Raw genomic sequence first — 69,848 nt, forward strand, 5'->3', positions numbered from 1 at the left:
GGAGGTACCATTTTGCCTTATGACGCATGACCATGCATTGCTGCTGCCAGGATGTAGCAATCCCCCTTCCTCCCTTTCACCCTGCTGTGCCCAGCAGCTGTTCTTTACCCCAACCCAACACTTTTGTTACAACAGAAATAGAGGGAAAGGGAGAACAGCAAATAACATGGGGGAACAGGAATCTCTCCTTGCCCCTCACAAACAAACAAAACAAACAAACAAACCTGATTTGCAGCTTTAGGATTACTGACCACACAGTGCAGAGGGAACAGCTCAATGCCCTGAACCAGCCAGCTGCCCAACGCTTTTGTAAATATTGCAAAATAGAGCTTCCTTAGGGCTCAGTTTCACTACTCCAAAGTAACAGAAGTCAGGAGCAAGATGTAAAGTCCTGACAAGTCACAATATAAACCTGAGATTTATTTATTTGGCAGTTTTACCTCAACATCCTTAACTCATAAGCTTCTGTACGACTCCCATTTTAAATCACGCCATATGTCACTGTTAAGTGTCAGACAATGAAAATAATTTAAAGAAAGTGGCATCCATTGCCCAACAATACATTGAAAAAATGATTAAGTATCAAATTAAATACGATAAATAAAAGCATATTTACATTTTTTTCTTTAGAAAACCAAACCTAATAAATTCAAACTGTGCAAACTGAAGAACATCTAACACTCAGATGTTAGTCCTTTAAACTTTACGTTACCAATCTTACAAAAACCTAATATTAAAAAATACACATTGCATCTATTGAGACACAAAGAAATTGAAAAAAAAAGTTTAAGACTAGTAAAAGAGTTATCACAGGCACTTCACATGTAAACAATCTACAGTACAACTGGAAAAAAAAATTTTGGCACCAACCTAGAATACTGAAAAACCCACATAAAACTTGTCCTTTATACTGTATCTTATTCTGCCACCACCATCATCAATATCATCAATATCAACATCATCATCATCATCCACCCAACTAAAATACGGGAGATGGTACAACAGTAAGAAGTGCAAGAAATTAGGAACACAATCTTCTGGAAACTGAAAAAAGGCATTACATGATTTATCATCCAGATTTCTCACACCATGCTGCAGTGATTCTTTTGTTGTTGTTGAAAAAAATGTACATAAAATAATTTTAGACCTCTTTTAATGGAAATGTGATTAAATGCTGCTATGCATATTATATTTTTAGTGAGGCCCATAATGCACACACTAAAACCATAATATATGCAAGACAGCATTGCACATTTTTCAAAATGCATACATGACAAAGAACCAGCAACGGGTTGGGACTCTTTGCCATGTAAAAATTTCCACATCTCTGTTCCTTGCTCATTATAAAATGTGTGCAGCAAACTTAGGAGACAGCCTAACACAGTGTAGCATAAAATAGGAAAAAGAAATAATGAAATATTAATGAGAGAACTCAGAAAGTGTACTACCTTGAAAAAGAGAATTTGATAATCTTAAAATCCCTTATGGCTCTGGATTAAGCAAGCAAGCAGTACAATTCTTTACCATACTGGAAAACTGTCAGTTTAACATAACACATATGCTTAAAGTATGGCTCTGTCTACAATATCTGGCCTGCAATCACTTCTGATGGCTTAGGGTGTTCCTCTGAAGGAAACTGAACTGGAATCAATCCACATCAACACACATCATGGCAATAAGTTGGTTCTCTGAGTGTCCTGTTACAGGCAGGAAAGCTGTGATGCTTTAGATGAAGGTATTTCAAGAAGAGCCTGAACAGTAACTCCAACTTTCACAAGGCCCCTTTCTTCCAAAATGTGATGGGGCAGGCAAAGTCTTTCCTGGGAAAGAAAATGACTTTTCAGTATGGTTTGTTGCTGTTAATGCCCACACAGACACCCTAATTTTCCAGAGTAACAATTTACTCAAATGTCCTACTTCCTCAGGGATTGGGAACCTCTGGTCCACACCCAGATACAGCCCATGGAGGCTTCACTTCCAGCCCTTCCTCCTACTGGAACAAGTTAAAGACATTCCTCCTCTCCCTCCCACAATTGTTCATACTTTGAAGAAAGGCCTGTCCCCAGCCTTTTGAAGAAAGGCTGGGTCCCCAGCCGTTGTTGAGCTACAACTCCCATCATCCCTAGCTTGCAGGACCAGTGGTCAGGGATGATGGGAGTTGTAGTCCAACAACAGCCGAGACCCACATTTGAGGAACATTGGACTAATGTATCTTGCATGTGCCTGTGTTATTAGTAAGTTTTTCCAGCTTATACTAATCAACAGCAAATTCTTCATCATTTGAACAGGTCCCCACCCCCCACCCCAAACCTATAAAACCACACTATTGTTGAGGTCTGCACAAGTGAGATGGGGAAACCTGTGGCCCTCCGAATGATATTGGACTCCCAATTCCCATCAGCCCCAGGCAAAATGACCAATGGCCCGGGTTGACTCCCTGGCATTTTTAGGTAGGGTTGGAAGACTTTAGTGTGAAATCATGGAGAGCCATTGCCAATCAGTAAAGTAAGTACTGAGCTATATGGACCACTAGTCAGAGTCCTGGAAAGGCAGATTTTGGAAAAGGGATGACAATGTATCTTTTCCAAAAGATCTAGCAAAAGCTAAGCTGATCTGGTTGGTCAATCAGAAAATCATTTCAGCATTTTTACCTGTGGGACACCTAGTTTTTTGCAAGCATCAAGGAAGTTTTCAACATTTCTTCGGCACTTTGCCATACTGAGTTTAGGCTGTTAAGAGAGAGATACAGTTGTCATTATTCATATTTTCGCAAAGAACTTGAAGCTTTACATTACAAATATAAAATAGCAGAAGCTTTGATCACTTAAAACCATAGCTGCTAACCCTCCCTTTTTTTGCGGGAAACCCTTAATCTAAGCCACAGCTGTCAACTTTCCCTTTTTTTGCTGGAAATTCCCTTATTCCAGCGCCATTTTCCGCTGCTATCCTGGATTGTTAGATATACCGTAGACTGTCCCCAGGACAGGTGAGGCTGCTGATCCCTTATTTTCAAACCCGGAAGTTGACAGCTATGCTTAAAACAGTGGTCTTCAACCAGTGTGCCATGGCCCCCTGGGGTGCCTTGAATGGGGGCCAGGGGTGCCGCAGATAACACTGGTCTTTGTCCCTCTTTCCTTCCCTCCCTTCTCTGATGCCCTCTCATGTCTCTGCCTCCCAAAGGCTTGCACAACTTTTTTTTTACAGCAGCAGCCCTGGCTATAAGCTCTGCAGGCGAATGGTGCCACTGGGAGGCACCTCTCTTTGGGGTGGGGGGGGCACCAGCTCAGAGACCAGGGATGGCAGCAGCAGCTGCCCAGAGGGCTCCCAAAGAGGAGAGGAGAGGAGACTGAGGGAACAATCCACAAATGAGGGTGTTTGATAAAGGGGGAGAGGCCGCCAGCTCTGCATGAAATGGGTGATGGAACCAGGCTCCTGAGCCCCACAGGGGAGCTGCAGAAAGAATGTAGTTGGTCAAGGGAGCCAACTAATCTTAACTCACAAGGTTATAAGGAGGCTTACATAAATGCACTGTGAAGGGGTGTAAAAAAAGGGAACAGCCATGCTGGTTTTGAGAATAGATGGTTACTCACCACAGCTGGTGAAGGGACATGAATACTGGCAACAGATCGAGGTCTTATATGATTAGCTAAATGGCACAGAACCACCCCATCCATTAATGCTGCTCCAATGTCATCTGGCAAACTGACCTTCAATCGCGACTCTAGATTCTAGGAAAATAAGAAAGTACAGTACAATAAAGATAATGCTCATTTCAAGGCCACTTTAAAAGAAGACAGGTTTCATATTTTCTGTGTGTATTATTTAACTAAACACATTCAAATGACATGAATGTTAACTCTGCAAACCAAGGAATTCGTTTCAGACAGAATAAAATTACATTGCGCAGCTGCTTTATTTGTTCTCTCTCTTCCCTTAAGTGCTCCATTTTCCTCCTCATTGTGAATCCGGGGTCTACAGCACCGTAGTCCTGGCGAGAGCGGCCAAAAGCTGCAAATGGGACAAGGAAAATTTGAGGAGGTTTTGTTTCCTTAACTGCACTGTTCACAAGAGTCACTACCAGCAAGACAAAAAGCCACTGATATTAAAACTAAGCTCAGTAAATGTAAGAACGTTCCTGTACCACTTGATGACTTCAATCAGAAAATAGCTTTCTGTGGGAACCTGGATGAAGAACACTCTGGATTTACGCAAATCAACAGAAATCAAGCATATTGTTGACAGTGTGGTGAAGCATACAATTCCAGGGTGGTGTCCAACTAAGTCAGGCTTAAAAGCAGACTCAGGGACATCAAGCCACAACAACTCATTTTAATGATTCAACTGAGCTGGATACAACCAAATAACCTTTGCTAGTTTTGTACAACCTGCATATGACTATTCACATCCTTCCTGGCCACCTCTGTATGATTCTCTGCTGAAGATCACCTTCTATTGTGACTATTTGATTCTCTTACAGCAGTTTGTGATGGACTTCTCATGCAATTTCAGCATATGTGAAAATATATGGATTATATATCCCAGCTTCTAAGAAACCCAAAGCAAGACTGATAAGAGCAGTTCTATCCTTTTGCCACCTCCAAAATAACCTATTTTTCATGCATCCCTTAGATGTTCAGCATGTGTGGAATGGTGCCTACCTGATCTGGGCTTCAGTCCAAAAGGACCATGAGAACTGCCATCGGCCCTTTCATAATCCTAGGGGTGGGGGGAGAAGGGAGATGTCAGAAGGCCCCAAAACGTAACTAAAGTCACACAGAAGATTGTTTTTATGTGCCAAGTCTTCCTTGATGGAAAGGGGGAAATGTTGTGCTTTCTTAAAAAATTTAGCTCAATTATAATACTGTATTGGGGGAGATGCTACACCAAGATTGCTCACTCCTTTCTCTCTTCTCTGCATGTGTAACAGACATTAACTAAAGACATTGGCGCTCTTGGTGGAACTTGCAAGCAAAGAAGCAAAAAAATACCAAGGACTCAGGCCAAAATGATGATTTGCTAGATATACGATTTTCAAGTCTTAAGTGAATTTTATTCCTTTTACATATGAGATGAAAACTCCAGGACAAGGCCCTGTTTCGATATTCTTCCTCAGCTGGAAAATTGAGAGACCCTATGTTAATTATCATGTCGAAGTATTGTAATATATTCACAGTATAAATTTATAAATGTATATATGAAATTTACACACACATATATATAGGAAATATCCAAAGCAAGTTAATCTTACGTAAATCCCTTGGAGTTTCAAGGTCGAAGTATACCAATTATGTCAAAGTAACTGACTCAATACGTTTGTGGAATTTAAAGGAAAGATAAGGTGTGGTCTGCTAAAGCGTTAAAGTAACAGTGGTACAATTCAGATTGCAATATATTTTAGTACAATTTACTGGAAAAAAATTAAAGCTGCAGCGATACGGTTGAACTTTAAGTTAAGGTATATACATATATACATTTGTGAATTTATACTGTAAATATATTACAATACTTCGACATGATAATTAACATAGGGTCTCTCAATTTTCCAGCTAAGGAAGAATATCGAAACAGGGCCTTGTCCTGGAGTTTTCATCTCATATGTAAAGGAAATAAAATTCACTTAAGACTTGAAAACCACATATCTAGCAAATCATCATTTTGGCCTGAGTCCTTGATATTTTTTTTTTTTTTGCTTCTTTGCTTGCGTAGCAAACATTGGCTGTCGCCAGGGGAAGCCCCAAGGAAAAGAATGGGGCTTACACAGGGGAATCTTTTCTTTGGAACACAAGCAACACTTAAAACATTAATTCATCAAAAATTCATTCAATAATTTTTTTAATTTTTATTTTTTTGGTCATGAAAATGGGATATACCTTAAGCAGTTAGAAGCTTACTTTTCTGTGTTTTTCTGACATACATTGTAGGTAATGTATAATATACAGGTAATTCTTCAAAAGAACTGCCGTTGTACAGTATTCTCTAATTTAGCAAAGAATGACACATTTCATGTGATTTCCATGCGGCGGTGTTAACAGGTAGTGAAAAACACACTGACACAAACACACTTGTACCTCGGACGACACAGGAGACTGTGGGGACACATTAGTATTATCACTGTCTTGCTAAAAAGAAACCAAAAGGATGGAATTATAAAATGAAAGATATGTTTTAAAATAAAAAATTGCATGATTATGAATATGCATGATATACAAGTATTCTTATACATAGATGTATGATTAAACATTTGTATGCACACCAAAATAGCAGCAACAACTAAGACATGATTGCTCAGCAGTTTCACAATGAAGGATTTGGAAAGTTTCTGAACCTTCATCCTTCTGCAAGTGGAACAGTGTGCCATTTTTAATACTGCATTTATGGCGCTGAACTCGGGAAACTGTCTGCTGGAGAGTTCAAACTGGATGCCATGGCCAGCTGGAGAAAGCAAAGAACTGAGCACAAAGCTAACAATGGGAAGCCCTAGTATTCACTGGGGAGTGTGGTCAACATCTACAGTAAAGCTATTAACTGTCATCAAATGGTCAGATATAGAAGTCCGGGTCTTTTTGTATGAGCTTTTTTTAAAAAAAAGATATCTGGCTTCTTAATCTTTCTAAATTCCCACTGGAGTTTGCCCCTGAGACATCCACCAACCCCCTTAAGTTGAAGAACTCAGTGTATCTGGTGAATAAACTTATTAAGTGATTAATTAAAAACTAGGTGTTATTTGGGAAGCTTCAACAATATAAAGACAGAGGGGAGTTGGGACACACACACACACACACACACGATCCAGCTGCACTAGGAATTCTGCCAGTGAACTTTTAAGTAGAAACTATGACCTGGACACTTCTGCATTCAGGCAATGACTGGGTTTATCACATTTTCCCATTTTATCACATTTTGCCCGATTTGAGGTAACATTTCAGTCAAAGACCCGAAGCAAAACAATTCCTGCAGTGCATGTGTTTGGGTGTCTTGCTTTCTTCTCCTTTTTTTTCATTTTAAAACCACTTTGTCAAAGAATTTTTTTTATGTCAAGGTTTTAAGAAAACCAAAGATCCCACTGGTTCCTGCATTCCAGAATACCCACTCTTTCAAAACAACAAAGCTGATTCAAATCAAAACTGCTAGAAATGAAAAGTGTGCACCTTACCCCATTTGCCGCCTAATACAGAGACAGCACCTTAAAAAATTAACATTACCAGCATGCACTGCCACTGTTAAATCACTTAGTGGAGTTGGCAGTGACAATGAGAGAAGCAATAGGTGAAAAAAGTGGGGGAGACCCTAAACTCAATGCGAAGTTCGAGGAACTGAGCCTCAACACTTTAGAAACTCATGCTGACAAGACACCATGGAAACAAAGCATCAAGCTACCCTACACTGGACAGAATGAATTCCATCTTTACAAGCAGCATCGGTTTCCCAGAGGTTCAGAAGTTTTGTGCATGAGCCTAAAGTAAGATTTCTGGTGATATTACAGCCAATTGGATCAGCACAAGTTCCAATTCCTTATGTAGTGGCTTCTTATCACAGTGCTAACTCACCTCATCATTTTCATTGCCACTTGAACTCTTCCGGGAAGACTTGTACTGAAAGGCAAACAGTTTGTTTTAAATAGCTGTTTATAGCATATCATTTATGTGATGTTTCCAGAATCCACTCCTTAGCTGTGCTGTTGCCTTCTGGACCTGTGGCCACAGCTCATGCCTTTTCATGCTGTCCACAATGTCAAAAGTCTCATGGGCATTTTAGGGTGGCAACTGGCAATTATTGTGATTGAGTGGGCTGAATCCTGCCCACGGGTTAACGATCCGCAGCTTAAATCTTCAAGTACAACAAAACATATTACATGTTCTAAGCAAAAATAAACGGAAGGACATATATTTTACTTCCTTCCATATTGCAAATGTCTTTCGCAAAGCCACAGCATGGAATGTGTTTCTTCTCCACAATGTACTCAAAACTGGATGTTGAGGAAGCTAGTTTAGCAACTGCCTTTCTATAAAATTACTATTTCCAGAACAAAACTGCTTTAGGGTGTGGTGGGGAACTTGTGGTCTTCCAGGTGTTGCTGGACTTCAACTCCAATTATTCCTAATAGTTTCAATATTGTGATATATCAACAGGTAAACATCATGATATATCAATGGAAACTGCTACTACTTAAAGGTCTAAAACTGATAAATGATGATATTATCAATCACTTCATGGTCACTTTCAGCAGCAGGCAAGCCAAAATGCATCCCAACAGGACTTTTGGTTTTGGGCTTGGTTAACAAATGGCAATATTTAGGACAATCCAAAGTACAGCAATGAGTCATAGTGAATACAAATAATCTGAGACTGTCAAACTGCCAGCAGGCCTGGTAGGAGACAGAAGCGGCAGCAGCCTGAGGATGGCAGAATCGGGGGGGGGGCAGAAGCAGTGGCAGCCTGCAAGGCCTTGCAGTGGTGGCGGCAGTAGTGGTGGCAGCCTGCAAGGCCTTGCAGCAGTGGCAAAAGCGGTGATGGCCTGCAAGGCCTTGTCATGGTGGTCACAACCATGGCGATCTGTGAGGCCTTGTGGTGGCAGCAGGAGATGTTGGCAGAAGTAGAGGTGGCCTACAAGCCTTGCTGAGGCAGGCTGTCACAGCTTTGTCCGCCTCCAACTACCGCTAGGAGGACTTGCAGGCCGCTGCCACTTCTTTCCACCATGGAAAGGCCACGCAAGCCTTACTGCTTGTGCTGCCGTAAGGCCTCGTCATCTCCTGTCGCTGCTACGAGTCCCTGCAGGCCACTGCCGCTTCTGCTTCTAAATCCTATCAGCACTGCGAGGCCTCACAGGCCAATGCCGTTATACCTGCCACTTCCCCCCGCCGTGAGGCCTCACAGTACACTGCTGTCACTCTCTGTCACTGCCAGAAGAGTTCCTTCCCGCAGTGGTGCTGCTAGCAGAGGGACTCATGAGCAGTGGCAGTATCACCAGCGATATATCGCTGAGCGAAACCATCATTGTACTCTGCCCTCATACGATGCAGAAGGAGAAACAAGGAGAGGTGCCGATACAGTTTGTTCCCCCCTCTGCATCTTTAACTGCTCGAATGAAGAGTGTTCAGCTGCCCTTACCTCAGCCGAGCAGTTAAAGGAGCCCCCCACCCCCTCCTGTGAGCCAGCGGTGGTGTGGGGGCTCTGTGAAACTGCTCAGCTGAGGGGAGTATGGTTGGTACTCCCTGCAGCGAGCAGTTAAAGGAGCGCTGGTGTTCTGCCCACTTGCCCATGAGTGGGGGGACTGCCGGGGCTATCTGTGCTGGGGAGGGGGAACCTTCCCAATCCCCAGCTAAGCTGTATTGTCCCAGCCCATGAGCCCCGGGGTGAAACTGCCTTAGTTCCTGCGGTGAGAGCTGAAGCAGCTACACCAGGTGCCTCACAGGCAGAGGCCAATGCAACTTGTTTTTCAACATTGCAGTATATTGCCAAACCAAGATTTTTGGCTGGTGATACACCATGATGTTGAAAAGCTGTTATTGCCCAGCCCTAGTCTTAACACTTCAATGTTTAGCAGGTGAGAATGTGAGGTTTAGCTGCTGATAACATTGCAGTGTTGAGCTGGTGAGTTATCATGATACTGAAAACCAGGTATCACCTTACACACGTTGTGCTTTGAGATATATTGCCAGCTCAAATATTATGAAACAATTATCATGATGTGAACTTCAAAGCCGTTTTGGACGATCCCTGATCCCCAGCCATTTTGACAAGGGATGTTGGGAGGCTACGATCTAGAGGACCACAGGTTCCCCATCTCTAGGTTAAAGGTGAGGCTCTGAAAGTTTGGAGCTACAGGATTCCTCTCTGCCTGCACTGCAATATAAGTGAAATAATACTAAATGTCTGTAACTTGTATTTCTTAATCCAGACATATCCAAAACTAACCCCATCTGCACACATGGTTTTGAACAGTACCTGCCACCACTACTTCCTTAAATCACAGTATCTACAAGTTTGAGCAAGGACCCCATTCACATGTCATCTCAGTAAAATACCGCCAAAAGAATTCTTTGCCTCATCACCCATACAGTCACACCAACTCTCACTGATTATTCAGTTAAGGCAAAGAAATTCTTTACTCAGGCAGCTTATGATTACCGGATTTTTTGCTCCACAAGGAAATGTCTGTGTATCTTATGGAGTGAATGCGTGGTCCCTGCAGCCGAATTGCCCAGGGGCGAAAAGCAGATAGTGTTTTTTTTTTTTAAGAAAGAGCTAAAGTCTAACAAGAGGGAAAGACAGTGTTGAAAGGAAGCCACTCAGCAGCTGATTGCAAGAGATTGGGGAGGGAGATAAGGGAAACTAACTCCCTTCCCGGCCCCAGCCCTGCCCCCTTGCCCAGGCCTCCATAGTTGAATGTTCTGCAGAGGAGTATGTTTTCTTCCCCAGCAGCATGTGACTGGCTGATTAGATTATCTGTCTGGAAACTGTAGAAATGGCTCCCTTTCCTTTCCTAAAGAAGCTGCAGAACTGTGAGTTGAACCCCATAAAAACAGGATTTTTTTCCTTTGCAAAGCAAGCTCAACAACTTTGAGCTGATACTCAAAAATGGAGCTTTCCCCCTTTGCAAAAAAAGCTGCACAACTGTGAGCTGATGCCCCCCAAAACAGGGCATTTCCCATTTGCAAAAGAAGCTGCACAACTTTGAGCTGATTCCCCCCCCCCAAAAAAAACCCAGGGCTTTCCCCCTTTCCTCCTCTAAAAATTAGGTGTGTCTTATGGTCAGGTCCGTCTTGTGGAGCGAATACGGTACTCCTCCTGCCCCATCTCAACAGATGCAGCCCCCTTTTTTGGAACCCAACATGGAAACTGCATGGATTGGGGAGAGGGAGGATTCTGAAGCGGCTACGTGACCATTTTAACCGCAAATATCAATCAAATACTGATTTAAAATATAGTTTGCTTTGAAGTGTGACGTTGTATTGCGCTTGCTTGTCTTACAGTACATCCCTGAATTTTTAAGTGTCATGAGTGAAACATCTGACAAAGTCAGCTTCATAATGGAAAACATTCTATATTTCAATCCAACTTGAAGCTTTGCACAGAAACCTCAGTTATGCTCACTGGGTTCCAAGGGAATGTGTTCTATCCTCAGAAAGCAGGGAATGCCCTCTGGTGGTAAACTCTTACTTTCAAATTTAAGCTGTGTTTCTGGTTCTAGAGTTCAACACAAAGTCAAAGAGAAATGCCTACCCCACCTACCCCACTCACCTACCCCACTTCTCACCCCCCCTCCCACTTTTGTCACTGTTGTTGGCCTGCCTTTAAATTTAAACCTGCTTGTCTGACTGTTTTTGAGAGGGGAGCCTTTCCCCTCCCCCCCTTTTCTTTAAAATAATAATAATAATAATAATAATAATAATAATTAAAATACTGTGGTAGAAGGCTGGGTGGAACAAAGCCGGGAAGCTGTTAAAAATCTGGGAGACTGAAGCAGGAGACCATGGTGGGCGCAAAAAAAAGCACAAGGGAAAGAGGGGGTCAACCCCAATGCATTTTAAACCTCCTCTCAAGGAGTGGGAGTGAGAGGAGAGGTGGGCTGAAGAGGGCCACGAGGAGGCACAGGCCCAACCTGTTGGAGGAAGGCCTGAGCCCAGAGTCCCACTGGGAAAGACCACTGGGTTTTGCCTCCCCTCCCCCTTTAAATATTTTTTTTATATTTTTTTTTTAAAAAAGTTAAACAATTAGTTATTGGTTTATTAAATACAGTTATATATTACAATTATACATTTTTGTTATTTAAACTATAAATATCATGAAATTATATTTCATTTTTCTCGAAGTGACACACCACCCGAGTTATACTCAGTTTTTTTGGCGGATTTTGACACACCAAGCTCAAAAGGTTGCCCATCACTGCCCTAGAGCATAATCCTGCTCAAACTCTTTTTGCACGCTTTCAGCCTCTTCTTCTTCTTCTTCTTCTTCTTCTTCTCTTCCATAATTTGCATCAACTTTTAAAAAAGAGAGTTTGGTATAAACCATTGTCTGAGGTTCAAATAAGTCAAATTAGGCTTTTGTTATATGCTTTGAATGGACGAAGATGGAAGTTGACACTGAAGTACTGTAGCACTGAACTTCAGCTGTTTTTCAAAGGAGTAGTTTTTGTATTTAGATTGTGTGCATGTTAAGGTGCTACACTCACTATGCCAGCAAGTTTGGAAAACTCAACAATGGCCAGAGGATTGGAGAAGATCAGTGTGCATCCCAATCCCAAAGAAGGGCAGTGCCAAAGAATGCTCCAACTACCTCACAATTGCACTCATTTCACACGCTAGCAAGGTTATGCTTAAAATTCTACAAGGCGGGCTTAAGCAGTATGTGGACCAAGAACTCCCAGAAGTGCAAGCTGTATTTCGAAGGGGCAGAAGAGCCAGAGACCAAATTGCAAACATGCGCTGGATTATGGAGAAAGCCAGAGAGTTCCAGAAAAACATCTACTTCTGCTTCATTGACTATGCAAAAGCCTTTGACTGTGTCGACCACAGCAAACTATGGCAAGTTCTTAAAGAAATGGGAGTGCCTGATCACCTCATCTGTCTCCTGAGAAATCTCTATGTGGGACAAAAAGCTACAGTTAGAACTGGATATGGAACAACTGATTGATTCAAAATTGGGAAAGGAGTACGACAAGGCTGTATATTGTCTCCCTGCTTATTTAACTTATATGCAGAATTCATCATGCGAAAGGCTGGACTGGATGAATCCCAAAACGGAATTAAGATTGCCAGAAGAAATATCAACAACCTAAGATATGCTGATAATACAATCTTGATGGCATAAATGGAGGAGGAATTAAAGAAGCTTTTAATGAGGGTGAAAGAGGAAAGCGCAAAATATGGTCTGAAGCTCAACATCAAAAAAACTAAGATCATGGCCACTGGTCCCATCACCTCCTGGCAAATAGAAAGGGAATAAATGGAGGCAGTGGGAGATTTTACTTTCTTGGGTTCCATGATCACTGCAGTTGGTGACAGCAGTCATGAAATTAAAAGATGCCTGCTTCTTGGGAGAAAAGCAATGACAAACCTAGACAGCATCTTAAAAAGCAGAGGTGATTTCAGAACCACTGGCAATAATCTTTGAAAATTCCTGGAGAACAGGCAAAGTTCCAGCAGACTGGAGGAGGGCAAATGTTGTCCCTATTTTCAAAAGGGAGGAAAGAGAGGACCCAAACAATTACCGCTCAGTCAGCCTGACATCAATACCAGGAAAGATTCTAGAGCAGATCATTAAGCAAACGGTCTGTGAGCACTCTAGAAAGAAACACTATGATCAATAAAAGTCAGCATGGGTTTCTGAAAAATAAGTCATGTCAGACTAATCTGATCTCAGTTTTTGACAGAATTACAAGCCTGGTAGATGAAGAGAACGCTGTGGATGTAGCCTATCTTGATTTCAGCAAGGCCTTTGACAAGGTGCCCCATGATATTCTTGTAAAGAAGCTAGTAAAATGTGGGCTAGACAATGCTACCATTTAGTGGATTTGTAATTGGCTGACTGACTGAACCCAAAGGGTGCTCATCAATGGCTCCTCTTCATCCTGGAGAGAAGTGACTAGTGGGGTGCCACAGGGTTCTGTCCTGGGCCCAGTCTTATTCAACATCTTTATCAATGACTTGGATGATGGGCTTGAGGGCATCCTGAGCAGGTTTGCAGATTGGGAGGGGTGGCTAATTCTGTCCCAGAGGACAGAATTACACTTCAAAATGACCTTAACAGATTAGACAACTGGGCCAAAGCAAACGTACTATGCTTGGGCAGAAAAATGAACGGCACAATTACAGGATGGGAGACACCTGGCTTGAGAGCAGAACATGAGAAAAGGATCTAGGAGTCTTGGTATACCACAAACTTGACATGAGTCAACAGGCTGATGCAGCAGCAAAAAAAGCCAATGCAATTCTGGGCTGCATCAATAGGAGTATAGCATCTAGATCAAGGGAAGTAATAGTACCACTCTATTCTGCTCTGGTATGACCTCACCTGGAGTACTGTGTCCAGTTCTGGGCACCACAGTTCAAGAAGGATACTGACAAGCTGGAACGTGTCCAGAAGAGGGCAACCAAAATGGTCAAAGGCCTGGAAACGATGCCTTATGAGGAACGGCTTAGGGAACTGGGTATGTTTAGCCTGGAGAAGAGAAGGTTAAGGGGTGATATGATAGCCATGTTCAAATATATGAAAGGATGTCATATGGAGGAGGGAGAAAGGTTGTTTTCTGCTGCTCCAGAAAAGCGGACATGGAGCAATGGATTCAAACTACAAGAAAGAAGATTCCACCTAAACATTAGGAAGAACTTCCTGACAGTAAGAGCTGTTTGGCAGTGGAATTTGCTTCCAAGGAATGTGGTGGAGTCTCCTTCTTTGGAGGTCTTTAAGCAGAGGCCTGACAGCCATTTGTCAAGAATGCTTTGATGGTGTTCCCTGGAGTTGGATTGGATGGCCCTTGTGGTCTCTTCCAACTCTATCATTCTATGTTTCTATGACATCACCTTGCCGACAAAGGTCCGTATAGTTAAAGCCATGGTTTTCCCAGTAGTGATGTATGGAAGTGAGAGCTGGATCATAAAGAAGGCTGGTTGCCAAAGAATTGATGCTTTTGAATTCTGGTGCTGGAGGAGACTCTTGAGAGTCCCATGGACTGCAAGATCAAACCTATCCATTCTTAAGGAAATCTACCCTGAGTGCTCACTGGAAGGACAGATCCTGAAGCTGAGGCTCCAATACTTTGGCCACCTCATGAGAAGAGAAGACTCCCTGGAAAAGACCCTGATGTTGGGAAAGATGGAGGGCACAAGGAGGAGGGGACGACAGAGGACGAGATGGTTGGACAGTGTTCTTGAAGCTACGAAGATGAGTCTGACCAAACTGCAGGAGGCAGTAGAAGACAGGAGTGTCTGGCGTGCTCTGGTCCATGGTGTCAAGAAGAGTCGGACACAACTAAATGACTAAACAACAACAACAACAACAAATGTGAGAAACTGGCTATTTAGGAACTCTTTGTGTGAAGAGTTGCAATCTCTTTAAATTATACCAAATTTCAAGTAAGAGAGTGGAATCTGGGGGGGAGAATTTTTGTTCACTGAATGGATTTTCTTCCAGTATGCTCAATTTGTACAAAGCAATGTCAATCACACAGCACTTAGCTACATAAAGTGCTTTTCAGCACTTCCTGTGATAACCATACAAAATTGCTCTTTATTTTCATTTTATTCAGTAAGGAAATCAAGGGCCTCAGTGGATCTAGGTTTTGGACCTCAGTCTGTAAGTACAGCCAGACACAACGTATATTTTCCTTGCATATCCTCCAAATGCTTATTGCCTTAAAACAGAAAAGCTAGGAAAGCACTAGTTCACAGTAAAGCAATCCTCACAAGCTGAACATGCAACATGAATTAATGCACAAAACCAACTAGTATTTGACAACTTGAGCTGTCATTCAACAATATGCTGTTGAGGGGGGAAATTCTATTTCAGTTGTCCCTTGCCAAAAAGTATGGCCAGGGTGATACCTTAACCTAGGCTTTCTTTTTTTAATAATAAAATCTTAATTTTTGTAGAGATACTCAGGCCGCTAATCAGATTAAGCATCAAATTTGCCACCATAAAGGAACAACATACCTTGAAATATTCTTTTCTGATTTGCTTGCTCCGCCTCCTCTCCTCATTTTGCCAGATAACTGGCTGCATGTCCGGCCAGTGCTGCTCATCTGGGTGGTCCTTCCGATTCTCCAGTGACTGATGGGAGAAATAAGTTGCTTCGTAAAACCAAAAATTCCACTCTGACCTTCCAGCAAGCAGTTCAGATTAAATTACGTAAAGCCTGGTCCTCAGAGTGGTCTGCTGGAACCACCCTCAATGAAAAAATAAGTAGGGGCTCCCCAAACCAGGGATGTGGAACCTTTTTCACAGTCAAAGATCACATTCTTTCATGGGCTGCCTTCTAGTGGCTAAGTGCCAGTGGGGTTTGGGGCAACAGATGCATAATAGGCTACAGGTCAGTGATGCAAAAGTCAGAGGTTCCTACACAGCCTTGGAGGGTCACATATGGTCCCTGCTCTTGAGGATCCCCACTCCTGTCCTAAACAAAGAGCTCTGAAAATCAGAGAAGAGTTGTGTTCCACCTGTCTACTGGCTGCACAGCTGGATTCACCCATCATTACTTCTTACTTAGGGCATTGTAAACTTGCTGATCAGAACAATGAAGATGTTCCTACTTCTAGTCAAGAAATTGAATTACATTTGGTACCAACCTTTTTGTTTAAGATAACAATACTGTGTGTAAAAAGTTTCTGAGAGGAAAAGTAGGAAGGTTAGGGTAATAAAATGACTATTAAAATATTACAGTGGTCACTAATTTTCCAATTTATTGTCATTATGTTCCTATTTAAGTAGCCTTACAGTTGGGTACAGGACATACAAGAGAATGTAGTGAAAAATATCTGAAGAGACTGATGCACACAACTACCTCATTCAGGCACAGCACTAAGGTGTGCTTTATACAAACTCCTTTGATGTGGCCATTCTGCTTCCATTTTTAATTAGCCAGAGTTTAGCATTATATCTGAATATGGACAAACTGTGATTAAACTATGGTATACTCAAACAAGCCAGTTTCAAATTGTGGTTCATGAAGCTGGCTTGTTTCAATAAACCGCTACACTTGATCTTAGCCAGAAGGCTGAGAAGTGATAAACGGTCATAAAATTAACTACATCTTGGGGATAATGCTAAATTGTGTTTAGCTGAACACACGCGTGAAAGCTTTTAATCTCCTCATGGCTAAATAATGCCAACCAGGTTGCTGCATGTAGTTTTATAAACTTCCATGTCTCTGGAATAAGCATGCCTCAAATACAGTGGTACCCCAGGATAAGAACTTAATTCATTCTGGAGGTCCGTTCTTAACCTGAAACTGTTCTTAACCTGAGGTACCACTTTAGCTAATGGGGCCTCCCACTGCTGCTGTTTCGCTGCCGCCGCATGATTTCTCTTCTCATCCTGAAGCAAAGTTCTTAACCCAAGGTACTATCTCTGGGTTAGCAGAGTCTGTAACCTGAAGTATCTGTAACTTGAGGTACCACTGTATCTGAAAGACTGCTTCCTTCCCCACACTCTCCTGGGTGCCAAGATCAGCAAAAGGGGCCCTCTTGATAGTTCCTATGCCCTCAGAGGCTTGGGTAGACTCAGGAAAGGGCATTATCTGTGATGTCCCCTAAACTGTAAAGTTCCTTCCCAGCAGGTGTGTCTGACACCTTCATTATACAGCTTCTGAGGAATGCTGAAGACGCACTTCTTTACCCTGTATTCTATCAAAAGTTACAGCCAAATAACCAGGAAAAGGCGTGTTTAGGTCCCAATCAGGTGTCATCTTGTTTTGACATAATTTTTGCCACTAGTGTATATGCTGGAAGCCGCCCAGAGTGGCTGGGGCAACCCAGTCACATGGACTGAGTACAAATAAATTATTATTACAGTATTATTATTATTATTATTAGTGTCATTCAGCCCGTTAAAAAAACGGGCGCTAGAACATACCGGTATGTGAGAGGAGCGGCGGGGCCACGGCCTTCCTTCCCTTTAGCAGTGGGCGCTCTGCTGAGCCCACCTGGGCAGTGGGCACCCGGGAGAAGGCCGCGATGCGGCCTGTTTCATCGGGACGCTCCGCTGAGCCCAGCCGGGCAGTGGGCGCCCAGGGAAAGGCCGCGATTCAGCCTCTTTCTGCGGCGCCGCGTGGGGGGCCAGCTGGCCCCACACACACATCGTCGCCGCCGAAACAGGCCGAATGGGGGCCTTCTCCTGGGCGCCCGCTCGCTCGCACGGGGAGCAGCGGTTGGCAGCCACAGGTAGGCAGAGGGGTTGTGGGGGGAGAGAGAGCGTGTGCATCCGCGTCCAATCCCTGTGTCCGTGGGGCACATGAGCAGTAGCGCGGACACAGGGACACAGGGACTGGACGCAGAGACACAGGGACTTTATTATATAGGATTATTATTACCACCTCCTGCCCTGGGACCTTCGGGTGAAGTGTGGGTTGATAATGGTGATGGTAATGGTAATAGCAGCAGCAGCAGCAGCAGCAATTCATCATGTGTCTGTTTCACTACACCATGGAATAGAAAGTTCTCCATTAATGGGGAGAAATGGCCTGATACATTTGTCAAGGCAGTTTACTCAAAAGGCTTGCACCTGGAGAAAGCAAGTTAAAAGTGCAATAATTTAAAGCACTTCTGGGAGAAAACAATCTTTTTGTATTCTGTTTTTGTTACATTTGTGCCAATGGCTAGAACTGTCAACTTCCCTCCAGGGCTTTATAGTACATTTGGCTAGTTTACCACCATACATGACCGTGGCCATGAAATCAAGCCAGTCAAGAAAGTAGGAGCAGAACTATCACAGCTGCTCAAGACAGTATTTTGGATGCTTGTGTATCTCTGGATTACCTTCCAACTGTATGGGGATGATGGAGAATTTGCTTCATCTGCTGAAAGGCTAGATGAAAACACACACAGTTTGTTAGAATTGATTTTTTCATCTTTTACACTAAGCCAAGTCAAGCAACTTACAATTATATACTTATCAGCAAAAAAGAGTCTTGTATCTAAATGACCTAGACATATGTTTTAAAAGGGGGAGGGAGGGAAATCATGGGCTGAGCAGGTGTGGGTAATCACATTCAGAAAGGTTGTTTACTAAGGAATAAACCAATCTAGAAAATCACTATGTTCTGGCTGTTCACAGCAGAGAAATCTTATAATAAGACGCACCTGACCATAGGACGCACCTAGTTTTTAGAGGAGGAAAACAAGAAGTTTTTTGGGTTTTTTTGCTTTCTTGAATTGTCCCAGGCATGGCAGCCAACTCCTAGAGGCCTAGGTGCCTTTGCCCCCCCCCCAATTAAATAGTTGAGGAAGTCGTTCCCCCCCCCCATGTTGATGGGCATTGTCATTCATATAGTGTGCATGCACTTTGTCTTGAGATCAATTGCAGCGGTTCTCAACCTGTGGGTCCCCAGACTACAACTCCCATCATCCCTCAACTCCCATCATCCCTGAGCTCTGGCCTTGCTAGCTAAGGGCAATGGGAGTTGTAGTTCAACAACATCTGGGGACCCACAGGTTGAGAAAGGTTGATACGGTATGTGAGGTGGGGCTTACCTCCCCCCCCCCAATATTTTATTCAACTCTTGAAATCTATGTATAGCTTTGTAGGCTGCTTAATTCTGAAACAACACCTCAAAACCAACAGTTATGAAGAGCTTCTTCTTCTTCTTTGGCGATCACTCGTAGTCGAGTAAGATTGTCTTCCATAAACACGGTTTTAACAATGGGTCCGTAAGTGACTGTGGAGGCCATTTCTGGATCCAAATGTCCTTCCACAGTGGTAACATTGGTTTCCAGGCGGGAGTTGATCACGGTGTGGATTTGCCAAGCGTGCCTTCCTTTTAGCACGTTTCTCCCTTGCATCCTGAGATCGAGTTTCTTCAAAGCCCATGACACCTTTGGTAAAGACTGTTCTCCAACTGAAGCGCTCGCAGGCCAGTGTTTCCCAGTTGTCAGTGTTTATACTACATTTTTAAAGATTTGCCTTGAGACAGTCTTTAAACCTCTTTTGTTGACCACCAGCATTACGCTTTCCATTTTTAAGTTCAGAATAGAGTAGTTGCTTTGGAAGATTATCATCAGGCATCCGCATAACATGACCAGTCCAACAAAGTTGATGTTGAGGAATCATTGCTTCAACACTGGTGATCTTTGCTTCTTCCAATACACTGATATTAGTTTGTCTGTATTCTCAAGTAATGCGTAAAAAATTTTTGGGAGACACTGTTGATGGAATCTTTCGAGGAGTTGGAGATGGCGTTTATAAGTGGTCCATGTTTCAAAAGCATATAGTAAGGTTAGTAGTGCAATAGCTTTGTAAACAAGCACTTTGGTTTCCCTGCGAATGTCCCGGTCCTCAAACACTCTGCACTTCAATCGGGAGAAAGCCGCACTTGCAGAGCTCAGGCGATGAAGAGCACCCTTGCACAGTGATATATTCTAGAATCAATTTTTACTATCTGAAGGTAATGTGGAACTTTTGAGAACGAATTAGGCACTTCTCAAGCAGCCTTTATTCAACCATCCCCATCCCCACCACCACCACAGGGTTCACCCAAAGTATTTTACTACTAAGAAAGGCACAACTGATACCTTTTTTCTGATTCCATGGTCTGTTTTGGTCTATTTCTTGTACTTGCTGACGTAGAGTGATTCAGAAGTCTAAAATCAAACACACAAATCTGCACTTGAAACCACAAAAATTTCATGCTGAAATTGTGTAGTTTAAAATGCATTTGAATATTTACAGTCCAGCTCTTACTGAGAATTTGAGCAAAAGTCTAGAGCAGCTATCTCTATGTGCTAATAGCCAGAGGAAAAATATGTTACTTTAACACCATTTTTATTGTTCTTAACTAATTTGAAGCCTGTTGCTCTTCACTGAGAAACATTCAGTCTGATTGGTGAATTAGTGAGGAAGATAGTACAGAATAGACAATATTTGGCTACATGCAACAGTGACAATGGGGAAGGAAGATTCAGAAAAGGAAACACGATAGAAAAAAGCTGAGAAGAGATAAGTAGTATTTAATCACCGAGAAGTTATTTGAAGATAGGTCTCTAGTGAGACCCAGAGCACCCCCATCTATTTCTGAGTCAGATGTACAGAGTATGCCTGAATATTGGACACAGGCTCAAGCATTTCCACAGTCAGACTTCTAACCATTGGGAAGACTTGCAGGCGCACTACCCATAATCAAAAATATAAGTTGCCCCAAGAAGAAAAGAACAACAACTTTAAAAATCGCTCCCTTGTGTAAAGTCTCATCACTTCCATCCTCAAAAAGTATTTGTATTACAGTATTAAAATTCCAATATGCTTTGGGTTTTGTTTTTAAGTGAGTCATAATGGAATAATACAATTTTTGCCTCTATTTTTAAACTGTTGCATATGAACTGCTCTGAAATTGATTCTGATAAAGGGCAGCACAATCATTATTATTTTTAAAAAAACAAGCAAATGAAGATAATCAAGCAATTCTATTGACGGAGCTGGTACTTTTAGAGCTCACCCTGGCTCTGATCTGTATCCTGCCCTATGCTATAGCTCCCCAGTTTGAGGTAAGGTTTCTAACTCCTTTAAGTCTTCGCATCTTTAGCAGCACACCAAAAAATGTTTGCATAGAATCATAGAATTTGAAGGGACCCTAGGGGTCATCTAGTCCAAGCCCCTGCAATGCAGGAATAGCCTGTTTGTCCCTTGTGTTGCCAGCTAAAATTCATGTGCCATAAAAACAAAATACCTTGATGTGCGTCCTGCGACCCTTGTCCTCTGGAAGAGCTTTTCACTGAATGAAGTTCTATAGCTTAATGGTCTCCGTCTGAATTCATATTTCATGTACATAAAAACCCAAAGATGGAAGAAGGAAGGAGTAAAGGTTGACAGGAGAGGACAGGAACGTCATTAGTATAGTGAGCAGAAAGTAGTAAGGAGATAGAGCTTTAACAGGGTTTAAAAGACAAAATGCTTAATGGTTGAGCTTTGTGTTACTCTTTTATTGTTTTTGTTTTTTGACAAGGTAAGAATCAGAGAATTTTGAGTAATCTTAGTTTACGCTGAGTCAGATTGCTTAACTCAGTTCATTTCAATCATTCCCAGTTTTGCACTTACCAGTTTTAAAGTGGACAAATTGCACTCAAATGTTAGCTGTAGAGAAGCAATAAAGTTTGTTCATGTTTATCAACACTAAATCTCAAATATCTGAATATTAGAAGAGTCTGGCTGCTGGATTAGGCCAAGTGCCCTTTGAGTCCATCCTGTTCTCAGTGGGCAACCAGATGTGTCTAAGAAGCAGGACCAGAGTTTGATTGATTTCTTGGTTAAGCTTCTGTGTCATTTGCCAAATTTTAAAACCCCACAAGCCTTTAACACAAAATGCAGCCAGGGGACAGTTCACCTACTGTTGTGATCCAAAGGCTAAATACCTGTTCTTCTGTTCTTGTTGAAGCAGCTGGGCAGCTATTTTCCTTAGGTCAGTCACTTCCTTCAGTTCATCATCTTCCTCTGCCAATACTTGATCCTTCTGAACCCTAAAATATGCCACAAACATTTTTGTTTTAAAACAGAATGCCGGAGAAACAGCAGGAAAAGACCTAAGATTCCCTCCTCCAACAGCTACTCATATTTCCCATTCTAGATATTTTTAGTACCCACCTGATTTGTATAATTTTAAATTGTTTTAATCTGGTTTTAATATTGTGCGGTATTGTGTTTTAATACTGAAGTTGGGTTTTTATTGTTGTAATCTGCTCTGGGACCTTAAGATGAAGGGCAGGCAATAAATTATCATAATCAATACTAGTTAGAATGCCTGGTTAGTACTGCCAGGGAACACACCTCTTCTCATCTCCCCAGTTTTCATTTTCTTCTGTTTTCTGAGACTTCTCAGTCTGCTTTGCTCCTTCCTAACATGCACACAGGGGTGGGAGGGAGAGGAGAGGACAGAAAGGGGTCACGTTACTGAACTTCACAATATGTCAAGCTGGTTGCTAATATCCAAGTTATTCTTTAAGGTGCTACCTTAATATACGAGATCGATGGCCCAGTTTGTACATCTCCTTGATCACAGGAAGCCACATCCTCTGAGCTGGGGTCAAGGTAATCACACACTTCTGGGTCTGGTCATCAGGGATGATGACAAAGCAGGTAGGAGGGGGGGAAAGGGAGATTTATTTTATACAGATAGATGTATATCCCAAATAACAAAACAGAACTCCCTGAGACAAACATATAAAAACTAAACCAAATCAAGGCTGGCATGGCATATTACATTCACAGGAATATATGATAAAGCAGATTATCTACATACAGTGGTACCTCTACTTACGAATTTAATGCGTTCTGAACGCACATTCGTAAGTCAAAAAAAATTGTAAGTCGAATCCCGTGGAAAGCATTAGGAGAAAAAATTCGTAAGTCGAAGCAACCCTATCTAAAAATTCGTAAGTAGAAAAAATCCTATCTAAACCGCACCCAAGATGGCAGACAGAGCTCCATTCGTAAGTAGAGTTACTCGTAAGTAGAGATACCACTGTATTTATTATAAAAGAGAGAGAAGTAAGTGGGAAGTACCATTATAAGGAAGAGAGGAAGTGTGGTGCACATGACTTACAAAATACAGAAACGTAACTGAAACCATCAGAGCCACAAGGAGTACAAAAAATAAAAGGCCCTATATTACATGAATGATTTTTTTTTCAACCAATTAGATGTTACTTATCCCAGATTTCTTGAGGGACTTGTGGAAGAGACAGGTGTAAATTTTCTTTTTTATATATATTCAATAAAATCACTCCAAACTGAGACAAAAGTGGTTATCTTTTCTTTTCAAAAAATGGGTGTACCGGTTTTAATGTAATGCAATTTTCCATATATTAATTAACCATGAGGAGCTGTTAATTTTGGATAATGTTTTCCATCTCCGGGAGATTGGTAGGTGTGCAGCAATAAGAAGGCAATTTACCAAAGCTTTTGATTTTCATTTTTATTCTCCCCTTCAAAAAAAAGACAATACCAACATAGGCGAAAATTATTTCTCTTTTTTTGTGGGAGTGTGGTGGCCTTATTTATTTCATCAAAAATGCATAAGGCTTCAGGAAGGAAATATTCCATTCTTTCACGTGTCCTCCCATGGCTGTCAAACTTGTGGTTCTCATAACAAAGGACTAATCCTCAAGGACAATCTCTTGCAACGTCAAAGAGAGCCACTGCAAAGAGATTGAAAGCACCTGCTTATTTTTAAACAGTTTCACAAAGGAAACTGTTAGTGTAAAACACTGTTGGGGAACTTCAGGCCAGAGGTGGTCAAATGCGGCCCTCCCGGGGCTTTTTATCTGGCCCTCAACACTGCTCTACAACATCCTCAAATGCTTTCTTTTTGGCTTTCATGGGTCCTTGAACTCGGAGAATGCCCCTTGCTTGCCTGGATGGAAGGTGAAGGCATGTAGAAACCTCTAGCTTTTAAATGTGGCTAGAAAGTACCCTACAGTACATATCTATTGCCCGACACATTTTGCCTCTGACCATTCCCACCACTGGCAAGTGCCACCACTGCTACCTGAAGATTGCTCATAAGGAAAAGTGGCTAGCAGATGGAGGATTAATCCCTCACCCTTGGCTTAAACAACAATTTATTGAAACAAGCCAGGGTTAAACCACAGCTGATTATCCAGGCTTCTTTCAAACCACCATAATTTAAACTGACGAGGATTTCCAGTTAGTGTAAATCAGTATGCTATCAATTGTCTCCTCACGGCTGAGGTAGAGGAAGAGTGTTGAGATTTCAATTCCACCTTAAGGGCAGACATGGGACTGGTGCATGTCACATGTCTGTCAGACACACCAGCACTGCATGCTGGAACTTCGGTTTGTGTATAGCTTTTGCTTTTGCTTTTGCTTTGGGCACGAAGGAGATCAGACATGTTTCTCTTTGTCCTGATTTATGCTTAATAAATCTGCTTGTAAATATGCTACCACAGTCTCTCTCTGACTAATTTTGCTGCGTAGTGGACTCTGCTGTTACAGTGTGCACAGACTGTAGGGGAAGTGCATGTGTGCAATGTTCTTTGAGGCCTGTACTCAGTGATGCAGTGTTACATCCAAAGCAGAAGAACTGTGAGTACAAAGAAGACATTCCCGAGAACTTACCTTTATGCAGTTCAGGTTTATTTCCTAGTAACTGATTGTCATTTCTGAGTGTCTGCTCCCTTGTCGATTCTGATACCTGAGAGTGAAGGCTGATTGTGTCATCATCGGATGGCTGAAAAGAGCAGTTAAGAGCATAATACTACTACTACTAATAATAATAATAATAATAATATATTATTTATACGCCGCCCATCTGGCTGAGTTTCCCCAGCCACTCCGGGCGGCTCCCATTCGAGTGTTAAAAACAATACAGCATTAAATATTAAAAACTTGCATATTCCACTTGTTGTTCTGATAAAACTTTGCATCAGAAAATCAGCTTCCCACCACCAGCAGCAGAGGCCACTCACTGAGACAGGAGAAGACATATTTTCCATTTAATGAGGTATCCAACACAGTTTTAAATGAGCTACTTAAAATGACGTAGAATCATAGAATTGTAGAGTTGGAAGGGACCATGAGGGTCATCTAGTCAAAACCCCTGCAAAGCATCTTTTGACCATGAATCTCAAGCTCTACCAACAGAGAGCTATCCCAGCTCAATGAATGTCAAAAGTACACAAGTTCAAGTTCTGTTTGCTCAAAACAAAAAAAGAGAGAGGGGAATCCTTCAGGGTTCATTTTACCACCATCAAGCTGGTAAGATACGGATTTAATGTTGAGGGATTGTTTACTGGATGGTAATGTAAAGGACCTCTGGACGGTTAAGTCCAGTCAAAGGTGACTATAGGGTGCAGTGCTGGCATGGGAAATGCTTCAAAACACTGCTATTAAGGATAAAGTATATAACAAAACAGGCAAGCTATCTTATTGTACTTTACAGTCATTTTTAAACCGCAGTTTATTGAAATCATATGGAATGGAGATTTAGCCAAACTACCGTGTTTCCCCTATTTTAAGACATAGTAATAAAATAAGCCATACCCCGAGCCAGCGGAAGCCAGTATGCTGGCCGTGGCAGGAGGAGGAGGAGGGCTGCCGGGTTGGTGCCCGGAACTGGCGGCGGTGGCTGCAGCGCGGAACAAGACCGCCGAGCGCCCCAGCCAGCGGGACCCAACAGCAGGACCCTGCTGCTGAAGCACTGACAAAGCGCCCAGCAGCGCGGCGTGGAGCACCCCAAGCTGCAGCAGGAGGAGGCGGATTCAAAGTGCTACAAAGCACTGCTGGGTCCCGGAGACTTGGGGCGCTCCGCGCAGCGCTACTAACCGACCTAGCAAGCGGCAGCCGCCGCCTCCTCCTCCTCCTCCTGCCGTGGCTTGGCACCTGGAACTGGCTGCTGCTGCTGAAGCACTACACAGTGCTGCGTGGAGCGCCCCGAGCCTCTGGGACCCAGCAGTGCTCTGTAGCGCTTTGAATCCCCCTCCTCCTGCCGTGGCTTGGGGCACTCCACGTGGCGCTGCTGGGTGCTTTGTCCAGGCGCCGAGCCGCAGCAGGAGGAGGAGGATTCAGAGCACTGCTGGGTCCCAGAGGCTCGGGCCGCTCCATGCTGGGCGCTGACCCGGTAAGCCTCCTCCTCCTGCTGCTGCGGCTCGGCACCCGGAACCGGCTGCTGCTGAAACGCTGACAAAGCGCCCAGCAGTGCCAAGCCTCCTTGCATTCTGTGTTCAAATTTATAATTGCTTCACTCTTATTGCCCGGTCCTTCCATTGCTCTTCATTCCCCCTCCCCATTTCTCTTATTTTCCCTTTGGAAAGCCCTTCCACCCCCCCCTTGCCCTTTATTCCCTTCCCCACTCCTCTTAATTAATTTATTTTCACTTCTATTCCCCCCTTACCCCAGCTTTGCGTGTTTTTGTCACTTTCTGGTGGCCGTGAGAGAGGCTGCCTGTCCAGCTCACACCTAGGACGTCTCTGTTTAAAGCTCTGGCCGCCGCCTCACCGCTTCTTAGCCCCCTCCAGCTGTCTGGCGGCTTTCTGCGGCCTTTTTGTGGCGTGTGAGGACCGCTGCCATCAGGCTGCACTCTGGCTGCCTTTCTACCCCCCCCCCCAAGCTGTTTGGCAGCTTTCTGCTGCCCATTTTTGCAGCACATGTGGAGCGCTGACATTGGGACACGCTCTGGCCGCCTTTTCTCTTCCTCCAGCTGTTTGGCAGCTTTTTGTCGCCTTTTTGCGGTGCGTGAGGAGCACTGCCATCAGGTGAGGAGGAGCACTGCCATTGGGACACGCTCCAGCCATTTTTTCTTTTAAAAAAAAAACCAGCGGTCTGGCCGGCTTCTCCTGCCTTCGCAGGGTGCTGCCGGCCTGTGGTGGCACTTGGCTTCCTTTGCCGTGGGCGGGGAATCATTTGGCTGGGGCAGAAGGCTTCTTTGTCCCTGACTAGTTGCTTTCGTTGGGGATTTTGCTTGCTGGTGCCAATTGCAAGCGTATTCGGGAGCCAGTGGGACCCAGCAGCAGCAACACCAGACGCGGCAGGAGGAGGCAGGAACCATACAGTACATAATTTTTTTTTAAAAAAAATAAGACATCCCCCCGAAAATAAGCCATAGGCTTATAATGAAGAGTAAAATAAATATAAGACGGTGTCTTAAAATAGGGGAAACACGGTAAGAAATCTGAGACAATGGAAAGCAGTCAGAAGAGATATTAGAGAAACCCACTGCCCCTGCTACCTCTTTCCTTTGAATAGTTTAGAAAGGACAGGCTTACTTCTGTTGTGGATAACCTTTTATCCCCATTATCGCTGCCAATGCCAGAGTCTGGGCCGTGGTTTTTATTTGGATAAAAATCTTCCATACTGTAATAAAAGAACAAGTACCTTAATTGTGACAAATACTAAGACGCAGGTTCTGATTCTCTGAGTGATGAACAGCCACTTCTTGTAGAGCAAGGTGCTCTTTTGAAGATGGATTATTTAGAGGTTCTTGGTATTAAAAAGGTGTGGCCCACTGAGATGCAATTGGCAATCACAGATCATAAAAAGTCAAAAGGGACTGACTATATTGTCTGATAATCCTGCAAAATGTCTCAAGTCAACACTAGAGCTGTGTCAAGGCAGGGTGGGTGGCCACTTCTCCCTGTTATTTGTGGTTACAAGTCCTGTGCTTTTATCCCAGAGTTTTCCATACCAAATCACTGACCCCAGAAAATACTCATTACCCCACCTACTCCTTATCTTAAAGTAAAGGTAAAGGTACCCCTGACCATTAGGTCCAGTCACGGACAATTCTGGGGTTGCTCACTCATCTCGCTCTATAGGCTGAGGGAACCGGCATTTGTCCGCAGACAGCTTTTGGGTCATGTGGCCAGCATGACTAAGCCGCTTCTGGCGAACCAGAGCAGCACATGGAAACGCCGTTTACCTTCCTGCCAGAGCGGTACCTATTTATCTACTTGCACTTTGATGTGCTTTCAAACTGCTAGGTTGGCAGGAGCAGGGACCGAGCAACGGGAGCTCACCCCGTCGCGGGGATTCGAACAGCCAACCTTCTGATCAGAAAGCCCTAAGCTCTGTGGTTTAGACCACAGCGCCACCTGTGTCCCTACTCCTTATCTTACTGTAACCAAATACATGCATCACTTATTCCCTACATTCCCATCCCTTTTAGAATCCCTTTGGAAGAAGAATCTTCTATATCTCTTCTTCATAAACCTCCATATACATGGATGGTACTATATAAATAGTTCATGTGCAGAAGTCATCTTCCTAGGATTATTGAATTTTTTTTTTATTATAAAAGGTGGAGAAGGGATTGAGCTTAGCAGGAAAAGGTACCATAATGTGTTTCTGCAATCACATAAAGGTCCTTTTTGTACTGCGATCTGAACTAGTACACATATGCAGAGTTAGGGGAAAGACTAAACACTGGGGCAAACGGTTCCTGTGGCAATTCCAAGCTTAAGTTTACAAAGTCAACATACAAAAAGAAAAGAAAAAGAAACCAGAATATATGTTGAATGGAATGCAACACAACAGAGGAAAACTGCTCATCCTTCAACAGCTCACCCTATTTATGGAGAATGATTATGTATACATTTGTTAGTTATTTTCAAAACATTCACAACTGGCAAGGATGAGGTCTCTGCTTGTGAAGTGTGAACTGCCTATGAAACAACCAGTACGCCCCAGATGTTTTGATACTCCCATGCTGACTGGGCCTGATGGGAGTTGTCGTCCAAAATATCTGGAGGGCATCAGGTTAGAAAAGGCTGGGCTATCACATGCAATGCTCACTAGGACCTCTATATATGCTGCCCCAGTAAACCAGATGCAAGTCTGGAGAAAGTTCTAGTTGTCTAGAGGCAATTTTAGGTGCCAATGGTAATTACGCAGATGTGCTTATTAGTTTGTAGGACAAATGTTTCACATTTGTGCCAATATTTAATCAATGCACTGACTCATTGGTAGGAAAAAAAGGACACTGAACACAAGTAGTGTTCAGAAAATAACAAAGAGAAAAATATCCTGTAATGTGTCAGTAGTGCTCTGGGAACAAGACCGGATCATTTGGAATCCGCAAATACAGGAGAAAAAATGAATAGAAGCAAAATAATAAAAATTATTATTAATTTATAGCCAATGATAAGTGAACTTATCCATAAGTGAACTTATGGAAATATGTCCTGAAAGTTATGTGAGTTTAGACTTGAAAAACTATGTTGTACTTCTGACATTAACTGAGAAGGATTTTCCATTCCGGGAAAATAATGTAATTGTTTGACAGTAGGTGGCAGACTTCCCTTTCAGTAAAACTGCTCGATTTCTAGCACAAGTAGAAGAAAGCAACTTTCACATTATATATAGACCTGTATAGCCACAGGAAATGCAACACTTTTCTTAAGTAACTCCTTGCTCCCTGCCCCTCCTTTGGTGCAGCTTTGAGGAGCATATTGGAACTTTTGTTTTTGATCATGAGGGATGAATTGAAAATACCTTTAAATATATGGCATTCTTTATGGAAGATTCTGCACAAGTGGGGACAATTTTATTCAACAGTTAATTGCTATAATGCTTAGATTACTCAGAGAACAAAGTCACTGGAACAAAGTCACTGTGAGAACACACCCTACTGAAATGGGAAAGAATCTGCACAAAAATAGTTTTGGGAAAGATGACATCCTAAAGGCTACAATAACGTACTAAAATTATTGCAAAAAAGCAAACTCAGAGCAGAGCTCCTTCAAGGTTGATAAATTCTCATTTTACACATTCTGAAAAAAGGAATGCAAGTTTACCTGTCTGTGAGCGGCTGGGAAGGAATTCTTTTACCCAGGGATGGAAGATCCAAGGAATCCGGCTTTTTATCTATTCTGAGGCATGCCTGAATGCTGAGGAATTTAAATATGTGTACTTTGCCCTTTAAACATATCTGTTGAGAAGCAGATGGGGAAACCATTCATTTAGTCAGATGGGAGCATTTACAGAAACCTTAGCACCATTTTTATTGATTACCTCCAATCCCCCCCCCCTAGAGTCTCTTTCTCTCTTTGGCGATCACTCACAGTATGCATAACACAGCACAGCATATTCCCATCTGTACAGATAAATGGGCAGATTAAACAGGACTAAACACATACATCAACTTCAGTGGCAGGTATAGCTGCTCACCTTTTCCCAACTTATTAAGTTTTTGTTGGCTAAAGCGCATGGTGAAAACATTAAAGTGCAACAACAGTGGACTGGTTTTCAATGTTATTTTCCCTGCATCTTATTTGAGAAGAGTGAAACACATCTCAGAATATGACCAGTTGATTATTACAAAGGCATGCCCCACTTCCAGCCACTTTCCTCCAGGCATATTAAAACCAACATTGAAAAGTGATCAAGAAGAAAAAGTGCTTCCACAAATGGATTTTGGTCAAGAAGCATCTTACTCCATGAGCAGCTAGGTGAATAAGTACCTCACATAAAGAATTGTTTCTACTTTGAAAATGAGAAAAGAAGGTTTTAATTGAACCTGTGCTGGTGGTATCTGCATTGGATTATTGTCCAAAATTATGACTTGCAAGCGATGTAGCTTCCTGAAACACACAGGTATTTCTGTGATTTTATTACATGAGAAGTCCAGCTTGACCAAGGGAAGGTCTCCTAATTCTATTGGTGGGAAAGGGGAAAAAATCAGAAGCTCATAGATCAAAAGATTGATATTGTTTAAATGAATTAACAAAGAGGATGGAAGGGAATAGAAGCTTACCATCAGGTAGTATATGAATATTATTTCTTCTTAAATTTAATTCTCGTAGTGACTGCAGCTTTCCAATTTGCTGGGGAAGGACTTGGATCTCATTACAGCTAATATCCTACATTAAGAAAAAATGAGTCAGAATGTCAAATAGTGACTGAAATTTCAAAAGCATACATTGAAGGTGGCGGCTAAAGCAAATGAGTATGTTTTATGGGAATGCATGTGCTTCCATTTTGGTTACAGCATTCTTTAATTTTGCAATAGAAAGGGAAAAGGGACATGTCCTAAGACAGAGGAATTTTGCTTTTATGCAAGGCATATTTTATAACTCAATAGATTTTTTAAAATTAAGATTCTTAGCCACCCTTCAGCATAAAGTACCATGGTAGGTTTAAAAAAAAAGGTAAAGGACCCCTGACAGTTAAGTCCAGTCAAGAATGACTCTGGGATTGCGGTGTTCATCTCACTTTACTGGCCGAGGGAGCAGACGTTTGTCCCTGACTAACTGCAGCTACAAAAATCTGAAAGAAATTCTTGCAGATGTGGCACTGTCTGTGCTGGACCATTGTCTTGCCTTGGTAATGGACTGGATGAGAGTCAACACACTCAAGCTCAATCTTATAAGACTGGGGCACTGTTGGCAGATGTTTTGCTAGATTGGATGGATGGGAGGTTGCCTGCTCTGGATGGGGTAGCTCGGGGGTACTCCTGGATCCTTTGCTGTCTTTTGGGGCTCAGGTGTCCTTGGTGGCATGGATTCCCTTCATCAGCTTTGGCTGGTGGCCCAGCTGTGCCCCTATCTGTACAGGGATAGCCCAACTTCTGTTGTCTATGCTTTGGTAACCTCTAGGTTATATTACTGCAAATAATGTAGGGCTGCCCCTAAAGACAGTTTGGAAACTTCAGCTGGCACAGAATTTGGCAGCCACGTTGCCCACTGGGGCAACATGGTTAGAGCCTATTGCACCAATCCTGGTTTGAGAGCACTGGTTGCTAATTATGTTTTGGGCCCCATTCAAAGTGCTAATTTTTACCTAAAGCCCTTAAGCAACTCAGGATTGCAATACCTCAAGGGCTAAAGGAAAAGGTAAAGGGACCCCTGACAGTCCAGTTGTGAACAACTCTGGGGTTGTGACGCTCATCTCACTTTACAGGCCGAGGGAGCCGGCGTTTGTCCACTCCGTAGACAATTTTTCTGGGTCATGTGGCCAGCATGACTGGGTCATGTGGCGCACAGGAACACTGACACCAGAGCAGCACACGGAAATGCCATTTACCTTCCCGCTAGAGCAGTACCTATTTATCTACCTGCACTTTGGGGCATGCTTTCGAACTGCTAGGTTGGCAGAAGCTCGGACCGAGCAACGGGAGCTCAACCCATCACAGGGATTCGAACTGCTGACCTTCCGATAAGGAAGCCCTAGGCTTGGTGGTTTAGACCACAGTGCCACCCGCGTCCCCTACCAGGGTAGGTTAGAGTAATATAATTTACAATTATAAACACAGATAAATTGCTAAGATTATAAAAACTGGTAGAACTATACCATGTAATTCTGCTTACATGGCATTACACTGGCATTGTGGGAAAGAGTGAAGATAAGATGACTGGGGACAGTCCTATATATAGGGCTGGGGAAAAATCTTTATCTAGAAGATTCCTTTTGAATCTTGATGACAAGGAGATTGTAGATTATTGAGATTATTAAATAGCAAGGGCTTCACAGTTCAGATGATTTCCATCTTTTGAGAAATATCAAATGAGTGGGATATAAAATGAAAAAGTTCTATTCCTTAAATAAGGTCTTTTTATGGAAAATAAAATGAAATCTACTAATGCATCTTTAAAAGAAGGACTTGAGCAGTTGCATGAAAATTAATCTGTTAGATTTTCATTATTGATTCCATCCTAGAATCTTAAATCTAGAAGTACCATATTGGCCTGAATATAAGCCTCACTTCCAATATAAGCCTCACTTTCCAAATTCCGACCATGAAAAGTTAAACTGCAGCTTAAATTTGTGACCTTACAAAAATTGGCTTTTATGATATCACTGCTGAAACAGACATGTGGTAAAACAGAACAGGTGTGAATGCCTGTGGAATTTTAAGGGAGCGGCTTATATTCAGGTATTTTCCTTTTTTTCTCCCTTGAATTTTAAAGGTGTAGCTTATATTCGGGTGTGGCTTATATTCAGGCCAATACAATAAATTCCAGGATCCAGCTAGCATTTCAGTCACAAAACATATAATTCATTTTTTTGTCTCAAGCTAGATATAGCACCATTTGTTTAAAATAAAAGTTGAAGGAAAACTCATCGCACTGTTTTACAAACAAAAGGATTGCTCTGGGATATGTAAGTATGAATGGATTAATTTAAATTTTGCACTCACTGTGGTAGGGTTTACTACTAATTGAGGATTGGGCCAAACAAATAATTAACTATAAAGATTCAACAGAGAGAGAAACTATACCATGATACTCACCAATTCCATTATGTCTCTCAATTTTCCAATTTCTTCGGGAATGGACACAAGTTTATTATTGCTGACAACCAAAACTTTAAGTGGCAGATCAAACAAGTATTTTGGCAATGTTGATAAAAGATTTCGACTAAAGAGATTAGAGAAAATATATGGTTATATCTGGCAGCTATCACCATTCAGATGCAGAGATCTACAAGCCACTTAAAACCACCATGAATACTTGCTCAAAATTGTTACTTTAATGAGAATCTCATTGATAGTGAAGTGTTTTTTTTAATTATTCACTTTTTCCAATCAGTACAAACACCAAACTAAAGACACGTACAACAACAACAAAAACATAACAATAATAACACAAATTGACAACATAAATTTAGATACAGTAATATCCCTATGCCTACTCCTTGTTTATCACCACTCTCCTCCCCCCCTCTATTTCCCACTGTTATCCGCCTTGTCACTTAGATGTTCATTCCAAAATTTTCATATTTATCCATTCTTATTTTGCGTCGACAAGCAATTCTTTCGTATGTAGCTAATCTGTCCATATTATCAATCCATATGCTCAGTGGAATCTTTTTGCGACTGCTCCAATTAATCAAAACAAGTTGTTTTGCTTCTAATATAGCGCGATACAACCACTTTTTTTGGCCCCTTGAGATCTTCCAAGTTTCCGGAATATAATTTAGAATTAAATTCAGCTCCCCTAAATAACAATTTCTTTTTATTACTTTTCCTAATAATATCCTCACCTCGCTCCAGAATGGTTTGATCGCCAGGCAGTTAATCAACATATGTATTATGTTCATGTGTGTGAACATAAGTTCACATTTTTACTCCCACATCTCCAGCAATTATCTGCACTTGTTATTTTCTTCTGATATAATCTTACTGGAGTCCAGTGGACTCTAAATACTATTTTCTGTTGAATAAGTCTAAGACTTAAATCCATAGAAGCATTTTCTATTGATTTTATACTTCTCTCCCATATATCAGTTGTTATCTGTACTCCTAGCTCTTTACTCCATTTTTGTCTTTCATATTCTAAATCGTATTTCTTCCTGTTAAGTAAAGTTTTATATAGTGCAAGTGTAGGATTTTTTGTTTTTGTTGCAGAGATTAAATCTTGTACCTCAGGTTGGCTACAAACACTTCAGGTTACAAACTCCGCTAACCCAGAAAGAGTACCTCAGGTTAAGAACTTTGCTTCAGGATGAGAACAGAAATTGTGCTGTGGCGGCAGCAGGAGGCCCCAATAGCTAAAGTGGTGCTTCAAGTTAAGAACAGTTTCAGGTTAAGAAAGGACCTCCGGAACGAATTAAAGTAAATTCTTAATCCGAGGTACCACTGTATTAGAAGATTACCAATATATATTCCCAAATTATATTTTCAAAAAATAAATCAAATATTTAGATCATGCTTGTGAGGTACAAAGCCACCAAAATTATCATTACATGAAATGCAAGTTCCAACTAACGAAGGTGGTTTTGGACTCCCAAATCTGAAATTATATTACCAGGCCTACCTGCTGAGCAAGACTAATTGTTGAAGAGCAAGCAGGTATCCCAGTTGGGCTACTCTCGAATATAGTTTCATTGAACTTCTTGTGGGGTGGACCAAACTCGGATCCAACTTTTAAGAAATATCACATTAATCAGGAGACTATTAAAACACCTATAAAATTTGGATGAACATAAATAAAAATAATAAGGATGACCCTTATCAGCATGAGAAAATAACAATATGAGCCAACCCAAAACTACAAATTGGAAATCAAGTAATAATTTGGCAAAATTGGATGAAAAGGGGCATTTTGATACTGTATCAATTAATTGATGAGAACTACAAATTTGTGGAATATAAGACTTTGCAAGTAAAGTATGGACTAACCAGTGAAACACACTGGCAATATATCTAATTGAAACATATGTTGGAAAAGCAGTTTGATATACAGTGGTACCTCTGGTTAAGAACGTAATTCGTTCCGGAGGTCCGTTCTTAACCTGAGATACCACTTTAGCTAAAGGGGCCTCCCGCTGCCGTTGCGTGATTTCTTTTCTCATCCTGAAGCAAAGTTCTTAACCCGAGGTACTACCGGTACTTAACCCGAGGCATACTAAAACTCAAATTCTAGACTTTAAGAAAACCGACTTCAGAAAACTTAGGGAAATGCTGGGTGAAATCCCATGGACAGAAATACTAAAAGGTTCATGATGGCTGGGAGTTTGCTAAAAGGGAGATATTAAAAGCACAACTTCAGGCAATACCAATGAGGCAGAAACATAAAAGGTGCCTAAAGAAGCCAGGGTGGCTATCTAAAAAACTTTTAACTGAGTTGAGATTTAAAAGGGATATGTACAAAAATGGAAAAGGGGGGAAACCACCAGAGAGGAATTCAAGCAAATAGCCAGCACGTGTAGAGACAAAGTCAGAAAAGCTAAAGCACAGAATGAACTCAGGCTTGCTAGAGAGGTTAAAAGCAACAAAAAGGGCTTTTATGGGTATGTCCGTAGCAAAAGGAAGAACAAGGAAACAGTGGGGTCACTTAGCAGAGAATATGGTGAAATGCGAACAGGGGACAGAGAAAGGGCAGAACTCCTCAATGCCTTCTTTGCCTCAGTCTTCTCCAAAAAAGAAAACAATGCCCAACCTGAAGAATATAGAGCAAATAATTCAGCAGGGGAAACACAGCTCAGAATAAGTAAGGAGGTAGTACAAGAATACTTGGCTAGTTTAGATGTATTCAAGTTTCCAGGGCCAGATGAACGACATCCAAGAGTATTAAAAGAACTGGCAGAGGTGATTTCAGAACCACTGGCAGTAATATTTGAGAATTCCTGGAGAACAGGACTGGAGGAGGGCAAATGTTGTCCCTATTTTCAAAAAGGGGGAAAGAGAGGACCCAAACAATTACCGCCCAGTCAGCCTGACATCAATACCAGGAAAGATTCTAGAGCAGATCATTAAGCAAACGGTCTGTGAGCACCTAGAAAGGAATGCTGTGATCACTAAAAGTCAGAATGGGTTTCTGAAAAATAAGTCATGTCAGACTAATCTGATCTCAGTTTTTGACAGAATTACAAGCCTGGTAGATGAAGGGAATGCTGTGGATGTAGCCTATCTTGATTTCAGCAAGGCCTTTGACAAGGTGCCCCATGATATTCTTGTAAAGAAGCTGGTAAAATGCGGGCTAGACAATGCTACCATTCAGTGGATTTGTAACTGGCTGACTGACCGAACCCAAAGGGTGCTCATCAATGGCTCCTCTTCATCCTGGAGAAAAGTGACTAGTCGGGTGCCACAGGGTTCTGTCTTGGGCCCAGTCTTATTCAACATCTTTATCAATGACTTGGATGATGGGCTTGAGGGCATCCTGAGCAAGTTTGCAGATGACACCAAATTGGGAGGGGTGGCTAATACCCCAGAGGACAGGAACACACTTCAAAATGACCTTAACAGATTAGACAACTGGGCCAAAGCAAACAAGATGAATTTTAACAAGGAAGATGAAAGGCACAAATACAGGATGGGTGACACCTGGCTTGAGAGCGGTACATGTGAAAAGGATCTAGGAGTCTTGGTAGGCCACAAACTTGACATGAGTCAACAGCTTGATGCAGCAGCTAAAAAAGCCTATGCAATTCTGGGCTGCATCAATAGGCGTATAGCATCTAGATCAAGGGAAGTAATACTGGTAGTACCACTGTATTCCGCTCTGGTCAGACCTCACCTGGAATACTGTGTCCAGTTCTGGGCACCACAGTTCAGGAAGGATACTGACAAGCTGGAACGTGTCCAGAAGAGGGCAACCAAAATGGTCAAAGGCCTGGAAACGATGCCTTATGAGGAACGGCTTAGGGAGCTGGGTATGTTCAGCCTGAAGAAGAGAAGGTTAAGGGGTGATATGATAGCCATGTTCAAATATATAAAAGGATGTCATATAGAAGAGGGTGAAAGGTTGTTTTCTGCTGCTCCAGAGAAGCGGACACGGAGCAATGGATTCAAGCTACAAGAAAGAAGATTCCACCTATACATTAGGAAGCTTCCTGACAGTAAGAGCTGTTCGGCAGTGGAATTTGCTGCCAAGGAGTGTGGTGGAGTCTCCTTCTTTGGAGGTCTTTAAGCAGAGGTTTGACAGCCATCTGTCAGGAATACTTTGATGGTGTTTCCTGCTTGGCAGGGGGTTGGACTGGATGGCCCTTGTGGTCTTTTCCAACTCTATGATTCTATGATTCAGGTTAAGTACGCTTCAAGTTAAGTACTCCGCGGACCCGTCTGGAATGGATTAATCCACTTTCATTACTTTCAATGGGAACGTTCGCTTCAGGTTAAGTACGCTTCAGGTTAAGTACAGACTTCCGGAACCAATTGTGTACTTAAACCAAGGTACAACTGTACCTTGTTCTACGACTATTAGGACTTAGCTTTAAAAATAGAAGTGGCTGCAGAGGAGACCTACAAAAATGCTTAATTGGCATAAGAAGAGGAAAAGCTAAGAGGCCCTTGTGCATGAGAGGAAATTATAGGAAGCCACAACAGACCTCAGATTCATAAAAAAGAGATTGTGGAGGAGGAGGAGGAGGAGAAACGTGTGTTCATCTTATTATTGGAGGAGAGAGCAAAACTTTAAAGGGGACTAACTAAATGACAAAAAGTTCAAGAAAACCTTTAATAATAATAATAAAGATAAATGACAAAAAGCTTTTAATTTCGAGATTGCTAATAGGAATGGCTTTCTAACTGCTCAGATCAGGCCAGAAATTTACCATATCACTTAGGCAGCATATGTAATCTCCTATTTTGAATGCATTTCACAAAGCAGAAAAGAACCTGCCAATTTGCAGTGGATATTGTCCTTTTAATTCTGACATTTCAAATATAGTTTACAGCAGTGGTGTCCAAACTTTTTTCAAAGATGGCCAGATTTGATGAAGTGAAGGGCCGACCAAAGGATTGAAGTTGCTGAGGTTTTTTTTCAGGATTTTACCCCAGGGGCTGGATTAAACCAACCGGTGGGCCGGATTAGGCCTCCAAAACAGATTCTGGACATGCCTGATTTACAGCATTGTTAAAAGTGGCAACTTAGATTTCCTTTCCCAGGTTCATTTACCTGTGATCTGGTCTTGGATGCAGTGGGTCTCTTAAATGGCCCTATATAGCTATACTTTACTAAGGTCAATCCTTGGCTCCTGAACGCCTGTGTTTTGGAACATTTTGGCTCCTGAACGCCAAAAACCCAGAAGTAAATGCTCCAGTTTTCAAATGTTTTTTGGAAGCCGAACTTCCGAATCAGCTTCTGCTTGAATGCAGGAAGCTCCTACAACTAATCGGAAGCTATGCTTCCGAACCTTTCAGAAGCCGAACGGGCTTCCGGAACAAATTACGTTCGACAACAAAGGTTTGATTGTATTCTTATTTTAAAATATATATTCCACAGTTGGAGGAACTTCCTTGACAAAACCTGTTACAATTATTCATATGACTCTGTATTCCTCCCTTTCAAAACCCCAAACCCCAGTTCCCTTTAAGGAAATAAAGCAAATGACTGAAGCATTCTGCCTTACTGTTGAACTTTTAATATTTTGACCAACTCAGTGGGACCAACTCTGGCTTTATAGAAAGTGAATATTAATATAATGTAATGAACTGAAAAGAAAATAGGAAAGTAGGAAGTTCTGTTCCGAATGAAGTCCCAAATCAGGATAGATGTGGGAAATGCAACTACCAAGTGCAACTTGATTTTGCAAAGGGTTTTCCCCTCCATTAATATACAGTGGTGCCTCGCTTAACGAACGCCCTGCTTAACGAAATTTCCGCTTAACGAAAGGATTTTTCGAGCGGAGGTTGCCTCGCTAGACGGATGCATTTTTGTCTAGCGAATCGCGGTTTCCCATAGGAATGCATTGAAATTCAATTAATGCGTTCCTATGGGCAAAAAACAATTCGAAAAAAATTCAATGCATTCCTATGGGACTCGCTAGACGAATTTTTTCGTTATAAGAAAAGACCCGTGGAACGAATTAAATTCGTCTAGCGAGGCACCACTGTATGTGTGTGATGGAAACACCATAAATAAGAAAAATGATGGTTAGAGAGACAATTAATAATTATATGATATATTGGAATTTAGTGGATTCATGGAGACTGCACCATCCTAGGGAAAAATCCTATACATATTTTGTAGGAATTCACAATACCCAGCACAGAATTTATTTATTTTTATTTATTTTTATTTATTTTTAACACCAGCATCACTACACTCCTTTACTAGCCAATGTGACATTGATATTCCCATTATAGCTGATCACTCAGCAGTAATATTGGAATATAATCTATCCAATACCCAGGAAGATATGAGGAGATGGTATCTTAATATATAAACACTAAGTGATAAAAACTTCATTCAATATATAATACAAGAAACACAAATATATTTTAAAAATAACTCCAAATCATTAACATCAAGACTGATGGAATGCGAAGGCTACAAAGCTTATATCAGAGGGACGATAATATCTCTGCCAACAAGGTCGAGATGCAAAGATTAAAAGAAAATAACCTAAAAACCTCTTTAAAAACATTATGGGGGCGATATGCAAATAACTAGGTTTACATATTAAAGAATACAACAGCAAACACTAAAACTGAATAATATACTAGTTTTAAAAAATTAATTCAGCTTATTATGTCTAAGACAAACATACTGGGAACAGGGAGAAAGAAAGACAAAAATCCTAGCTAATTGTCCAAAACAGAAGAAAATAACCAAATAATACCTTTAATAAGAAAAAACAACAACAATGCAGCGACCTCAACCACAGATATAAATAACGAATTTTTTTAATTCTACAAAAAGCTATATGAAGGGCCAGAAAATGTACCAGAGGATGAGGTGGAAAACTTTTTTCAGGATATTAAACTGCCAACCACTGAAGAGTATCAAAAAGATATGCTATCAGCTCCCCTGAAGGTATCAGATATTGAGAATGAAATAGAAACAATGGGAAAAGGGAGATAATCTGGACCAGATGGTTTTCCTATAGAATGGTATAAAATATTCAAAATTTTATTCATCCCCAGACTTTTAGAAGTTTATGAGGAAATAGCTCATAACTGCTGCAATATTTAATGAAGTTTTAATAATAATTATACCAAAACCAACAAAGACCCACTGAATGTGCAAATTACAAACCAATATCATTAATGAATGTCTATGCAAAGATTCTGAATGCAATACTGGCTGAAAAATTGCAAAAAGTCATTCAAGACTTGGTACCTAATAATCAAACAGGTTTTATAAAAACAGGACAAGCCACAGATAATATCAGATTAACAACAGATTTGATAAACTTAAACAAAGAGGAAGAGGAGTTTATAATAATGTCACTAGATTCAGATAAGGCTTTCAATAGAATTTATAAAGAATTCATAGGGATCGTGTTAGCATTCCTAGAAGCTCAAACTGAAAATTTAAACTTTTACCTTTGCCTCTCAAACATCACAATCTGAAAAAAGGAATACTAGGAACAAAGTTAAACTTCCTTATTCTACCTTTTGACTTATTGACTGGAAAGTGGTTCTTCAGTCAACTGTCACCCACAGGAGGGCGCTGATACAGTCATGAGCTAAACAGGCTAACTTGGATGCCAAGCAATTACATTTAGGAAACAGGAAAATATTACCTACCTGATATTTAGATATGTTAACATTTGCAGATTTTTAATTGCTTCAGGGATTGATTTGATGCAGTTGTGATAGAGGTTCAATGTCTCAAGTGGTGAAAACTGCCACACATCAGGAGGAATTTCAGTAAATCTGTTCTTGGAGAGATCTAAAAAAGGGAGGAGAAAAGACATTTCCAGGGCTCAGTCTTCTAGTTTACACTTAAGAGATGTGCAAGAAATGTGCTGCTCTTGAACGATGGCAAAAGCTTTACTAGAATTGTAAGGCAATTTTATTTTGGAAATTAAAGCACAGATAGATGAAAAATCAAGCATCCACAGTCTGTATAGATTGGAATCCTCTTCTGCTCATTTCAAATTCCAAGGATAGAAGGGAACTCCCTTCGACCAGTATTTAGAAAAATAAAGTAGCTAAGAGAGGCTTTTACATGTGAAATAAATAAGAAATACAACTTCTTTGACTTCCATCCCTTTGTGTTCTGCAATGTCACATAACCCCAAAAGCTTGATTAATAATTATTAAAGCCACAGTGTTTCCTTCCTTGTCTAGACTACAGACATCATTCTATTCTGCCAGAAACACGGAAGTGAGAACAGATGATTCACACAGAAAAATCACAGCCTTGTACAGAATCAGAAAAGTCATTGGCCTGAGGCTATATAGGGAGACAACTTGGGAGTGCAACTTTTTGCAATAAGTCTAGTATTTTACCATCAAATACAGTGGTACCTCGCAAGACGAATGCCTCACACAATGAAAAACTCGCTAGACGAAAGCGTCTTGTGATGTTTTTGGTGACTCACAAGATGAAGTTTTCAATGGCTGCGCTTCACAAGACAAAGTTTTCTGGCAGGTTTATTTGTTGTTGTTGTTTTGCCGCGGAAACCTGCGCTTCGCAAGACGGAATTATCGCTAGACGAAGCGACTCGCGGCACGAATTAATTTCGTCTTGCGAGGCACCACTGTATGATAAACCTTTTCACTAACAATCTCAAAGATTTATAGGGTAACTTTCCCCAGGATAGCTAGGTATGGTGTTGTTTTTAACAACACTGTATTTTAAATAGTCATAACTAGCCATGCAAATCAGCCCAACTAGCTTTCAACAATGTCACATTGCCTGCAAGAGGGTGGCTGGGGAGGGATGGAAAGTCCTGTTCCACCTGCCTATTTTGTTTTGGTCTCCATGCTGGGTGGGAAGAGGATTGACAGAGTATTCTACCTTCCACCCCCACCCCAGGGCCCTCTAGCCTGCACACAAGTTTTTTTATGACTCAGTTGCCTGCATGCAATTATTTATTTTATTTGCAGATTTATAAACTGCTTCATATCAGTTACCAAGTGCTGTACAATAAAATATACAAAATTTCTAATGCATACTAAGTACACCTCAGAGGCAAGCAGTACGTCATTTGAACTCAGTTGCCATGCATGGACAGATGGGACAAGATGGTGCCTTTGATCCGTTGTCACTAATGGCTGCCAGGCCAGTGCTTAAAAACAAAGCTAGTCATAGTCAAGAAAACAAAACAGTTGCAGTGCAAAGTATAAAATCAGTGCAGGAGGATAGAGAGTTTAAAGCTTCCTGGAGAATAGCTGATACCAAAAATACTTTCTCTGGAAAGGGAGCAATAACTAGAAAGGCCCTTTTCTTTTATTTGCCACCCATCTCACCTCTGAAAGTGAGAGAACTCTGTAGAAGGGCCTCCAATCATCCTCTAAGAACTTTAGCAGGTTCATGTGGCAGACACTCCTCCATGTACTAAGGATGGAAACTTTTATAATGCTGGAGGACACAGGAGTGGGTAGCCACATTTGATTATTTTCTTCTATCCTCCCTGTTCTTCCCCAACCTTTATTTGTACCATGTGTATTTGAAACCATGTGTATCGTAAACCATGATGATAAATTGTCAACTACCTGCAAGACAAAAATTACTAAATGCATTGTGTGTGGAGGGTGTGTGTGTTTCCTATCATTTACACATTAACAAGAGCAACGTACAGTCATACCTCTGTTTGCGACCGCATCTGTTTGCGACCGCTTCGGTTTCCGACCACTGCGGACCCAGAAGTGTTTACATCTGCACATCTGTGCAGCGCACGCATGCACAGAAGTGCTCTATCGGCGCTTCGCGTGCAGAAGCATGCCTCAGGGAGTGACCAACTCAGGGGGCGACCGGCTCCCCGGAACCAATTGTGGTCGCAAACCGAGGTACTGTACCACTGCATGTAAAAACACTTCACAATTTATCATTAAGAACTTTAGTCTGAAAATTCTATATACACTGACAGCTAAAGCCACTCCACTGGTGGATCAACTTGGGGCCTGGTCAGCACATTTCTTTAAATATCTGTCAGAAATATCTGTCAGACCACAAGATGTGTGTGCGTATGTGTGTTCCTAAAGTGGAATAGGGAAACTGCAGAACTGCAGTTTCATGTGTGTGAGCTTGTGTGTGCCCGCCCCTCTTCGCTATGGAAGATGTTAACCAGATACCCATGAATGCAGGTTTTCTTCCAAAGAGGGCATCTAAACAACTACGTCAAATATAGCTAACAAAAATTCTCAGGCACCTTTAATTTAATTTCTCAATATTAGCTGAATGGGCACACAAACTGCAAAGGGGTATCAAATAACTGGATAGGTGCGGAGGGAAATGATCCAAACTTCATATATGGAAGCTGATGGGATCTGAACACACAAGTGACTTATTAGGCAAGATCCTGCGGCTGTGGTGGATCAAAATAATAAATTCCATATGAGAAGATGGTGCAAAGGCAAAATTCCTTACTAGGCATTATTACAAAGTTGCAGTCAGAACTGCCCACATCTGTATGCCTTTGTATCAGTCTATTGGCCATTTTGGAGTACTGTGTACTACTTTGGTCAATGCATTTCTACAGAAAAGAGAAACCAAAATTATCAAAGGGTTAGGAGCAATTGGGGTCTTTACTAAGGTGGCTGAGGAAACATACCATAAGAGGGGGGGGGGGTTATAAAAAAAGTATGCATGAATTGAATAAATATCCACCCCTATATCTCTTATAACCCTACGTTCCTGGTTACTCAATAAAATTGGATAGGGAGTATTTTCAGACCATACAACAGATGCAGAACAGACAAAAGTACTTCAGAGGGCAGAATATATGGAATTTTCACTGTCAAGTACATTGTGGAGATCACCACTGGCTCAGATCACTTTAAACAGGGATTAGACAAATGAATTGGTCTTATAATGAGCCACGATGGCAAAATGGATCTTGGGTGTCCAGGCACAGCATGACACCAAATTCCAGCTGCTGCATAAAAGCCAATGGAGAAGGTCTGGTGTATTCCACCCCTTGTTTGGAAGCTCCAAAAAGCATCTGTGAAGTCTATTTGGGACAGAATGCTGAGCTAAATCAGCCTATAGTCTAATCCAGCAGGTCTCTTCTTATGCCCTCACAGTTACAAATCCCATGTTTGTAATAAAAACACTGCAGGGGGGGGGACACAGAATCAAATAAACCATACTGTGCCAGACACAGGGTTATAATGGTGTGAAGATGTAAAGGTCATTTAGACACAATGAAAGGCCTAAAACATGAAAACAGTAATCAATCTGCATTTCAGGAAGCCACACACTAATTCCTTTCTGCCCTGAATGTTAAACCTCTTGATAAAATGGTAGAGTTAACACAGAGACACCATACAAATTTTGCATAAATTATCCCGAACATTTCCAAATACTGTAATGACACATACTGGCTATTATTAACCTATCTACAAATATTCATGTTTTTGTTCTTCAGGTGAACTGTGTGACTACCTCCACCATACAAAGAATGATAGTTTGCTTACAGCATGTGCATGTTGCAAAGGAGAACAGCAAATGGGTAGCAGGGGTACGGAACTAGCACCCCTCAGGAGTTCCTCGGGAATGCAGGCATCTATTCTCATGCTACACAGCCCACGTATGTCATGAAAGCATTACATGTATGTAAGTAGGTAACTGTTTTGTTTAATGAGACAGATACAGCTGGCTTAGGAAAACACCACCCCAAATTCTATCTTCTATTCACTTGTCTCAAACCAGACTCAGCAAAAGAAGCAGCCTCTTTCAAGCCACGATCCTTTCCACTCTCAGGCCCCCCCAGTAGCAACACAGTGGTACCTCAGATTAAGAACTTAATTTGTTTTGGAGGTTCGTTCTTAACCTGAAACTGTTCTTAACCTGAGGCAGGGGCGTAGCAAGGGGGAGGTAGGGGCGGTCCTCCCCGGGTGCCACCCTAGAGGGTGGTGACACTCAGCACGTGCCCCCCCCCCACGCGACTCCCAAGACAAGCCCTGCCACCCGGTAAAAACCCTTGCTCGGCGGCTGGCTGCTCGCTCACTTGCTTGGCGCGCGCTTTGCTTTTTCCTGCTGGGGCAGAGGCGAGGGGCGGGCCAGAGAGGGGCACCAGCGGCTGCTGCTGACGCCCCTCCCTGGCCCACCCCTTGCCTCCACCCCAGCAGGAAAAAGCAAAGCGTGTGCCTAGCAGGTGAGCGAGCAAACTGCAGAGCGAGGGTTTTTAAAACAACCTCGCTCCACGGCTTGCTCACGCTTTGCCGCCGCTGCCACTCCGACAGTGCCGGCAACCCGCTCCGTATTTAAGACTTCACAGAAAATTGGTTAACCACAATAAGGGATGAGAGGCATGTACCTATCATTCCCTGAACCTTCTAGTTTAATGGTAAACAAATATAACTTGCTTCCAAATGAAGGGTAACAAGTTCTACTGCAAAGCTTCTATAGTATGAAGGGGTTGAAGTTTTTTCTGTTGTGAACCACCGCGGGATCTTCCAGTGAAGGATGCTATGTTATACTATTACTATTATTATTATTACTATTACTAATAATAATAATAATAATAATAATGAAGTAGCTATACATTATAGTGTGCCTGGCATTCCTGGCTTCCTCATACTGCTGGAAGAAACAGTACGTTTTGGGCACAATTGTATAGTCGTTAGGAGAGCATCCTAGCAGTGTTCAAAATTCCTCAAGCGCCAGGTGTGTTTTGCAACTGGTGCAGGTCCAAATTGTGACGTGGAGATCTCTGGTTGCCAGGTTGGCAACTGACATCCCATCTGGCAGACCCCTCCAGCTTTCTTAAGCAAGTAAGCAGAAGAGCTTACGATATTTAGTGCATTTATATCCCACATATTCAACCAAGAAGTACAGGTGCACCCCACCCCTTTGTTAATCCCTACAACGACCCTGTGGGGTTAAGATGCTGTGACTGGCCTAAGGTCAGCCACTGAGCTTTATGACTGCATGGGGATTTGAACCCTAATCTCCCAGGTCTAAGTCTGACACTCTAACAACTGCACCACATTGGGTACCTAGAGAGCTTCTGCTATGGGGCAGCTATATAAATTAAGTAGGTAAATAAATACGGAAAAAGCAAAATGTCACTTAGAGAAGGCTCTGAAATATTCTCCTTGAAGTCTGAATATGTTTTATTCTAGATTTTTTAATTTGATGTCTTTATGTGTTGTAAACTGCCTTGAGATTTCTTTTTCTTTAAAATATAAAACTGTATAGGAATGAAATGAATTATAATAAGAAATTTCACTGGCGACCGTAACCCAGGTTTAAGGTGCTGTTTGGGAATATATATATGAATGGTTTTCTAACACTCCACCCTAGGAGCCATGGGATACAATAAATCTCACTCTCATCAGGTAGAGAAGGGGATGCCCCTGGAAACTCATTTCCTGTCAACATGGAATGAACCATTGCTGGTGCTTCCCGTCATACAGAGCTCCAATGGTGGAAAGGGCAAAAATGGGCCACTGAGTCTAGGATTGGGGTTCCAAATCCCTCTCATTCTCTCAAAATAGTCCTAGAATGGTGGGGAAGTATGACATACAGATTTTCCTACTCATTAGCCCCAATAGGAATAAAATCTATTTAAAACAAAAAAAGAAACAGGGGAATAATAAAAAAAATCCCTCCCCACAACTTCCACCTTGGTGGCAAGAGCCCAACAAGGCTTTGGATTTGGTGGTTCATCTACGGCAGGGGTGTCAAACTCTAATTCATTGGGGGCCGCATTAGCAGTTTGGTCACCCTCAAAGGGCCGGTAGTATCTGTAGGACTATGTGTCCACTCTTTATTATCATAAATTATTGTCACTGCATTCAATTATTACTGGTTTTTGTAATAATGTAAGTAATAACTAGCTCTGAAAGCAGAAACATAGTCAGAATAATGGCAAGTAGATATTCAAATGTACAATTATTGTACAATTTATTGAAAAATGATTTTGGGTAACAGACATCAAAGCAGGGGGGAGGAGACGGTAAAACAGAAAGGTGAAAGATCGGACCTACAAACAGAAGGGGGAAAGATCGGAGTGTAGCTGTCAGCCAGCATACTAAACCTCCGGAGAGGGAGAGGCGCAGGGAGAGAGAGGAGGAGAGGGAGTCTGAAACGCGCACACTTAGACCAAACTCTTAAAACCACGGCCCAAGTCTGAGATTTGCACACATACCCCTCCCTCCCCCCTTGCTAACGCTTCCAAGCACCTTTTTAAAGGGCTCTTGCAGTCCTTCCTGTCCTCCTTCTGAGAAGGCCCCCCCCTTGCTCCTTTTGGAGTACTAGCCGAAAAGCTGCTGTGGCGCAACCAATTTGACATGACGCTTTTGTTTTCCCCTCTCCCGTTGTGGCGCGAGGGTGGAGGTGGGGGGGGGGAGAGAGAAAGAGAACGAGAGAGGAGAGCAAAGGCCTGACATCAAGGAGGATGTTTCACTGCGAATCCTAATAATATCCTGCTCCGCGAGCAGGACTCCTTGCTCGGGAGAAGGCTGGCAAGCGGGGAGGCTGCAGCATCGGGGGCGAGGGAACGTTGCTAGATTGACCCCGCCCCACTTTTTTGGTGGGGGGGGGAGAGTACTGGTGGCGGTGGGAAGAAACTCGCAGCCCCTCCCTGGCTTAGAGGAACACAACTTTAGGAACACAACCTAAAGAGCCGTTGCCACCCCACTCCACCCAAAGGGGGGGGGGGCGTGCACACACATTTTTTTCCTCAAAAAAAAAAATTGAATCTTTCTAAAAACACACACACGAGAGGCAGCTGCACACTCCATCCATCCAGAGAGAGGGAGCCAGCCCCACACCCAGGGGGAGGGAGAACGCGAGAAGCAGCGCGAGCCTCTGAGAGAACGCGAGACCTCGCACAGCTGCTGTTCCTGCCTCAGCTTTGGCAGCGGTGGCGGCTGCTTGCTGCTGTTCGGTTGGCGACCTCTGCGGGCTCCGGTGCCTTCCCTGCCGAGGGGTATCCCCACAAGCTCGGCAGGGCATGAGGCTGGGAGCGCGGCGCCTGACCGCCTGCCCAGCTCACGACTTCCCCTCCGCCTGGACCCTGGGCGGCTCTGGCCCTTTTGCACTCTGTTGAGCTCCTCTTCTGATTTCCGGAGGAGCGGCCGCTGGTGCCTTGGCTTGCCATTGGCTGCCCAGCGCCTGACGTCGGGGCTGTGGGGAGGCGGCGCGGGCGTGGGCTGCCGGAGGATCGCTCCCAAACATGCTGAACTGAAAGCCCCTGAGCAAGTGGCAGGCGCCGCTCTCGCCCTCTTGCCCACGGCTGCGCGCTCCGCCGGGGTCCTGGCCATAGTGGATGTGCCGGCCCTGCTTCTAGAGGGCGGGCCACATGACAAGGTCTGGCGGGCCGGATTTGGCCCCCGGGCCTTGTGTTTGACACCCATGATCTACGGTATCTCCCACCCTCACCCCTGCCCTGCCTGTGCTGCAGTAGATTCACATGGCATTTGGTTAACACTATGTTTGGGTCAAGAGGGCACTTTCAAACACAGACATTCTTGCGGCGGGAAGTACACATCTAAATCTGAGACTTCTTGTCATCCAGCACTGTTCATTCCTAAAGAATTAGAAGAACTCACATTTGAGAAATCTGTCTATTTCTTTGCTGGCTTATCTACCCTGGACCAGAATAGAAGGACCTTTAATAATGATCTATTCTTTGTGCTTATGCTGAGACTGAAGCCGTAATAGTTCATTTGTTGACATCTGTCACTTTCACAATACTCAATTGCAATGTCAGAGAAAGATATTAATTTATTTTCAAAGAAGGCAAATTATATTTTCTTGTTGCTAAGGGATAGGCCTTATGTTTCTATGTAAGGGGGGGCATTTCTAGGATGTAAGCACCATGTCAGTGATTCAACTATCTCAAGAAAAAGAAGCCCATAATGTCAGGTTCTTTTGTTGCTGTTACTGAAGGCATCTCCCTTGCACCAGTGCCACAACCAGCATAAATTATATTTTATTGATTTTCGGTTACAAAATTGTCCAAACATAAATAATAAAACATGACTTAACTGACAAAAAGTGAATTATAGGGGGGGGGAGAGATAAATAAAAAAAAATATCATTTTAAAATACATAATAATGAAGTGACCACAGTAAACCAGTTCTATGGATTCCTCAGTCAATCAACTTGGAAAACACAAATAATAGAAATGAACAAAAGGGTATTGCAATATATGTTGTGGGCATTTCTCTTTCATTTCTTCTTTCATCTGTATATTTAATAAAACTATACCATACAGTATTAAGATTATCTTGGTTTTCTCTCCCCCCTCTCTGAAAAAAGCAATACTTAAGGGAATCTTACATACATTTTGTTTGCTAGGGTATATTCCAAAGATGTCAAGAACCTTTGTAGTAAAATGCTGGCTATCGCAATAACTTATTTGGCTTTTCCAAGTCCACGGTGTTGCTATGCCTAATCTTACAGAAATAACATTACCACACCCAACGTTTTTACAGAAAGGCAACATGCCTCAGAAAGACCTTAGCAAAACTTCTTAGTGCTTCTAATATCACAATTCTGGCAAAAGTCTGTCTGGACATTATACCTAATGAGGGCCATTATATCTAAGGAGGCTGATAATGGAAAAGTTTATTTGCCTGTAATTTGCCCAAGCACATGGGTTAGAGAAACCAACTAAAAGACCCAGCAGAACATAATTAATGTGAACATGATCCCCAAGAAGGCTCCTTCACAGAAAAAAGTACTAGAAAATGAAATGCTATTCAACGGCCACCAGCAGTCAGAATTTCATTAATATTTCAAATAAGAAAAAAGAATCTAAACAGAAAGTATGCTTTGGGCCAGACGTGAGGATGCAGCCTTCTGGGGCACTAATTGTACTACTGGTAGTTTAGCAGATGAAAAATCATGACTAAAACCTTTGCCTTAATTGTTCACAAAGAGGAAGGAGGGTTTAAGGTCCAGTGAACAAAGACATAAATAGATATTATTATTATTATTATTATTATTATTATTATTATTATTATTATTATTATTATTGCAGGGAGAAACATGTTATATAACCTCAAAGTGTTAATTTGAAAAGGATGGCAGGGCATCAACCAAAGAGTACTTGCACAAAGCCCTGAAGGGTAACTAATGTCATAAGAAAAGGGGAGTTGTTAATTCTTGGTAGCTTTTGATACAACTATCTGAGGTGGGATTGGGAGCACTGCATGGTGCTGGTGGAAAACTGTATGTGTGTGTCCTCTACTCTGGGTCACTGAAGGGACTGTATACACATGAAGGTAATAGATGGCTAATGAAAGACCCTGTGTGAGAGTCAGGGAAGGGAGGATCTCCCAGGTGGGATGCTGGGAGAAGAAAGAGAAGCTCTGAGGAGAGCTGGGAGGGTCCACCCCTTCTGTGAGAGACAAGGAAGGAGAGCTACCTCTGAGAGAGAATTCTGTGCTGCTGCTGCTGCTTTTTATTTCTGTTTTTGTTTCTACCCAGATTTGTTTCTTGTATCTTATTGTACTATGAAAAAGCTTTAATAGAATTTTATGGGGAAAGAGGAAAAGAAAAAGGGGGGAGCAGTGTAGATTAGTGGCCTTTAACTGGTGGGTTATGGCCTACTGCATCATGGCCTGATTTAAAGGAAGTCACAACAGCACTACCACCATGCAAACAAATGGCAGAGGGTCTCCAAATACATTTGGGTTGAAGAAGAGTCCTAAGTTTGAAAAAGTTAAAGACTAGAGATCTAGTTTATCTCTGAAGCTGCCACTGAATACAGTGTAAGCATGGAATCTAGTCTGTCTTTCTGTGTGATTTTTGTAATGGCAGGAGTCCAGATTTTTCTTCTCATGTGGTTGCAGCTTACCCCCTATTCTTTTGCATGTCCCAGAGTGAAAATACTTAGGATTATTTATTTAACAATTATATAGTTTGCTATGGATACCTGACAAGACTGAGGGCAACTAGTTAAGTGTCTGCAGCATTGAAGAGGACTCCAAGCCTCAAAATCCCATGACTGCCATACAAGGCTCTAAAGAGGTTTGTTTGAACTTATTTCTCCTGGCACATCACACAAGCAGGGCAATCCTCCAAACAAAAAGCAAATGAAATAACTTCCAAGTTTTGCATCCAAAATATACAAGATGCATTGTTAAATTATCTTTCGCCACTTCATTTCAAGAGCCCTCTAACCATGGGCAGCCCAAGCTACATTTTGCTCCTTGCGCCCTAAGCCAACATCGCCCACACATCACATTTTTTCTCTTTGCAATTATGAATGATATAATCCTAGTTTTTAAAAGAAGGAGTACCGGTACTCAGGAAGCCACATTCTATTCCTGTTAAACAAGAAACAGGGAGACATGAACTCAGTGTATCTGCCTGCATAAAAAGTTGAAGCTTTCACATTCTGCTGGACTCCACCTTAAGGATTTATGCCCGATTTTAATAAAAATGTATTCCTGAAATATGGAATATCCTGGAAAAAACTCAGGGAAAAGATACACACCTTTCTCACGACAGAACACAGTGCCATTTGTTCTCAACAACTTCTCCTGCTTAAGAGAGCAGTCCTGGGTTACTGCAGAACCAGGGAGTGACCCCGTTATGAAATACATACCGGTATATTGACGTAATATGAGCCTTGTGTCCACATATTCTGTTCTTTTGCCACCTCAACCCTCCTCAGCATACTGTGATTAATCCAGGAAGTCTTTAATCAAAAATCAGCATCCCGTTATGTCCAAGTCAGGAAACTATGCTTGCCAAGATAGGAACAAGCCAAGATCTTTAACCAGCTTCAATCCTGACACTTCTGCCTTTTAAAAGATTATAAACCTTTATTTGTTGCTGTTACTTTGCTGAGCCTGATGTGTCAAGATAAAAGTCAAAGATAATGATATTCCGCAATTATTTCATATTTTTAAAAGTATTTGGGATGTGCTATTGGTCCAGAAAACAAAACCAACCATGTTACTGACCTTCTTCTTTGGCGATCACTCGTAGTCGAGTAAGATTGTCTTCCATAAACACGATTTTAACAAAGGGTCCGTAAGTGACTGTGGAGGCCAATTCTGGATCCACACGTCCTTCCACAGTGGGGACATTGGTTTCCGGGCGCGAGTTGATCACGGTGTGGATTTGCCAAGCATGCCTTCCTCTTAGCACGTTTCTCCCTTGCGTCCTGAGATCGAGTTTCTTCCATGCACCAATGCACCAATACATATGTTACAACACCTGCACTGGTTGCCCATTTTCTTCTGGGCACCCTTAAAAGTGGTTGTGACTACTTTAAAAACCCTATATGGCCTGGGTCCAGGAAAACTGATAATATTTCTGTTCCCTTATCATTCTATGCTCTTCCTAAGATCAGAAAGAGATGCCCTTCTCTGTGTCCCTCCTACTTGGCCTTGTGAAGCAAGGACAACCCCTTCCTTGGCTGTCTTTTGCCAGGTTTTTGCCAGCTAAGTATCTGCTAATTTATTTAAGGGCTTTGTTTCATATATGCTCTCAACCTTTTCTATATTTTTGGTGTATCTTATAGTTAACTTACGTAAAACAAAATTTGTAATTATCTAATGTGATTATTAAAGTACATTTTCTATTACTGTAATAAAGTTTCTGGGTTTGTTGTTGTTTTAAAAATTATCAATTTGACCAATCAATCAAATATTTTTGGTCAAGAAAATGCCCAACCCTGCCACTCCACAACAAAGTTGAACTAGTACAAATAAAAGGGTGTGGTTGCTGAGGGTGGGGAGAGGTTTAAATGAACATCAAAACCACAGCTATACCTACAGCGTTGTCACACACATGGGGGTTGCAAATTGCTGGGCTAGCTTGGAGCTGGCGCAGCAATGGTCCAATGTGACAACCGCAGGACCAACTCAGGATCCAGCAGAGAACCTGCCAATGGCACCTCTGCTCATGCAGCACAAGAAGGCATTCCATGCTGGCTGCGTTACACTGGCACCAACCAGCAGGCAGAGGCTAGAAGGGCAGGGCAGGAAAATGCCACCCTTGCCCTCAAAGAGTATTGAATCTTGAAAGGTAAAACAGCAGCTCCTTTAAGGTAATGCAGCCTACACAAAATACAACCAAGAAACCAGGGCGGACATTTTATTGCTGCTTTCAAATTTGCTTCCCCCCCACACACACACACACACACTTGTTTTCTCTGACAAAGAGCTTTAAACAAAATTTTGTGAGATTTTGACTGAGAGGGTCCCATTAATATAAATTTCATGAAGTTTTCTTACTTTAACACTGCTAAAGCCAGGTAAAATCAATCAATCATTTTATTTGTATGCCGTCTTTCCAAATTTAAGACTATACTCAACATATTCAAAATTACGTAACTACCAACAAAACAAAAGTAGTCATAAGCATAAAATCAAAAAGTACACAACCAAACTGGACCAATTCCACATAAATTACAAGTTCCAAAATAAAGATCCAAAAAATTAACAGAAACAACAGCAATAGCCCCCTCCCAACAAAATCCTAAATAATTCTCTAGCCGCTAGCCCAAGATTCTGTTCAGCAGGCTCAGCTTTCATAGCTAGAGTCATTCAGAGCCCCACCCTCCCAGGCCAGGTAAGAAAAGGCTTGCAAGACAGGGAGCAAGTCTTCAAGGACTCACTGTCAAGATGGTCTTTGATTTTAAAAAAGCAGATTTCACTTCCTGGCATGTTAACTGTACACGATTAAGATGTTATTGTCTACATGCATTGTTGTATAAAGAAAAATTAGTAATGAGGCACCTTAAAACCTAACAAATTTATTGAGGAATAATAGCTTTCATGGACCATAGCAGGTATAGGGATCTTTCCGCAGCTAGTAGGCTGGATCTTCACCTCTCCTATCCTCAGAGGCCATTTTGACAGGTGGGAGGCCCCAGCTACCTGCCAAGCCCCTGAATGTCACTATTATGTCAGATGAAGTTTTTTCTTTGATGGTAGGGCAAAGACACAAAGCTTTGTAAGTGCCATGAACCAGCTGATCAGCAGTACCTGCCAACTTCACTTTCAGTAGTGAGCAGGGTCCTTACCTGCCCCGCACTTGCCATCATATACAACATCAGGTGCAGGGTAGGAGAACATGAATTGGAGGCGGAGTCTTGCAGATCAAATAACTATCCTGACTAAATCTAATTAGGCCCACAGGCCAGAGATTCCCCATGCCTGGTCTAGAGTCCACACAAAGCTGGGAGGATTGAAAATAGCAAAGAAATGAAATGCAGAAAGTAAAAAAGAAAGAAAAAAGAAATGCAGCAAGTACTAACAGTGATAATGTTATTAACAGCAGTTATTCACAAACCACCTATTGTTAATACTAAACATCATGGCATATTAACTATGTATGTGCCAAGATAATGAACTTCTTTAGGGAACCTAAGCCTTGCTATATGACAGACATTTTATACAGCAGATCTTTATAGTGATGAATACTGATAGCACTATATATATTAATGATCTTAGTGTGTTCAATATATCTTAAGTAGAATCTGTTTATAGGCAGGATACATTCATTAATTTTATCTCATGCTTTAATTGTACCATTTCTAAGGCAACTAAAATGTATATGCAATGGGTAAACAAACTCAACAGTTATTACTCCAAAACACTGTCCAATTTCACATCTGCCCTTCCAGATTTTCTCCTTCCAATAAATAGAGAATTTAAAAGAGATCCAAAATGCAGCTCTCAACAGAGATTAATGGAGAATGAGGAACTCAACAGTGACCATGGGATCACAGAATAGTCACAGGTGCTGTAGTCTTGCATCCAGAATGATAAATCAATTGTCTAACTGCACTCTAAGCCACCATCTCAATCTCCAAGCTTTCATTAATGCTCAGTTTTGAGAAATCGAAGAATACCAAGCAAGATTTCATAAATGTTTACAGCTCTGATGGATAGTCCTACAAGACTGCTCCTGAAGCTTATGAATCCCATTAAATTTACATTGGTCCCAAGAATGCCTCAAATTGAACTCTGCATTATAATTTAATAAGTATCTATATATAGCCAAAACACTGTTTGCTTGTATTTATAAACAAAAACCACTACATGTATATTTCTTAATGTTCTAGAAGCATTATGGCATTGTACCTCTCTGGATTAGCATATTTAAACATCAAGCCAGTACCCCAGTCACACAAATCATTTACTGTATATAAGAAACAACCCATTAACAGCAGTCAATTGTATCTGACATTCCACACTCAAGACACTAATCTGTCATGATTCTCCTACAATCACACCTATCCTCCAGCTTCTTCTTTTCTCTTGCAAATCTAACCAACTAACCTAATCCCTATTATGCTAATTCCCCAACCTCTCTCAACCTATCCTTGTGCCTCAAACAGGGTGGATAAAAATCAATGATTTTTTTAAAAAAATCAAAAAAATCGGATTTTTTTGATTTAAATCAGATTTTTTTGATTTAAATCGATTTTTTTGATTTAAATTGGATTTTTTTAAATAAAATGCTTTTTGAGGAAAATATATTACCACCCAAAGGTTATTCCATCATGAAATAAAGATTAGTTTTTTAACTATGTAGAATAAGGTTGTATATGTTTAATTTTGGGGCTAAATAAATTCAATTAATCCATTCACAATGTCATGCTCTTCCAGAGGTTTTTGTAAGATTATTGGGCAGTTTCTCTGCCTACAAGATATTATCGCAGGTGCTTGGTTTACTTTTGCAGTTCTCAAAACTGAATTTGACTCAACAGAGATCACATGCCTCTTCTTCACAGCAAAAATGTTATAACATGAACAGAGTTGAGAAAAAGACCTTAATCCTATTGTTCTACAAACCTATGAATACAGAAACAACCCCTTCAGTGCTAAGTTTCAAGAAGTTCATTGAATAGAATAAAAACAATATTTTTCTGATTGTTTGGAGTGGACAGTATTTAAGTTTTTCATGTGTAGGCTGGGCTGACAGTCTATGTTTCTTAATATATATATATATATATATATATATATATATATATATATATATATATATATATTGTTTTTGTTTAGCCAAATTAGTTAACAAACATGGATGTTTGTTTAAACAAATAACATATGCTGTAATGTTATTGTTTCAGTTGAATAAATCTATTTAAATTGTTATTATTAAGGTAATGATTATTTTTCTCCTTCCTAAGTACAACAGTAAACTTGTCCAAATATGAATGATTAACCTATTAAACTGGGGATAAAAAACTAATATGAAAAGTTGTTATTCTAAAAATCTTCATCTACTTGCATATTAAAGTTATACCAGCAAGAATTAGTCTTTATGTAGAAAACTATGATTTAAATCAAGCCTTACTGACTAGTGATTTAAATCGTGATTTAAATCAGTTTGATTTAAATCAAATCCACCCTGGCCTCAAAGCTTCACCATGCAACTGCAGTGCACCCAATGCCTATCTCATTTACACAGGCATGTGTGTGTGCATGCATGCACACACAGAGAGAGAGAGAGAGAAAGAGAGAGAGAATCTCTCCCTGGCAAAGTCTGACTTGCAATATATCCCACTGCAGCAACCCTGTAGCAACCCTGTAGTACTGTGGATTAACCCTAGCCTTAATCCACAAAGTACCAGGGTTTTTCCTCCCATGCAAACCCATCCCCCACCCACTCCCAAACACCTTGCGCATCCACTACAAAAGAATATCAACACACACACCCCAGCCTCTCCATCTTGTACTGTTACAATGAACTTCTTCCCAAATGCTCTGCGACTTTCAGGACAGCCCTCCTTCTGGCAGCAAGCTGCGCTCCTCTTTTTTCCTCTCCACTCCCAAATCCATTATGGCATTCCCCACACATACTTCTCAATGCAGCCCCATCCCCCTGCTAAAAGTGTAGTTCTAATCCCAACAACATACCACAAACTGTACAATATCTTGCTCCACCATCAATCCAACTTTGTCCTCACATCCCCACAATGTCACCCCGCCAACACACCCTGTCTCATCTTACATGGTATCTTTGTGATGGATTTTAAATTGCTCCAAACCATCTTGGGTGGCCACTAAGCTCTCCTGAAAAGTAAACAAATAAACTAGGCCCCTAGCCCTGTAATCTAGCCACATGCTAATCTTGTCACCCTTCCATCATATTCAGTTAAAGGCAGCTTTAACCTTGCTCCCCCAAACACCACTTTTCTCAAGCCAGCATACATTACTCAACGCCCTCTCTCTTTAACTTCTTCTCCTGAAGAGAAAAATGGATTCCCCTTTCAGTAATGCTTTACAAGCTTCCTCCCCACCCTTGGCAGCACAGCCCTCCGCCACCCTAGTTTCTTCTCCTGCAGAAGCAAACAATAAAGCCAATTCAGCCCTCCTCCCCTTCATACACTGCTGCTTCCCCAAGCATCCTCAACGCCTTCATTGCACATGGCACCCTCCTCCTCGTGGGGCCTGGATCTTCCCCATCCCCCCTACTTGCAACTACTCCCCCCTTGTCACCTTCACCTACCTCAGCAGCAGCCACCTCTCCCTTAATGCACATAACCCTCCTCCCACTTTCCCTTTTCCACCTCCAGCAACCTTTTCTGCAACCACATCTAGCTCCAATAGCAAACCCCTAGATCACAAATACCATTTCTGGAGCCTGTACCCTTTTGTACAAACCCTGCTTCCACCTTCAGTCAGTCACACACAAACACACACAATTTCCATTCCTTTCCATCCTTCCTTTTTGCAATCCACTCTCCTTGCATGCAGGCATCTCTCCAACCGCAAACCCCCAACTCTTCACCCTTCAACTCTTCTTTTTTATCTTTCCCTCATGTCTGATGCATCCTCTTCATTGACTGATTGCATTTATAACCCACCTTTCCCCCAGCAAGCTCAAAGTGGCACGCATTCATTCATTTATTAATTATTTGGAGCACTTGCACCCCCAATTCTTCCTCCAAAAGAGGCTACCAGAGCAGCTTACCTACATGAAATCAAAACAAGACGCTCCCTACCAGCAGGCTTACAATCTAACAAACAAACGAACAAAAATACAGCATACGGGGAAAGGAGGGAAGAGGGAAATGAAACACAAGAAAACTCCAATGTGGCACTGAGGAAGCCTGGTGAAATGACTGCCCCCAGATGACAGCTGAGTGCAACGCTCTCCTCCCCATTTTACAACCTCGCATCCCTGCGAGGCAGGTGAGGCTGAGTGACTGGCCCAAAATCACCCAACCCCCCACCCCACGGCGACCCCCAGATAATGATGCAACGACCAACACTCCCCCCCACACCTCTCTCTCATCTGTCACCTTCTTCTTCTCCCTTCCTCCCCGCTGGCTCTTCTTCTTCTTGTCCCCCCCCCCTATTCCACCTATTCATTCATCCGAAAACTCCCCTCCCCTCACACCCCTCACTCCCGCGCCCTTCTCCCGCGCGCCCCTTCTGCCAACGGACACCCCTTACTCAAGAGAGACCCCTGATCCCCTCTCTCTCTCATAAACAGACCTCCCCCCACCCTACCCCACCTGTCATTCCTCACCGGCCTGGGTGGTATCGCTGAGGTCGTAGGCGGCGGCCCCGGGCGCTGCTCCCGAGGCTTGCGGGAACTCCCGGAGCTTCCTGCCGCTGAGGCAGAGGATGCCGGAGCTGCCGGCTTCCTCCAGGGCCTTTTCCAGGCTGCGGCCCGAGGGAGGCGCCGGGGAGGACGACGACGAAGACGACGCGGACGACGAGGCGCCGCCGCCGCCGCCGCCGGACGAAGCGCCACCGCCGCCCGCCGCCCAGGCCGGCCCGGTGCCCGGGTACGAGAGCGTGAGGTGCGCCGGCAGCCCGAAGAACCCCGAGCCCGGCAGGCCCAACTCCGAGCAGGGCGGCGGCAGAGGTGGAGGGAGAGGCAGTGGAGGGGGTGGCGGAGGAAGGGGCGGCAGGGACAGCGGGGACGAAGGCGGAGGGCCGGCGGGGCCCGAGCTGGGTCCCGAACCCCCTGCTCCTCCGCCTCCGGCCGTGGTGCCTCCGCCTTGCCCGGGCGCCATCGATGCCGCTGAGGAGAGCCGACGCCGCGCGACCCACAATAATAACAAACGGCGGCAGGAGGGAGCAGCGTCGGCGCGGGTACTGCGCAGGCGCCGGGGAGGGACAGGGCCGCGCGCGCGCGCAGGCGGAGGGGGGTGGAGGAGGAGGAGAGAGGCGGGTGCGTCTCCTCCTGCCTGAGGCGGGAACGGGCGGGGCGCGAGGCGAGGCCGTTTTCTCCTCAGGAGGCTCCTCAGGGGTTCAGGGTCGGTCTTCCGATTCTGCCGTCAGAACAGCTGAGGAGCCGAGGCCCAGGGGACTTAGGGTTCAAATATATGGGGGGGCCGCAAGTTGACGGGCATTGCCATTCAGAGGGTGTGTGCACGGGCCACATCATGTGATCAGGGAGGGGCGTACCTGGCCCCCCCTCCCAATATTTCATTCAAGTTGGCAAACCGACCAACCAAGTCCCCCTCCTCCGCAATGTGTGCTTTTTGTTGTTATTGTTGTTGTTGTTGTTATTGTTATAGGTTTTCTTGGTTTACAAAGATATGCGCAATGTCTCTCATAACATTTTTACAAATCAGTTTCATTTGTTGAGACATTGGGGGGAAAGAGGTAGATGGGGGAGGGGAGGGTGGGGTGACGATGTTTCTATTTGCTTAATATGTGTGGGGGGGGGTATTGTCAGTGTCGCTTGTGTAGGTTCTCTGCTGTTCACTTGTATTCCTTTGGTGGTGAGAGATAGAATCATAGAGTTGGAAGAGACCACAAGGGCCATCCAGTCCAGCCCCCTGCCAAGATGTTGGGGTTGGCCTGGGATATGGTTGTTCCTTTGGGGCTGGCTGTGGTGGTCTTTGTTTTGTGTGAGAGTGGGGTGGGTGAGTGTTTTGGATCAGGTTAGCCATATTGATCTGTATGCTGTTGGTGGATTTTTGTCATTGTCTTGTTGGGCTGTGTATGTGATAAAGGGGAAACATACCAGGGTGAAACCGTCTTCTATTTGTCCCTGTGTCAGTTTCAATTTATTGGTTAATTTTTCTAGTAAGGCTGTTTCCTATACTGTTTGCTACCATTGATCCATGTTTACTTCTGACAGGTCTTTCCAGTGTTTAGTTATGGTGTTTCTGGTTGCTGAGAGTAAGTGGTAAGAAGGTAGAACTCCCACTTCATAGGTCTGCTTAGTTACTGCATCACTATTTGTAGAAAGTATTTGTGTTCCAGAATCTTAATATGGTGCATCTTTGATATGGCCTTCACTGGCTGTGCAGTTTTGAAAATATTCATTTTATTCAGCATAGTGTTATAAAATCATATTGGGGGGGGGGGGTTTGCAGGACACCATTATTAATGAACAGAGAGGGGCGACAGAATTTGACAGCTGCAATACCCAGAATCCTGTTCAATGCCATCTTCCCTGTCTCCCCACCCCTCCCGCTAGGACGAGACCCTGCCTGAAGGAAGGCTTAAGGATCTGCATATGCACAACAGTTAGCATAAACTCACACATTTCCCCTCTCCACCTCCCCTCCGCCCAGAACAAAACAATGTTTCCAGAAGAAGGGGGGGGAACCGCCCAAATCCAAAGTGACACTTTTCTACTCAAGTTAATAATACAGCCTATTATATGTTCTCTTACCATGAAATCTATCCGCTGCCTCTGTATTAGAATTGCTAGTATCTCTCTGTATTAGAATTGCTGTTTTATATCTTAGAACTGTATATGTCAGGAGTGCTACCTTTTAATTAGAAATCCCTGTATTAGGTATGTTTTCCAGGTATATTTTCTGTATGAACCCTGTATGATCCCAACCCACCTGAACCTTGCCCTACTACCACCCTATACCCATTCAAGGACACACGGACAATAGAGGGATTAGCTGGAACAACTTTATTCAAATAAATTGCCATCCTCAACGTAGCCCACCCTTCCATGGCCTGGAGGAAAACACCTGCCGGGCGGACTTCCACCCCACGGAAATCGCCAGGAACTGCCCCACCTCTGCACCCATCTCGACTGATTGCCCCTCCTGCCAAACAACAGGGAGCACCATCAGCGACAGGAGAAGAGCAATTGACATCCCGCCATCTGAAAGAAAAAGTCATCTCCCCACCCAGCTAATCCGATCACCACCCATCCTCCTTGTCCTTCCCCCTCCCTCCCAGTCCAGGGATTTTCACGCAGGGACAGGAGGGCATAAAAAGGGGCTTCACCATTTCCCGGGGTTCCTTCCTTCTTTCCAGAGGCAGGGACCCTACAGCTGTAGCTTTGCATTCTGCAATAAAGGGATCAGTTTGTTTTTCCTGACAGCATCGTGTGGTCTCTGTCATTTTCCCGGCGGAGCTGAACTTAGTGCAAATTTTGGAGCTTCCGACCCGCGTCTGTCCTTCTTAAAAGGCAACGCATTTTGGGGTACATTTTTCATAACAATAGCGTTTCTTTTAACAATTTGGCCTGGTGTGAGCTCCACTACTTTCACTTTGGAGACTTTAGTTGCTGTGGTGACAAACTGAGTGGCATTGGAAACTATTTGCTTTCTTGCTCTCACTGCATTCCAAACTTGATGCTTAATGGTCCCTCCTATGCCATCAACTGGGCCTTTGCCATGCGATGTAGCAAAGTAGTTCCACGTTATTTTCTTGATTTCTTCAAGAGCAGCAATTGCAGCCACGACATATTTGTTCTTAAATTGTGAGCTCGGTCCATCAGACCATACATTAATTATGTCAACTTCTTTGGGAATCTGCTGCAAAATGAAATCTATGTAACACAACACTGTCTCCTTTGAGTGATCTAGGTTGTCAGAAGCAAGAACCAATGGGTGGTGCTTCCCACTATACCACATTGAACAAGTAAACAAGCTTACTTGGTTTTGTTTCCAGTGGGCACTTTGAATTTCATCCTTTGCCATACAGCTGTAATTTTCCGAAAAGTCAACCTGTATAAGTGTGGTCTTCTGATCAAAGTCTTTTCGCCCTACTGCTTCTCTCTGTTTTTGGTAGGCTTTGGCTTGTTCCCTTTTCATATAACAGTGCTGCATAAAAGTTTCTGTCATACTTCTGATGTGACAAGCAAGGTCTCTCACACTCCCCTCAACCACCATCTTGCATAACCTATCATATTCATTTTTTCCCCAAATATTCCAAGTTGCTGAAATACATTCCGGAATATTTTCAAAAGCTTCATGAAGTTTCTGTTTGCCACCTTTGCATTTGTCACATTTCCCCAGCCAACAGCTTTCTTTTGGTTCCTTACAGATCAAGGAGTTGGGAAATTCAGAACTGTATGCTGGAAAATTTCCTGGCATACAACTGTGCAAAGAATTTATTGCCATTATATAGTTTTCATGATACTTACACAGCACACATTATGTGGAAGTTTATTGGACAACAATATATGGTCGGTTGAAAAAGAAAAATATAACAAAACAACCAGGGGACGGAGCCGAAGTGTGGCAGTGCGGCAGCGTTTTGACGCCTGCCTTCCCCAAGCCAAGGGGAAGGCAGGCGGCAAAAAGCCCGTGGCTGTGCGGGGGCTTTCGCACTGCCACGCTTCGGCTCCGTCCCCTGGAGCCGAAGCCCAGCCGTGTGAAAGCGAAAAGCCCCTGCACCGTTGCACTTCAGCTCTGGGGGACGGAGCGGAAGTGCGGGGGCTGCTTTCCCCCAGCCGCCTGGCACATAGCTGCTTGCCTTCACAGCCCCTGCACCGCCGCACTTCGGCTCTGAACCCCGGAGCCAAAGTGCAGTGGTGTGGGGGTGTTTTGCCACCTGCCTTCCCCAAGCCAAGGGGAAGGCAGGCAGCAAAAAGCCCTGGCAATTTTTCGCTGCACGCTGGACTTTGCAGTCGGAGGTTTGTTTTCTATGGCCACGCTTCGCAAGACGAAGCGGCAGTCATAGAAAACCTCGTCCTCTTGCGAGGCAACCTCCAATCGCAAAATCCATTCATCTAGCGAAAAATTCGTCTTACAGGGCATTCGTTAAGTGAGGCACCACTGTATATGGCAGGGGTGTCAAACTCAAATTCATCGGGGGCCCCATCAGCAGTTTGGTCACCCTCAAAGGGCCGGTTGTGTCTGTAGGACTATGTGTCCACTCTTTATTATCATAAATTATTGTCACTGCATTCAATTATTACTGTTTTTTGTAATAATGTAAGCTCATTCCCGCCCCCACGCGGATCACATTCCTGCGTCGTGGCACGTGTGTGGGAGGGGATGTAAACGAGGGAAATTTGAACAAAAGGTGGGGGTTGATGGCTTCCGGGGGGGGGGGCTCAACTAAACCTTCGGCAGGAGGGAGAAAGCCACTGCTGGGATTAAAAACCTGCAGATGGAAAGAGGGCTTCCCTCTCCCGCCCTGTGCACACCCAAACCCCGCTAGGCAGGATGCCACACGCTGCAACCCACCCCATGCTTTGGAGAGGGGCAGGAACATGTGGTGCAGCGCCAACTCCCTGCTTTGCTTTTGCATCCTCCCTCCTCAGCGCCAGAGTCCCTTCCCCTCGCGCTGAGGGAGGGCAGCGGATTTCCCGAGGAGGAAGGCGGCGGCAGCCCCAGCGGACGTGCATCTTCTCCTCAGAGCTGCTCTTCCCCCCACCTGCGCTGTTGTCGTCTTTGCCACCGCCTCTCCCTACCGGGACTGCAGGCAGAGGAGGCTTGAAAACCTCCCCCCCCAAAAAAAAAAATTCCCCTCCCACCTACTCAAACCGCGAGGCAACTCCATCTGGAGCCCTACATCACGAGGGGCTGAGAGGAGGCGGCGGCAGAGCGGGAAGAGCAGGAACCCATGCCGCCGCCTCCGCCTCCCTCCCGGCTGCCCCCTGGGGAGCAGCTCCGCCGGAACTGAGAAGCCAAAGGGCGGCTCGGGGGTGGGGGACAAAGCAAAAGCCAGGCACCCTCCCGAGTGTCTATGAGGAGAAAACGGGGGAAGAGGGAAGAGAAACCCGGCTCCATCAAGAGAGCGGCTGTTGCGCTTCGCCTACTTCCCCCTCAGGCTCACTCCGCGTCCCTTTCGCCCGCTCGCTCACCCACCTCCCGGATGCAGCCGAGGAGAGGAAGGGAAGCGGCGGGCGGCGGCTCCCCAGTGCCGCCTCACTCGCTCTCGGAGACAACAGCAAAGCCCGCCAAAAAAAATTCCAGCGCTGCTCCGTCCCGGCACCAACTTTGCCGGCGGCGCCTGTAGGGCTTTCCTACCTCCTCGGCGGGCTTCCTCCTCCTCCTCCTGCATCTCACTTCCCCGTCTGGCCGCTGTGCCACCGCCTCCCTCAGCCTCATTCGAAATTGAAATTCCCTGGCCAAGGCCGTCAGCGCGGCTCCAGCACCCCGGCCTCCGCCTGCAGCCCCGCCCCCGGTTTTGACCCTTGGCCAATCGCAGGCTCCAGAACTACTGTCAGCGGCTATTGTTGGCGGCGGCTACGCGGGCCACATGACGAGGTCTGGCGGGACGGATTAGGCCCCCGGGCCTTGTGTTTGACACCCGTGGTATATGGGATTATATGTTGTATTTGGTTGGCTCTGTAATATGTTTGCATGTTAGGGACTCCCTATCCTCCTTGTGAGGTGGGGAGGTGCAGGAATTTGGTGCTTATTCTTGGTTTTTTATGTGAGAAGATAAGAAAACTCACACCTCCCCCCCCCCAAAAAAAATATTTCCCATTCACACACTTCTTTTTATTTCCAGACATGGGTTTTGTAGCGTTTCTGTTATGTCGTGAGTGTGATTTCAGCTCTTCGTGAAGTCAGCTCAGAATAGTGATTCAGCATACTAGCAAGGAACTGCTTGGAGTCAAGTATAACAAGAACAGTCTTCTTTATTGCAGTAGGAATCTTGACTGACTGGAGGGAAAGGGTGAGCTCCTTTTATACTCTCAGGAGCAGGGATTGGAGAAAGGATACATTTAGATTTTGGCGGGAACCTATCAGAGTGAGGATCCAAATTGTGCTAACCAGTTAACCAATAGCAACTGTCACCGCACCCATTTGAATCGCCCTGGAGCGGGCAAGGTAGTTACAGGACTAGCAGAGAACTCATGTACACAAATTAAACCAATACATAACAGTTTCATATCTTTATTTGCATCAGCCACTAGCCATAGCAATAAAAAGAAAGGTTCTGAATATACTGTAGAGGTAAAAACATAGCTATACAAAATACATTCTGGTGGTTTGTCTCAATAATCAAATGATAGATCTTATTCTAATTGCCCCTACTAAAAAATTTGTTTGGCATTTTTGCTGACACCTGATTGAAACCCCTTAGTGTTTTCTTATAAACTGAAAGTGCTGCACTACATTTTTATCATATTAATTTTTTATATAACAAAGAAAAAAGAAAAAGTCATATGTTATAAAAAAGTCATATGTTATAAAAAAGTTACTTTTTTATAACAAAGCAAAGAAAATGTTATTACTCTTTTTTTCCTTGCTGGCTTATATGAAAAATCATCACCATCCATCTCTGCTCGTAGTCAGCACTTGGGGATTTAATAAGGAGAACTGTCGTCTTCACCACCATCATCTTTACCTTCTGCATAGATGGAGAAAAACAAGGCTTATTGTCCTCTCTGCTCAGACAGAGCTTGTGGGTTTATGTAGAAATATAGAAAAGAAGAAGAAGAAACCCTCCAAAAAAAACCTAGCTGGAAACCAGACATAATGGTGGAATCCAAAAATCTTTTTTAAAAAACGTTTTTAAAAATACATTGATTCTCCATAAGGCTCGCCATCTAGTGTCACATTCTATATTGCACTTAAAACACAAAATGTTTTATTTGCAGCTGTATACTGTAGCTGAAATGTCACAAAAATAGCAAGATTCCAAGTCCAGGGCTCCCTCTCCATCAAGCAAAGCAAGGGGGGGCCATCTCCTAGAGGCCGAGCCCTTTTGGGTCACCCCAATATTTTTGGGAGGGGCTACCCCCCATGTTCAAAAGTGGAGGAGGAGACCAAGCGCTGTGCAGCTTCAGTGGCTAGCTCCTTCGGTGGTGGCAGGAGGAGGAGCCGTGGACATTGAAGCCACACTGCCACTGCTTTCAGCTCCGCACCGGCTCCTCTGACATCCTAACATCACACACACAATGCCATGTACACAATGTCATGTGCCACGCAACATCGGCTCCCCCATTCTCCTCTGGAAGCTGGCTCCTCTGCTTGAAGTGGGATGGAGGCAGTCCAGAAATTAGGCTAAATGTTGTTAGCAGCAGCCATGAGGTCAGGCTGCATGTTGTTTCATGGTGCCTGCAACTTTCATAGAATCATAGATCTGGAAGGGATATCGAGGGTCATCTACCCCAAAACACCCTGCAATGCAGGAATCTAGGTGGCTGACCAACTTCTGCTTAAAAACATCCAATGAAAGTGAGTCCACAACCTCCCGAGGGAGACTGTTCCACTGTCAAACAGCTCTTACTGTCAGAAAGATTTTCCGTATGTTTAGTCGGAATCTCCTTTCTTATAACTTGAACACTGTGGTTTGGGTCCTACCCTCCAGAGCCAGAAAACAAGCTTGCTCCCTCTTGTGACAGCCCTTATGGTATTTGAAGATGGCTATTATATCTCCTCTCAGTCTCATCTTCTCCAGGCTAAACATACTCAACTCCTTCAACTGCTCCTTATAAGGCTTGGTTTCCAGACCCTTGATCATCTTAGTCATGCTCCTCTCTCATTTTATACACCATCAAAAATTAATCTAAGGATCTGCCAATATAACAAGTGCCTGTTTCTACTAGTGTGTTCTGTGCATTCCGCTGATGTCATATGATGAATATGGGTGACAGCTGGGCTTTCAATTCAAGCAATGGGCAGGGACCTTCGCTTCTTTATTCCAGCCATCCCGGTTTGTAACCTGGTGGGCTGGATGGGGAAAAACAAACTGAGTTGGAAAGGCAGGTGGGTGGTTCTTGAGTCTGGTGGGCATGGTTTGGAGAAAAATGGCTGCAAAGGACAACTGGGACACTCTGGCCCATTTGCTGGAGGCTCCCCACAACTGTGCAAAGGTAGAAGAGCTTCTGGAAGAGATGTGCAGAGGCCAACAAATGAACTATGGGTGGAGGGGGTGTCATATTTGCCATCCTTGGTACCTCTGAGAAAACTCATCACACCCAGCCTGCTGTAACCTGAAACTGTCTGTTGTTTTACAAGCCGCTTAGAGATATCTTTTTATATAGTAGGTTGTATAGTAATTGCCTTAATAATAATAATCATAAAAGTCAATATTGTCTCACTAAATTTTGAGAGTTCTTCAGGGGTATTGACAGGCATATGGGTAACGTGTGGGACAGTATTCATTCATTTATTCATTCAATTTTTAAAACCACCCTTCATCCAAAGTAGATCCCCAAGTGATCTGTTTTATTTATTTTTATTTATCTATACTGCCCTTCATCCAAGGATCAGAGGGTGGTTTACAATATAAAAACACAAAAATACACAACATAGTAACAAACAAAACAATACCTACACCTCAGTTTAAAAGGCCATAGATTATTTAATTATGGTAGCCAAAGGCCTGGGAGAAGAGGAATGTTTTCATCTTGAGCCTAAAGTTATGTAATGATGAAGCCAACAAGTCCGGCTTGCTAGTGTCAGCATCCCACAAACAAGGTCTGGGTTGGTTTACACTACAGTATATGAGGAAAAGGGGTTTTGTATTCCTGAGCCACTTAAGACTTTATTGGTCAAAATCAGCACTTTGAATTGGGCCCAGAAACTAATTGCAGGATTGGTGCTGTATGCTGAAACGTTTTCCTCCAGTGTGGAACCTGGCTACTAAATTCTGCACCAGCTGAAGGTTCTGAACCATCTTCAGAGTCAGCCCCACATATCGCAGTAATCTAGCCTAGAAGTTACCAGAGCACTGAAGACAGAAGTTAAGCTCTTCCTGTCATGATAGGAGCATGGCTGGGCCACCAACCGAAGCTGGTGGTGCATTTGCAGCAGCAGAACTGACTTCTTCACCTGTCCAGCTGCAAACAAAATATGTTTCCCCCTCATCGGTCTCCACTGTAACCTTCCAACAGTTTGACTTCACCCCCAAAGGTGCACTTCTACATTGATTCCCGAAACAGACGGGTGCCAACAATATTCAGATGAATACTGCTTTGGTTGGCTTTCTCTGCTTTTGTTTGGTTTGTGATGTTTTCCCCAGATTAGCTACTACATTATTGCTATCTGGAAAAGAAATAGCACAACAAACGCAAGATAAAAATAAACCAGAACACTTGTGGTACAAAACATTTGTTGTATAAAACGTTACAGGACTTCATTCAGGAAGTTACAGGATATACACATAGGAAATTATTTTTCATTTATTTATTGCATTTCCATCCCACCTTCAGAGGCGTCCTTCCCATAGGGGCTAGTGGCTCGTTGCGGCAGGGTGCCAGCCTCTCAGGGGTGCCCCAGCATTGTTGGGGCGCAACAAGCCACTAATCCCTATGGCTCTTCTACCACCACCGCTGAGGGAGCCTTGTCATCCTCACCTTGAGGCTCCGCCGCGGTCCTGAGGGGAGAGGCGGCGGAAGAGGAGGGGGCAGCGCCAGGTGTCCCATTCCCATCAGCAGCCAGCCAGCTTCCTCAGGGGTCGCCCTGCTGCTTCACGATGGAGGGTGGGGAAGCGCGGCAAGCGGCAACTGCGGAGGAGAGCGGCGGCGGAGAGAGGATCTTCCCAGGGATGCGGCAACGGCATTTCCCTCAGTTTTGCCGGCGCAAAGAGCCCCGCTGCCTTTTCCCACAGCCCTGTGCCTGCTGCTGCCGCCGCCACCACCTCCCCACCCCAACTGCCTTCTTCCAGCCCCCACGGCTCTTCCCTGCCTTGGCTTCATTCGCCAGCCCTCCGGAGGTGCTTTGGTTCAAACAAAACAGCAACATCATGCACGGAAGTAAGGGAAAGATGTGTGTAACTGTGCCTTCACGTCTGGCTTCAGCATCACGCGCAGCACAGCTCTAGCTTGGAACCCCGTCACCCAGTTATAAATATGTCCCACATGGTTTTCCTCTTTCTGATATGATGGTGCTGTGGTCCCACCTAAGAAGCGCCCTGCTTTCTCCTTTACAAATGTGTCCAAGGGCCGCTGCCCGCCTCCTCCAGCTCCGCAAAGCTGCTGGGAGTGCTGTAAAAAGCAACTCTGCGAAATGGGGGGGGGGCGCCGGAGGGATCTCTGAACCACGGCGCTGGATAGGCTTAAAACGGCCCTGACCTTCTTGAAGGAGCTTAAGGTTGTGTACATGGTAAGCCCCACTACTACCTGTGAGGTAGGTCAGGCTGAGAGGCAGTGACTGGATCACCCAGTGAGCTTCATGGATGCATGGGGATTTGAACCCTGGTCTTCCAGGTCCTATTCTGACACTGTAACCACTAGCCACCCCAGGCACAAGGGCGTAGCCAGGATCAAAACTAGGGGGGGGCAAGCCATGATCATTCAGGGGCGGGGCCACAAAGTGGGAACGTGGGCGGGGCTACAGGGCCAGCTGGCCTGATGACATC

At 43.3% G+C, this 69,848-nt stretch overlaps 1 protein-coding gene and 1 long non-coding RNA gene across 5 annotated transcripts; both read right to left on the bottom strand.

The window, feature by feature from the left end:
• Window positions 1–399: 399 nt before the first annotated feature.
• LRCH2 (leucine rich repeats and calponin homology domain containing 2) lies at window positions 400–59,483 on the bottom strand. 4 transcript variants are annotated; one of them, XM_088664416.1, is made up of 22 exons: window positions 58,897–59,483; window positions 41,072–41,216; window positions 33,386–33,512; window positions 30,911–31,016; window positions 30,674–30,810; window positions 29,952–30,085; window positions 27,426–27,513; window positions 24,781–24,892; window positions 22,654–22,751; window positions 22,471–22,538; window positions 22,059–22,163; window positions 21,377–21,454; window positions 20,226–20,294; window positions 18,474–18,522; window positions 15,655–15,771; window positions 7,548–7,592; window positions 6,069–6,119; window positions 4,659–4,716; window positions 3,899–4,008; window positions 3,591–3,728; window positions 2,652–2,729; window positions 400–1,820 (listed from the first exon to the last, which is right to left on the bottom strand). In XM_088664416.1, exons 1-22 carry the CDS (start codon window positions 59,387–59,389, stop codon window positions 1,701–1,703), a joined length of 2,526 nt encoding a protein of 841 aa, XP_088520542.1. In that variant the 5' UTR covers window positions 59,390–59,483; the 3' UTR covers window positions 400–1,700. The 4 variants fall into 4 exon arrangements, with proteins under 4 accessions (XP_088520542.1, XP_088520539.1, XP_088520541.1 ...); XM_088664413.1 differs by lacking the exon at window positions 21,377–21,454; XM_088664415.1 differs by lacking the exons at window positions 21,377–21,454; window positions 58,897–59,483 and adding an exon at window positions 52,365–53,075.
• A 1,759-nt stretch (window positions 59,484–61,242) lies between these two features.
• Window positions 61,243–61,715, bottom strand: LOC148686526 (uncharacterized). The gene is made up of 2 exons (XR_015948616.1): window positions 61,581–61,715; window positions 61,243–61,396 (listed from the first exon to the last, which is right to left on the bottom strand). It is a non-coding gene; the product is annotated as an uncharacterized LOC148686526 (long non-coding RNA).
• Between the last annotated feature and the right edge of the window lie 8,133 nt (window positions 61,716–69,848).

The sequence above is a fragment of the Zootoca vivipara genome, chromosome Z2 (assembly GCF_965207765.1).
Source record: "Zootoca vivipara chromosome Z2, rZooViv2.hap1.1, whole genome shotgun sequence".
Taxonomy (NCBI): Eukaryota; Metazoa; Chordata; class Lepidosauria; order Squamata; family Lacertidae; genus Zootoca; species Zootoca vivipara.

Coding starts and splice junctions, on each gene's coding strand:
- LRCH2 (XM_088664416.1), bottom strand. CDS start 59,389: ATGGCGCCCGGGCAAGGCGGAGGCACCACGGCCGGAGGCGGAGGAGCA. Junction 21,455..22,058: donor CAACAAGAACAGAAGAACAG/GTATTTAGCCTT, acceptor ATATGAATTCAG/ACGGAGACCATTAAGCTATA. Junction 6,120..7,547: donor GTGGCAATGAAAATGATGAG/GTGAGTTAGCAC, acceptor GTTTCTTTTTAG/CAAGACAGTGATAATACTAA.